Source organism: Lepus europaeus, chromosome 9, assembly GCF_033115175.1.
Source record: "Lepus europaeus isolate LE1 chromosome 9, mLepTim1.pri, whole genome shotgun sequence".
NCBI lineage: Eukaryota > Metazoa > Chordata > Mammalia > Lagomorpha > Leporidae > Lepus > Lepus europaeus.
The window spans coordinates 107,949,229-108,021,317 of record NC_084835.1 but is presented as its reverse complement, the minus strand read 5'-3'; the positions used below and the strand labels follow the sequence as shown (position 1 = coordinate 108,021,317).

General features: G+C 37.3%; 1 protein-coding gene and 1 pseudogene across 1 annotated transcript; one reads left to right on the top strand and one right to left on the bottom strand.

Annotated features, from left to right (window-relative positions):
- Window positions 1–28,118: 28,118 nt before the first annotated feature.
- LOC133766377 (glutamate decarboxylase 1-like) lies at window positions 28,119–62,520 on the bottom strand. The gene is given in 16 exon segments (XM_062200036.1): window positions 28,119–28,292; window positions 30,309–30,398; window positions 32,307–32,414; window positions 36,883–37,032; window positions 41,430–41,508; window positions 41,611–41,675; window positions 42,450–42,566; window positions 46,500–46,554; window positions 49,469–49,533; window positions 49,535–49,549; window positions 52,036–52,151; window positions 52,479–52,585; window positions 55,973–56,063; window positions 58,135–58,377; window positions 60,963–61,079; window positions 62,487–62,520. Coding segments are annotated over 16 exon segments (1,626 nt in total).
- On the top strand, window positions 56,314–56,442 carry LOC133767405 (U2 spliceosomal RNA; annotated as a pseudogene).
- Window positions 62,521–72,089: the final 9,569 nt, after the last annotated feature.

Here is a 72,089-nt window from a genome sequence, read left to right as displayed (position 1 = left end):
ATGGCCGCTGCAGCCGGCGCACCGCGCTGATCCGAAGCCAGGAGCCAGGTGCTTCTCCTGGTCTCCCATGGGGTGCAGGGCCCAAGCACTTGGGCCATCTTCCACTGCACTCCCGGGCCACAGCAGAGAGCTGGCCTGGAAGAGGGGCAACCGGGACAGAATCCAGTGCCCCAACCGGGACTAGAACCTGGTGTGCCGGCGCCACAAGGCAGAGGATTAGCCTATTGAGCCACGGCGCCTGCCCACATATCAGAATTCTAATAGAGGTTGATAGCTGGCAGACAGTCAGGGAATTATGGCTTTGAGATTCAGTATGAAGAATGGTAGAGGTGCTAATGAAACATGAATTTCAAAACTCTTAGCTTAATTTGAAAGTTTGGGTGTGCTTAAATAGATGCTGTAGTACAAATCTACACTATTCGTCCCAAAATCTGTTATTCTACTTTTAAAACATGGAATGCTTAATTTAGAGAAAATTAATTTTTATTTTATTTTTGTCCCAAACTAGAAAAAAGAGAAGGATCATGAATGCCACAGTAACAATAGAAAAGTCTACTATTTCACATGTTTTAATGTACTTTGGTATGTCTTTATTAACTACTGGAACTAGCCAAGCCATTTATTCTACTTAGGCTTATCTTTCTTTTGCTGGAGCACCTGTCTACCTGTAAGCTGTGGTGAAACTTGTATTCTCCCTGTTTCTCCCATACCCCTCACACACACACAATACTATCTCTAAAACATGGTTCCTGTTCTTTCTTTTTTCCTCCTATCAGATTGACCAGTCAGTCTGCCCCGTTGATATGCCTCTTTCTTTGCCACAGGCAAAGCCACCAGTGATATTCCTGACAGCCACTGGAGAAAGGCTTCTCAGGTCAGAATCACTGAGATGCCCCCTGGCTGAGCCACGGGTGATGTGTATGGGATGCTCACCTTAGCACCTCTTGAGCTTGATCCCGTTGATTGGGGTGGACCCGGCCTTCTTGCCTGGTGGCAGGGGCCCCTTCCAATGAGGGGGGCATAAGGAAAGACGAAGTGATATGAACATGGACTTGGGCTACTATATTTGGGCTTTCCATGTTAATACGTATAAATGTTCCTCTTTGCCTGAACTTCTCATGCTACCACTCAAATTTTTATGCCCCTTTGCCCACTTTAATAATTTTGCTACTGGGAGCCACATTATTTACTTCTCATAATGTATTCCATAATTAGGCAATGTCCTCCAACCATGAACTGTGTAGGTTTTTCCCACCACTCTTCCATGGTCCTCTTTAATGTTCTGTGAATCAAACATCATGGCATACAGAAAGAGCAAAGCTTGGCTACCCAGTCCAAACTTTCAATTTTCTACTCAGCAAAATAAGATACTGAGGTAAATGGCCCCAGTGGATGGCTCGAAAGGCAACTGCAAGGAAAAGAAGTCTCCCAGGCGTATCCTTCCTATCCCACCCTACAGCCCCAGAATTCCTCATGGATAGCACTCTAAGGATGAATAGGAACAACATTCCCCTAGGGACTGTTATCCGTGTGTGTGTGTGTGTGTGTGTGTGACATAGGAATAGACTTTGCATAAGCACTAAAGGATACTTATATAAAGGTTTCTTTCGGTTCTGCTTTTTTTTTTTTTTTAAATTGTTTATTTGTATAATCTTGACCCAACTTTGAGATCCTGCCTACAGGCGGGTGAGTTCCCCTTGAGAGCAATCAATCAAGGCCACATCCCCAGCCATGGGCCCTTATCTTCCCAAGGCCAAATATCAGACAGCCAGGCCCAGCCCAATGCCCCCAGACCCCACTGAGTTTGCGCAGTCAATCCTACTGTTGGTTTTCCCTTCTGACAAACCACAACAGAGGTGCTTGCCCACAGTTCTGCTCAGAACCTCTGCCTGCTGACCAACCCATGACACCTTCTGAGTGCACCTGTGTTGTCTCCTTGGACCTGGGAATACAGGGGGTGAAGCAGTTTCTGGTTTCCAGTTTGTCCTTGTAGATCTGCTTCTGGCTTCATCATACTTTATCCAACGTGACAAGGTTAAAGCAATTCATGTTGAGTTTTCCAGTACCACTTCATTTGATAGTAGTGAAAGGAATATCAACATACACAGGAAGAAACATGGTTGAGGCATAGGTTTATTTAACTGAACAAATGAATGAAGTCAAAGTTTTACAAAAACTTTGGCAGTAGTTGGCAGCCTGTGGACTAATAACGCCATCTGGTGGACAAATTAAATACATGCAAGGAATGTTCCTAAATCCGTGCCTTTGTTAAAAAGATGGTTGTAAAATTTCTTGTGTGAAGTCACAGCACAGCAACATGAAGTCAAGCCTGTAAGAAATCAGTTCCCAGGAGCTATGATAGCCAACATCATCCCTCATATCTAACAAAATCCACTACTGACTAATACCAGACCCCTCGTCTGTCATTGATTCAGGATGAAGTTAAGAAATGCGCTTAATTTCTAGTCTTAGTTAATTTACATACATAATATCAGTTAATCCTCAGAGGGGAACATTGCAAGGAGTGTATTAATATTCTCACTTTTTAAAACGAGAAATCAAAGTCTGTGACTGGAAACAAATGAGGCCTTCTGCAGTAGCTAATCCTCACAGCTTTGAATATTATTTCATTTATTGGAATTTTGGTTACGTGCCACACACAACTCAGGGTCTGCTGTTTCCTTTGAAACTTTCATATAAATAAAAGAAGATTTCCACTCCATTTGATTTTTTATGTACTGCAAATTTCTAGAAACAAAGACCTCACAGAATCAGATTTGACTTCGGTTTAGATACACCAGAATATTTATCAGCCAGCATGAAGGTGCTCTACAGAAAACATAAACTCTTGTTGAGAAAAAAAAGAAGAAAAGATAACAGGAAGAGTAGGGAACGCATCTTAGTTCTGGCTTGATCAGGGCACCCAAGACTCAGCAGACCACTGGAAGCTGCATGGAATTTGCTCCGCTGGGAGGCCATGAACTATCCCTTGAATCTGACAAGCAAGATCCAGCAATGGATAGTGTGTGACCTCCTTCCTACAATTACTTTTTAATCTTCTGAAATTCAGGTGTACTGAGGCAAAATGGATGTACTGCACAAACTCATGCTTCTCTCTGCCTTCCAGATAAATAAAATCAACAAAAATTTCAAATTCCCAGCTCATTAATCATGTTTTCTATTTGTTTCATAGTCCCTTTGCTTAGATTTTCTTTTGAATTAAGGGATTAAGGGTATTTTCAAATTTCCACAAATCTCCACCAATTCTACTGGTTAAATGTCTTCTTAAATTTGGGGTGATTATTTGGGGTTTACTGCATAAATCTTTTTTGTGTCTGTCCTGTAACTTCGTTTTTCATCTTTGGTGTTCTGTTGGCTTTATCTTTTGCATTTCCACATGATTATAATATTTGTATTCAATTCTGCTATATCCATAAGATAAGGTAACATTCTGGAATTTTGAATGGTGTTGCAATGAATCTTTAGATAAAACTGGGGAGACTGACATCTTAATATTGGGTTTTTCTATTCATCACAGTAAAATATTAGGGGCAGGTGTTATGGCCTACCAGGTTAAGCCTCTGCCTGTGATGCAGGTATCCTATATGGACGCCAGTTCAAGGTTCATCTGCTCCACTTCCTGTGCAGCTCCCTGCTAATGGCCTGGGAAAGCAGCAGGAGATGGCCCAAGTGCTTGGCCCCTGCACCCAAGTGGTAGACCAGGAAGAAGCTCTGGGCTCCCAGCTTTGGCCTGGCTCAGCCCTGGCCATGTGGCTCTTTGGGGAGTGAACCAGCAGATGAAAGATTTCTCTGTCTCTCCTCCTCTCTCTGTCACTTCATCTTTAAAATAAATTTAAATAAATAAATATTTTTAAAAAACAGTAAAAAAAAAAAAAACACGCTACTTACTTATACCTTTCACTGCTTTTTATCAGAGTTGGATAGTTTTCCTCATCTAGATTACACACACTTTTTGTTAACTTATACCTAAGAATTATACTTTTTTGGTGTTAATATAGATGGAATTATGCCTTTCCATGTCTTTTTGTGAACAGATCATCTCTTTTTAGCACTAAACAATGTTCCGTTGTCTGGGAGTGCAACCTATGAAGGATATTTGCTTGTTTCTAAATATTGGCAATTATCAAAAAGCTGCTATGAACATCTGTGGACGGGGTTTTGTGTGGACATAAGTTCTCAGCTCATTTGGGTAGTTGCCAAAGACCATGATAGTTATATTATCTGGTAGGAATATGCTTAGTTTTATAAGGAAGTGCCACGCTGTCTTCCAGTTACTTTATCAGTTTTTCCCACTAACAATGAATATGAGTTCCCATTGGTCCTTGCCAACACTGGGTATTGTGAGAGTTTTGGATTTTAGCCATCTAATAGGTACATAGTAATTTCATTGTTTCAAGTTCTGTTTCACTTGTGAGATATTACTCAAAAATCTTTTCATAGGCATGTTTGCCCTCTGTACACCTTCTTGGATGAGATGCTTATCAAGTCTTTTGCCTATTTTTTTTTTTAAATGATGCTGCTCATTTTATTACTGTTTGTAAGACTTTTTTTTTTTTTTTGATAAGCTGTCCTTTTTCCAATAGATCTTTTGTGAATATTTGCCCCCAGGCTGTTGTCTGCTTTTCCATTCTTTTAGGCTACAGGTTTTTTTGTAGAAATTCATTATTGAGTTGAGGAAATTCTTGTCCCTTCACTGTATGCTGAGCATTTTTGTCATGAATGGATGTTGGCTCTTTTCAGATGTCATTTTGGCATTTATTTGAGTAATCCTATGATTTTTCTTTAGCCTAATAGGGTATGTTACTTGATTTTTTATGTCAAATAAGTCAAAATCTCCAGAGCTTGAAAAATTAATGCATTTTCTGCCTTTTTAATGATCAAATATAATCAACAAAGAAATGAGAAATTTAAGAAAATAAACATTTTTGGGGTCCAGCACTGTGGTGTAGCTGGTAAAGCTGCCACCTGCAGTACCCACATCCCATATGGGCACCGGTTTGAGTCCTGACTGCTCCACTTCTGATCCAGCTCTCTGCCATGATCTGGGAAAGCAGTAGAAGATGCTTGGGCCCCTGCACCTGAATGGGAGACCCAGAGGAGGCTCCTGGCTCCTGGCTTCAGATCAGCGTAACTCTGGCCATGGAGGCCAATTGGGGAGTGAACCAGCACATGGAAGACCTCCTTCTCTCTCTCTCTCTCTCTCTCTCTCTGCTTCTCCTTCTCTCCATGTAACTCTGACTTTCAAATAAATAGATCTTTTTTAAAAAAAAATTTCTGAAATGTCTAAACAACACTGTGGGTGTTGCTAATTAGGTCAAGGAGTAATTGAATCCAAAGTTAAAATTATTTTTCACATTAATACATAAATTTAAATATTGCTGAATTTTATCTTGACACTCTCATTTTGCTAATTACTTACATTTAGTTTAAAAGGTGATTTAATTAACAGAATGTTGCATTTGTAAGACACGAAAACTCAAGGATCCTCTATTTTTCCTATGAATGTAACCAGAGCTTCCTGGTTCTTCCCACTTGGACATTTCCTGCTGCGTGCTCCTGTTTAGGGCCACAGGTGTTCCTCATTTTGAATCATCTTCCGTGTGTTTCCCATATTCCATTAAGTTGTTTCTGTTTTCTTTATCCCTCAATGAATTCATGCCGAGTACTTTGCTCCTTTCTTCCAAACCAAAAATTCAGTTTTGAACTCTATGTTAGGAACAGTGACCCACACTTACCAACCCCATGACTATGCCTCAGCCACATTAACTGGGCCTCCAGGAGCCTTGAACACATCCCTGCCCCCTCGTTCTGGATACACTCCAGTCTCTTAGCTTCAGTGGCCCTTTCTTCTGCTTTTTCCTAAACTTCTTTGGGTACTTTTCATCCTCTGCCGGCTCAGACTTCAGCTGATTTTTTGATGATGGAGATCATCAATCCCCCAAAAAATTCATGTCCTATTTTGCTACTCATTTTTTTTATTTTGAAAATTTTCAAGCCTACAGTGAAGATGGAAGAGTTAATACCATGAACACATGACACCTTTCCTTAGAATCCCATTGTGCAGGTGCATGTGTGTGTGTGTGTGTATCTATCTGAATACATAATCTCACATTTTCTTTATCAATTCATCCACTGACAGACTCTAGGTGGTTTCCATATTGCTATCATATCTTCCATTCGTTTCCTTTTTTCTTTCTATTTGTATGTATACAAATACATACATATTTTCCCTTGTAAACCTGTGAAAGTAAATGGAAGCCACCCTGGCATTTTACACCTCAATGTTCAACATGCACACTTCCTAAAATGAGGAGTTTTCCTTACATATTATAACACAATTACCATACCTAAGAAAACTTGATATTAAATCAGTTATACCATCTAATATAAAAGCCGGATTTATTTAACTCACCCTAATAAGAAGGACCTACATAGACATTTCTCACAAGGAATTGAAAAGAGCAACAGCTATGTGAAAAAAATGGGCAAATGCACTAATCATCAGGGAAATTCAATTTAAAACCTGAATGAGATATCGCTTCGCACTTGTTGGAATAAATACTAACATAAAGGTACGGAGCAAGGCCTGTGGGAAGCCTCTCCATTCTCCTCCCTTCTCTCTCTCCCTTCTCCCTCCCAAGAAGACAGATTTTCTATGTCTGTGACTTCTCTGGCCCAGACCAGCCTGACCCAGCAGCACTTTTCAGGCTCAGCTCTTGATTCAGGAATGAGCATCTTTGCTCCAGTCAGCATCATGGTCTTTGGTTTTTCCCAGGCCTGTGGCCTGTCAGGAGGGAAGAGGACTGGGCCTGACCTAAACTGAACTGACGGACCCTCAGAGGTGAATCTGGGACATCCTGCTGTCACTCTCAGCTCTGCACCCCCCCAAAACAAAGTTTTAGATAGAGTCACTATATTCAGAAATGGAGATGTTTGCACTCTGAATTTGATAACTGAATATTCGACAATTCCCTACAAAATTCAGGTGTCCCTGACTTGCCTTTTGCTGACACCTGCTGGTGCTTTCATGAAAATATACTGAAATTTGGCTACTTTTAAAAATTGTCCTTGAGAAAGACAATCTGTTATCCATTCTTAACTGCCTAAGAGTAGCTGGTACTGTACTGGCAGTCCAGTTATCAGAAACCATAAACTCAGACAACAACTTGTGCATCAGTAGCTCTCTGGCACTAAACAGAGGGCAGGACAGGGCTCTGAGGAAACACACAGTGCATGAATCACATCTATTACCCCTTCTGCTTGGGAGCTTGCAGGCTGCAGCCCAACTGGGTCCCACTGAACTAAGAAAGCACACTTGAGGGTGTGACTGCCGAAGCAGCTGGAAGTTGTGCCATGGTGTATCAGAGAAGAGGCAGCTGAGCAGGAGTGTGTGTGCTGGATGAGACCCCGTGTAGCTGGGTCAAGAGCAGCAGCCATGAGGCTAACTAGGAGTGAGATGTCCAGTCCTGAAAGGGAAGAGGCTTTGCTGTATAACCCGGGCATTTAATTGATACTCAACAAAGGAAGTGGAGTCCTTTTGACTAAGGACCAAGCTCCAACATAAAGGGACACATGCCCTAAGATTATGTTAAAAGCTGAAATAATCACCTTAATAAAGAAGAGAGCCAGGTCTGACAAGTGCAAATGTAAATCCATTAACGTAAGTGCCTGCCAGGACAAACCTCAGCACCTGCAAATGAAGATGACATAATCCATTCTCCAAAGCCCGGAGGAATTCAGATTCATTTATGAAGATTGTAGTTTAAATGAAAAAAAAAAATATTTGAACGAGGGCTGATTATACCCTCTCAGTTAAAGCAAGAAAGCCTGGGAGAGATTCAGAGCTCATGATTAGCCCACACAACTCTCCAAACCCTGGTAGGGGAATCTTCAGGCTACAGCAACAATTTGAGTGAAGTAGCCAATCAGAAGTACATGAAACATTTTAGTTTTGCCAGGCATGGGTGCTCCAAGTATAGCAAACCTTGAGGAATAAGGACAGCATGCTAAACTGCCCAATGTGAAACAAGGTTTATGGAGATGCTGTGTTGCATGAGATGCAGGTGTGGGATGAGTTGCGGATTGGAAAGTGTAACCAGACTGTCCTGAAGCAACAGCTCCTTCACTAAACGCAGTACTGGGCTGGAAACAATGAGTGAATGGTCAGCTTGTCCTTGCCCTTCACTGGGACATTGTCAAAGTTTGCCCATTGCCCTGTTTCAGTTGATCATGTTAAATGACAACTTTTGGAATTTGTGGGGGGCATGAAGACACTAATTAGTATTCTTATTACAAAAATGGTTGAAAGTAGTGTACTGTTTCCTTCTAAAGCCCCTTTTAACTGTCCTGTTGGGACAGTCTGTAAAGCAGACACTCTGGAAGTTCAGATTGACTGTGGAGAATTAAACAAGGTGCTTTCTTTGATTGCACCTGTGTGCAATTTTTTTCTTTGCTTTCAGTTGCATCTAATATGGAAAAGACTATCCAAGAGTTAATATGCCTCTACAGAGCTAGAGAATGCCTTCTTTTCAATACAAAACTGGAGTCCAGCCAGTCTCTGTTTGCATTCTTTTGGATGAAGCCCAGTGTACACTTACTGAATTCCCACAGAGATCTTTGAATTTGTGGGCTGTTGCCATAATTAAGTGAGGATAGACTTGCAAATGATGCCCATTAAGGGTGAGTGAGTGCATTCCATTGATGATATCATGGCAATCGCCTCCTCCTCAAGGGAACAAACAGCAGGAGTGAAGAAATGTATTCACTTATTTGACAAATAAAGGCTGAATAATAAATCCAGCTACAACTGAGGACACATTGAAATCCTTGGTAATTACATTGATTGGGACATTTAGTGGTCAAGGACATAGCCTGTGGCTTTAAACTACAAATCTGATAAATAAGTTTGCAAAGATACTTAGAGGTTGAGGATAGGCTGAAATTCCCATATTTTATTGTCTGTTTAGCTTTTACAGAACCATACCTAACAGAGTTTTTAATTCATTTGTATTAATAAATACTTCAATCATATAGAAGAGAATTTTGACAAATATCAATTTACCCATCATTCAACTAAACAAACCTTTATAATTTTCATATTTGCTTAACTCTACTTTAAGAAAGATACCATTCCTTTCTCTGTGGAAATGTCATGTGCACTGCTTACCATCTCATATCTCTGTTCTCCCAACTCCCAGGAAGAAATTGCTAATCCTGAAATTGGTGAATCTCTCCTGATTGCCCACATTTTTACTTTTTCATCACATACATATGGGTCTTCACTTTTAGTCATAATCATCCAGTGGCTTGAGGATCTACTCCCATGTGTCCCCAGTGTTTGGTGTGCTGTTTCACAGTAAGTTTGGATGTCCTGAACGCCAAGTTCTTCTTGCTTCTACGTGAACTTCAAAATGACTTAGCCATTCTTGGCTCTTGTTTCCTTCAGAGAAAGTTTGAGATCAGGTTGTGGCATCAAACAAACAAAATGCATATTTATAATTTGATCAAGAGTGCTTTGAATTTGAATGAATACAGCATTCTATTTTAAATATTGAGTTTTATTTTAAATCAGCACACTCTGCTAAGTATGATATGATTGTATTTTATTAAGGACGTATGTCTCAGTGGTCATAGAAGTTTGGTTTAAAATATAATTTTTATTTCTGTTTTATTATAACAGATACACATATCTGATTCTGTGACAAACCAGTTTGTACAAAGTTGAGATTATCTGTTCCTTGGGGTTGTGGAAAACCTTCAGGACCTGATATTTGTCCCTCCTGGCAGAGCAGCGAAGCTGCTGAATCAATGTTTTGAGTGTTTTCCACTTTCTTCTAATTTTCTGCTTCTTCGAGAGACCATTATGGTAAGACGATTATAGCATTGCTTTTTTCATTGGCTTTTATGATGATTTTTCAAAAATCTCCATAGACTCTGTATTTAATTGCCACAGTTAACTTATTCTTTGTCATTTTTGTTGATAATTTTGTTAGTGGGCTATTTTAGTTATTCAGAATTGGCAAGAGGATTTCAAGCTTATGTCAGCAACAAAGAGGTTGAATATTTTGATATGTCAATTATTTCATGTAAGTATTTCTTTTTTAACTTTTATTTAATGAATATAAATTTCCAGTGTACAGCTTATGGATTACAATGGCTTCTCCCTCCCATAGCTTCCCTCCCACCCGCAACCCTCCCCTCTCCCGCTCCCTTTCCCCTTCCATTTGCATCAAGATTCATTTTCAATTCTCTTTATATACAGAAGATCAATTTAGTATAAAGATTTCAACAGTTTGCACCCACATAGAAACACAAAGTGAAACATACTGTTTGAGTACTAGTTATAGCATTAAATCACAATGTAAAGCACATTAAGGACAGAGATCCCACATGAGGAGCAACTGCACAGTGGCTCCTGTTGTTGACCCAACAAATTGACACTCTAGTTTATGGCGCCAGTAACCATCCTAGGCTGTCGTTATGAGTTGCCAAGGCTATGGAAGCCTTCCAAGTTTGCCGACTCTGATCATATTTAGACAAGGTCATAAAAGACAGAGTGAGGATAGTAACCAATGATCCTAAGAGTGGCATGAACCAGGTCTGAACAATTATACAGCATTAAGTGGGGAAGAGGACCATCAGTACACACAGGTTGGGAGTAGAGCCATTGGTGGTAGAGTAGAGGTTATGATTACAAAGGAATGAGGCCCAAGTGCACTAGACAGGGCCTAGAACAAAGGACAGAGTCATTATTAGAGGAGCTAAGAAAGGTGCTGTCTAAGCTACAAGTAATTTTTCTGATTGAGAGGCAAATAGAACCTGATAGAAGGGGCTTGATAATAATCTGGTGGGCTTTAGGCCTTGTAAATTAAGAGGCCCAGACCTATCTATCTCTTCACATGGGGTACATCCTAAGGGAGGTCATAGCTTATATTTTTCTTACTTAAACTCATTCTTTATACCTTGAATGTAGGACATTTTCCTAACATGTTTTCTATTTTAGTTGAAATCAAGGATTGGGTTAAACCACTTCGAGTAAATCATTTCAGTCAACTGATGAAAATGACCCAGGGGAAAGATACTAAAGGTGCATCATTCCTCACTAAAGATGGTTCCCAGGAATCCACAATTAAGTCAAAAGAAATGGAATCATGTGCTACCTATTGATGCTCTGGCAACAACAAACCATACCTATGATGACCGTGCCATGGGATTTTAGCCTCTGATGAGGCAGAATCCATCTTCGTTTCTGTAATTTCACTCTGTGATGTTCACACAAGGACAATGTCACACTTCTTAGAATGCATCCTTTACCATACAGAAAGAAGAGAGTACTGGGTTGAAATTCAGGGAAATAGAACAAGTCTAAGATATAGGTTTAAAAAATACCTGGATGAAGCTTCTCACACATTGAGCTGTTGGAACCAAGCATACAGGAAGCCTACTAAGTTTCTCAGAAATGCGTACTAACAAAGGAAGATTGTGCTCACCACAGATCATGTGTGCCTGGGATTTAAAATTACCCTTGGACCCATCAACATCTCTGGAGGAGAAGTAGCCTAAGGAAACTGCTCCACGACACGGAGAGGACTAGACAGCTTGTCATGTAGAAATGGTAAGATGGATAATGGAAAGTTAAAAAGCATAACAGTTACCAAAAAGCAAATACACATATATTACTTTATGTTCATACATGTAATGTTATGTATTATATATAATAGCTATATGTATTAATTATGATATAAACTATGTATCATATATAATAAATTCATTTGCTCAAGAAACTAGACAATTTCTTTTTGGACATTTTTGGGGATAGAACAAAGTGAAGTCAGGCTTTTCTATTTAACACTATTGTCATATTAGCCAGTGATGAAACTTTAAGTGTATTACTAGGGCCACTTAAAAATACCAGTATTCTTATCATACTCTTGGAAATTTTCATTTAATTTAATTTGTCTTAGGTGGCCCTATGCATTTTTAAAATAGAGGATTCCTTAAAAAAAAAAAAAACCTGTCTCAGACTAACATGTAGGAGTTATGATCCAGAGTTTAAAACCACGAGAAACACCCAAAGCACCAAGTTTAGCCTGAGTGCTCTCTAATACAGTACTATAGAAAATTGCCCAGTGATTGAAGCGAATGTCATGAAACCCTTGATGAGATGATGCATTGGAAATAATTAAAGTCAATATTTTTTAAAACTTTGGTTTTGGTTCCTAATGATACATTGAACTAAAACCAAAGAATTTAGGATATTATATGTCTTGTTTAGAACCATACCCAATTAATTAACGAATCTGATCACGATGTTACTTTGATACAGGTATAATTTATGCTTATGTGTTGTTTGTGTTAAAACTATTCTACATTCCTCCTACACCATTTCTCTTCCTGACTGTGAACAAGAGATGAGTTATGGCACATGTTGTATAAAGAAATAGAATATAACAATTCTAAGGGCCAGCACTGGGTTAATGCCCTGGCCTAAAGTGCCAGCATCCCATATGGGCCCGGTTCTAGTCCCGGCTGCTCCACTTCCAATCCAGCTCTCTGCTATGGCCTGGGGAAGCAATAGAAGATGACCCAAGTTCTTGGGCCCCTGCACTCACGTGAGAGACCCGGAAGAAGCTCCTGGCTCCTGGCTTCAGATTGGCGCAGCTCCAGCTGTTGAGGCCAATTGGGGAGTGAACCATCGAATGGAAGACCTCTCTCTCTCTGTCTCTCCTCTCTCCGTGTAACTCTGACTTTCAAATAAATAAATAAATCTTAAAAAAAAGAATATAACAATTCTAAATTGTCCCAACCTATAGTTTCATCAAATCCTTGAAGAATTATCTTTGATACAATTGACATATTAGGCATCACTGTGCTCCTATTATTTGCCAAAAATAGAATAAGGCATTATCCCTGGCCTAGCATATAGTTTTGTCTAATGAGAGAGTTAGATTGCCAAGCAAAACTTTGAATGTAATTTATTCAGTACCATCAGTCAGCAGACATATTAATCACATTTTTCCACTCCTACCATTGGTCCTGGTTACTAACTGGAATTCCGGAGGTACATCGTGCCCCTGTAGAGCTAATAGTCAAGATGAATGTAAGAAGTATCTATGCTTAAAGAATATTTATTTTGGAAAAAAGTTATTTCTGTCATCAATACAGTGTAAAGACAGAGTTAGGAGTAATAGTTCAGGTCATTGTCTCCACAGCTTAGTTGAGGAAGAACTTTCTCTTATGCTTCAGGAAAACAAGCTTCAAGAGAACTATCACATGGATAATAATTGTGTATTAGGTGCAATGGTAGCTTCCTCAGGGGAGAACATTGTAGGAATTTTAAAACACAAGAGTGCATGAGGTATATTGGATCAAGAAAAAATGGTTCACCAGACTTAAAAAGCATAACAGTGGATTCTGGTGTTTAAGAAGACAAGGATCAGGGATGGGTGTCTATCTCGGTGATTAAATCACTCAATAGGATGCCCACATCCCATATGGGAGGCCTTGGCTTCAAGTGCTAGCTCTGTTTCCATTACAGCTTCCTGCCAGTGTTCACCGTGGGTGGCAGGAGGTGGTGTCTGAAGTAGTTAAGTCCTTGTCACCAATGAGGGAGACTCAAATTTAGTTTTAAGCTCCTGGCTTCAGTCTGTGGGCATTTAGGCAGTGAATAAGCAGATGGAAGCATTCTCTCTCTCTCTCTCTCTCTCTCTCTGCTCCTTCCTATTCTCACTCTCTGCCTTGTAAATAAATTTTTAAAAAATTTTACAAAAGAACTCAAAACCTTTCTAAACAAAATATGAACTGTCATGTTTTGTTAGTTACATCATATGAGAAACATGTAATTTTCTTTTTTTCCAATTTTTTAATTTTTATTTGAAAGCTGAGAAGCGCACACCCACATATGCACATAAATACATATATGAGAGAAATAGCCCCCACCCACTGGCTCACTCCTCAAGTTCCACACAATAGCCATGCTGGAACAGACTGAAGCCAGGAGCTGGAAACTCAGTTTAGGTTTCCAGTTTGAGCTGTAGGAACCCCACTATATAAGCCATCATTGCTGCCTTGCAGGGTATGTGCTGCCAGAAGCTAGATTCAGGAGTAGACCCAGGCGCTCTGATATGGAACATAGACATCTTAACTGTTGTGTTAACCACTAGGCCTGCCCTGTAATTTAATTTCTAGAAAGTCATAGTTTCTCTGTTTTCATATCTTTGTTTTTATGGCAACAAATGTAGAAGACCCACTGAGTGATCAGTAATTTGAAATTAAGTAGGGAAACTAAAATAAACTTCTTTATTTTCCCTTGTCTGGGAAAAATGTCAGAAGCCCACGAAATGGGATTGTATTAAACACTGATTTCTCCAAAATTTTTCTGAATCATGGTTATTTTCATACTTCATATTTTCTGATAAAGTAGATGTGACATTTTCCTTCAGGCTTTAGTTGTGAAATATAACTATGTAATTATATTTGTACAGTCTCTATCTCTCTCCCTGATTTATGTCTAAAGGGCAACTTTAAGACACTTTGTTTCCACATGTCTTATCATTAATGATTGTATGATTACAGACTATCTATATGTCAATAAATCATTGTAACATTAATGTAAAGCAAAGTAAATGATTATAGACAGCTTTGCACTAAACACAGTGAAAATAATGTCTAAAATTCACTGGCAACTTCTTGGAGAATTCATCATGATTTATTGGGTATTAATAGCTTTGGCATCTTGAGGTTCCAGCCCTGAGAACATTGCAAACATAAAGTCTATTCATGTTCTAAATTGAAACATAGCACATATGATGAAATTAATAAAACACATATTTATTTTCCCTTGTTTTATTCTGGATCTCTGCCTGAAGATTGGGTATGAACTCTAACCATGCCAGTGACATAGTTATGGATGTTTATAACGTGCCTTCCACCGGATACTTCTATATCTTGGTGAATTCGCTTAGACATGAGTGCCTGGCCTGTGACCAGGGGTCCCTATAACAGAAAACTTATTTACACACACAGATTCCTTTGTTGCTCCTGTCTGACCTGTGTCCAGTTCATTTCTTTCATGATATTCCTCTCAGAGAGTCTTGATCAGGAAAGAAGCCGACTTCTTCTGTATCGGTCAGGTGAGACTCAGAGGATGAACTATGACCTGATACTATCCCCATCCCTAATTAAGATCACATTCAGAGAGGAAAATGGGGATAAACCTTGAAGTGAAAAATTTCTACTTGGAAGTGACAAATTACTTCAAAATAGCAAGGTCACACTGCTTGATGCCTGAAAAATGGAACACAAGAGCAAATTAAAATATAAGAACGTAAGAAGAGTTATATCATAGAACTTAAGTTTATGATGATGAAATTTCATATCAGACAAAATATCACCCCTCTACACAATCCATGATTACTAGTGCTTAACATGGAATATATCTATGATGATGGTCATGGTATACACAGAAAAAAACAGCTCTGTGATGGTTGGGATATGGTCCTGATTGGAAGCAGGAATTCAGAACATCTGAAGTTTCAGAAATTATAATTTGTGATGAAGGGGTCTTCATAGCTATGCTTATCTCACTAGTTCCATCAACTTCTTGCCATAATGCCTATCTCTCCAAGGGGTAAAGAAAACATCAAATTTGCATCTCTGCTTAATTACATCAATTATTTGTCAAATTAAATCATTCACATTCTGTTTCCACATTCATTTATGCTCACTTATTGCAATTATGCATGCAGATCAGTGGCAGTTTTGGCAGTGAATAAAGATCTGTTTGAGTACTCAGGCCCCCCTGTTAATAAAGAGAAGGAAACTCTACCCAGGCTACCCAGTGATGATTTTCACAGTGGGTGGAGGCAGGCCAAGCTCACACTGGTCCATGCACTGACTACACTGCAGACTTTCTTGAGAGTCCCTGACTGCTGAGTACTATCCCAGGGTTTCTCAACCCTGCTTCTGCAATGGGAGATCTCCCTTTGAAAAAACACCTGTCATAGCTGAGCCCTGGAAAATTCATTTTGCACTGAGCCCAGCAACCATATTTAAAAATCTTCACAGGTGATGTTGGCTTGAGCCAAAGTTGGGCAGGATCATGCCAGACATCGGGATGTGTCAACAAACTCTGGCTAGATGGTTGTAATGGAAAAAGAGAGAGCACAAATTAAAACCTCTGCAGAAACCTGTATGTTTGTTATCTCTTATTATCTTCTCAAGTTTCTTCCCTGTTCCTAATATTCCACATTTAAAAAAAAACATACAGACTTCTCTAGCTCTTAAAATAAAAGCTATTAGGTAACTGAAATTAAACCATAATGAGACACCACTTTATACATGTTAGAATGGCTAAGATGGAAAGCACCAACACATGCCAGGTGCTCATGAGTGTGTAGAGCGATGGAGATGCTCATGCATTGCTGATGGCTTGTGAAATGGGCTGGTGGGGCCGGCATTGTGGCCGAGTAGGAAAGCCACCATCTGTGATGCCCAGCATTCCACATAGGCATCAGTTTCCATCCTGGCTGTTCCACTTCCAATCTGGCTCCCTGCTAGTGGCCTGGGAAGGTAAAGGAAGATGGCTCAAGTGCTTGGACTCTTGCCATCCACCTGGAAAGCCTGGAAGAAGCTCCTGGCCCCTGGCTTCTGCCTGGCTCAGTCCTGCAGCCATCTAGGGAATGAACCAGTGGATGAAGATCTCTCTCTCTGTCTGTGTGTCTCTCCCTCTTTCTCTGTGACTTTGACTTTCAAATAAATAAATAAATCTTTAAAAAAACAAAAAAAAGGATCGACAATTTTAAAGTAAACATTCACTTATATCATCCAGGAAATCTCTTCCTGGTATTTAGAGAAATTAAATCATTATTAACTGAAAAATATGTACAAGAAAGCTTATATACATCTGCAAAAACTTTTGGTTTGTCTTATCATTTTTACAAACTCAAACTCTTGGTCCTTTTCCTTAGGGTCTTTTTAGCTCACTTCAACATTGAGCTGGCTCTTTTTTTCTTCTTAAATTAAGAGTTCCGTTGATATAATTGAACTGTTAACTATCTTCATCGTTTAATGGACTGCAGTTTGCAAAGCGTTGAGCATCCATCATCAGCATCTGACTCTGCAGCATTTTCTTTCTCCTCCAAAGACATCTGAATCCACAAGCAGTTACCACATTCACCCCACCTCTCAGTTCCTAGACAATACTCATTCATTTTCTATCTTTAGGAACTTGTATATTCTGAACATTTCATGTAGATGGGATCATAATATGTGAACTTTTATGCCTATTTGTTTTCACTTAGCATAATGCTTTCAAGATTTATCCATTTTGCAGCATGTATTAGTACCCTATTGCTTTTTATTGCCAAATAATCTTTTGTATTAATATACCATTTAATATATGGTTATCTATTCATCAATTGGTGGAAATAAGGTCTATTTTTACCATTTGTCTATTTTGAATAATGATGATATAAACATTCATCTACAAGTTCTTAAGAGGACATATATTTTCATTTCTATTGAATATATACTTCAGATGGCATTGCAGGGCTATATGGAAACTTTTTGTTTATAGTTTTGAGAAAAATGCTAAACTGTTTTTCAAAGTTGCTGTACCATCTTATTTTCCCACCATGAGGATTCTATTTCGACATCCTCACAAACACTTGAAAATGTTTTCTGTCTTTTTAATTTTCACCATCCATGCAGATGTGAAGCAATGTTTCTTTGTATTTTCAAAAAAATTTATTTGACTGGCAGAGCAAAAGATAGAGAGACACAGACAGAGACGGCACAATCTTCCATCCAGTGGATTACTCCATAAATGCCCACAAAGGCTAGTGGTAGGCCACTTAGCAGCCAGGAGCCTGGAACTCAATCCAGGTTTTCCACTTGAGTGGCAGGGACCCAAGTACATGAGCTATCACCCGCTGCCTCCCAAGATGTGAATTCTCAGGCAGCTGGGATTGGAAGAGCAGCTGTTATTGAGCCTGGGCACTGTGATAAGGCCGATGGGCATGTCTGGGAGCAATTGAACCCCATGCCAAATGCTTGCCTGTCACTGTGGCTTGATTTGCACTCCCTTCATGGTTAATGATGCTGAGCAGCTGTTCATGTGCTCATTGGTCATCTGTATATCTTCTTTGGATAAACGTTGAATTTTATGAGTTCTACATATTCCAGTCACAAAAATTTTATTAGATACATAATTTTCAAATATTTTATCCTATTCCATGTGTTACCTTTAGACTTTTCTAATAGTCAAAAATTACAAAAGCTACTAATGGCCATGTGACCTAATTTATGTATTTTAAAATCTTTGTTCTTTGTACTTTTTTGCCTAACCTATGGTCAAAAAGGCTTACTCTTATGTTTTCCTCTAATATTCTTATAATTTTAACTCCTATATAGGTCTTTCATCTTGTGATTTTTTGTGTATGATGTGACTTTATACTTTTGCCAGCAACATTTCTTGAAAAGATTCTTCTTTTCCCTTTAAATTGTCTTGGCACTCTTGTCGGAAATCAACTGACCATAAATGCAAGCATTTATTTTAGGACTCAGTTTTATTCTGATCTACATGTTTATTTTGATTACTGTGGCTCTGTAATAAGATTTGAAATTAGGAAGTGGGGATTTTCCAACTTTGTTTTTTTACAATAAATGCACCTATTTGGGAGACAGACATGCAGAGAGAGAGACAGAGAGCAAGAGAGAGAGAGAGCAAGAGAGCAAGAGCGAGCACTAGAGCATTTCCGCATGCAGGTGCACTCTCCAATTGCCCACAACATCCACAGCTGGGTCAAGCCAAAGCCAGGAGATGAGAACTCATGTTCTCCCATGTGGACAGCAGGAACCCAGTCACTTGAGCCATTGCTGGTGCTTCTGAGGGTCTGCATTAGCAGGAAGCTGGAGTCAGGAGCAGAGGGAGGCGTCAAACGCGTGCACTCCCGGGATCTCCACCTGTACTCTGACCACTAGGTCAAATGCCCGACCCAAACTTTGTTCTTTTTCAAGATTGTTTTGGCTATTCCGTGTTCCTGGATTTTTTTTGTATGAATTTTAGAATCAGTTTGTCAGGCTTTGCAAGAAAAGCAGCAGAGATCTTGGTCGGGACTGTGTTGTATCTGTGGATCAACTTGGGGAGTATGTCATTTTAACAATACTAAATCTTCTGATCCCGAACAGCTTGCTATTTCTACTGATCTAGGTCTCTAAATCCTTATAATGGTACTGGATAGTTTTCAGCATACTTGCCTTTCATTTTCTTTGTTAAATTTATTCTTAATAATTTTGGTGTTTTTGATGTTGTAAATCGAATTTTTGTTTAATTCCATTTTCAGAGTGTTAATTGCTAGTGGATGGAAATGAAATTGATTTTTCTATTTTGATCTTCTACTGACTTTCAATACTTCTCAATATTCAGTTTATTTATACATAATCTTTCTTTTCATAGCTCTGAACTGTAAACTGTTGCTTGAACCAAGATGACATAACAAGTTAATGTAGAATGTAATATATAAACATATTCAGTTGAACATGACGTTGCCAATATTTAGACAGTTTTCTGTGTGATTTAGACAATATAAGTGTATAGAGCATGTCCTGTTCCAAGGAAACAGAATGACTTCAATTTCTGTGACTTTTACTGTAAGTTCTAAATGTCACAAGCAGTACCATTCAGACAGTCTCAAAGCTACTGTTACAGATACGTGATCTCATTTGGTTGTGTGCATTTTGGCACCAACTTGTGAATGTGTGAATCATTCAACAACCTGTCCAAGCTTCTCTTGGTCCCTGCCGTATGGCAGGACCTCGCTTGAGTCCCCTTGTCCTATAAGGAGCATTTACCTTTTATGACCTTGGAGTTACAACATGAATAGAAAGCATCAAATTAAAAGCAGAATTATACAAAACTACTTCTCTTACATAAAGCAAGAATAATCACAGAAATTTACTTCACTTTATAATTAAATAAAAAAAGAAAAATAAGGGCCACACTTAATAAGGATATAAAATATTCTTATGGAATTGACATTTTCATATTTTTTCATCTTATTTCCTGGTGGCATTTCATTTTTCAATCTGTAGTCACTGAAAAAAAAAAAACCAGGACTGTTGAATTATCATAGTAAATCATCTGTCCAAAGGAAATTTTAATTTAGAACATGGTATGTATTTGCTGTAGTTATACAATGATTAATCCAGAGGATTTGAGAGGGGCTTAGTAATGCTTATTCTCAAAATATTCACAAATCACAGAAATAGAGTGCATGTGCTAAAGTGTTGAATGGAGTTATTATACTTTTTTTTTTTTTTAAGATTTCTGTAGTTATTTGAAAGACAGAGCTGCAAAGGGGTAGAGAGAGAGAGAGAGAGAGAGAGGTCTTCCATCTGCTGGTTCATTCCCCAGATGGCCACAACGTCCGGAGCTGTGCCAATCCAAAGCCAGGAGCCAGGAGCTTCCACCTCTGGGTCTCCCATGCACGCATAGAGGGCCAAGGACTTGGGCCATCTTTCACTGCTTTCCCAGGCCATAGCAGAGAGCTGGACTGGAAGTGGAGTAGCTGGGTTTCGAACTGGTGCCCATATGGGATGCCAGTGCTTCAGGCAGTGGCTTTACCCACTAGGCCACAGCACTGACCCCAGAGGTTATGGTACTTTTATTCATGCCAATTATTCCCTGAGCTGGGTGATCTGGGCAAACGGAATTAAAATAAATTATGAATTATGTCAAATCCCTAGCTTTTGATTAAGACAAGGATAACTTGGATATGGCTTCACTTCTGTTTCTATTTACCTTTAAATGATTTGATGGATGGGAATAGGGTAGCTGAGACTTGGCAATACTGAATGTACTATCTGTAAGAGATTAAACATGTCATAAAATATTCCTAAGGGACCACAGAGATAAAATCCTCCCAAACAGAACTGCAAGGTTGCCAGGAAAAATGTGAAAGGTAATGAATCAGTTCCAAGTGCTGCTTCTACATGAGGGATCTGCAACCAACATTATTTGGTCTGTCTGGGAATAGATGATCAACCTCAACAAATTCCACATTTATGATTTTGATCCAAATGTGATTCTTTCCACCTCAAAAGTCTCCCAATCTCTCAAAATTTCTCAATTTATTTCTTTATATTGGTAAACAGAGGAAGTAGTATCCATTAAAACAACCTTAATTCTATGCTGTTGGAATGGTGGACCCTGAGCTCACACAACATGATAATTCAGGCAGGCAACCTGAATCTGGACCAACTATAATTCATGGCTGAAATCCTTGTGAAACCTCATTACTTTCAGGTCAATGTTAAATTTTTCTAATAAACTCTGGCCATTTTATGAGAGACGTGACACTTTGAACTGAGGAAATACAGTTAAAGAACAGGGTACAACTGAGCATTGACTCTATTATTATTTCTTTTTGTGTGAAATTATTTGAAATCTTTTTCATTTACATACAAGCCTCATAATCTTTACATTTTTGTTTTTTTGCCCTTTAAATAGCTCCAGGTCTCATTCAGTTCTTGACAGTGCCACCAACTTCCTACACATACTCTCAGGTGTAACTTTCTTGTTCTATCTCATGCTCCTAACACAGGTCTTTGTATGTGGAAAGGCAGAATGACAAACTAGAAGGAACATAAGTTTTGAAACACAGAACCATGATTTTAAGAGTCCACCACAAAATAACACTCCTAAAACTTTGGTCTCTGAATTTGTGATGTGAATAAAACTAACATGTTTGAGAGTTTGCTACATCCCAGGTACTATTTTAACAATATATAAAAACTGTCATGAATGTTCATAAAACCTTAGAAAGTATTATTAATACTCATAATAGAGATAAGGGAAGTGAACAGCAAGAGATTCCTAGTATGGGACAGGGCTAGGGTTCAATCTCAGGAAGACCAGTCCCAAATCTATGTTCTTAACATCTTTGTTATATTTTTTTTCTTTTGTGTGATTTGTCACTACCCTTTTTTAGAAAACAAATTAGATTAAGTAAAATAAAATTGTGCTAAGATGACTTTAAACTGGAAAACAGCCATCAAAGTTCCAATGTTATTAGCCATTTGCACAACAGCAACAGACATTTAAGTAGAATTTTCACAGCACAGATTACCAGCGACTTAAGCTTGGAAGTTAGTAGGATTCAATTATATGAATCATTTTTATCAAAATGAAGATATGAAAAATATTTATAACCTTTAAAGGACCTGTAGTCTCATAAAATACTGCTGAAGTTACTGAACAAAGTTAATTTAATTATTTCTCAATTAAGATGAAAATGTTTAAAAGATAAATAAGGTATTTCTTTAAGGAAATTAAAAGTGATTCTTAAGAAATTTCAGAAAAATTAATAGAACTTGGAAGTGATAAGAGTACAGTCCTTGTCTGTACTGTTTAGGAACAGTGTTTTTTTCTTATTATTATTATTTGTTGAATTCTTTACTTAGCGTAGGGTTAATCTTCTGATTATAAAATCAACTGAAAGTAGATCATTGTAAAAATTAAAGAGTGTGGAGGGGGGAAGGTGGGAAGTATCACTACAGTCCTAAATTTGTATATATGAAATACAGGAAATTTGTTCACCTTAAAAAAGTAAACAAAAAAATGAAAATAGGACAAAAACAATAAATAAAATACTACAGTATAAAAGATTGATAAATATGCAATTAACTATGCAATTGAATATTTATCAGTATTCTTTATAAATGGATATTCATTAGTCAGAAAGCATAAAAGTATGTTTTAATGGGATATCTCCTACTCATGCAGATAGTTTCAATAACCTATCAGCATAACCATGATCACTTTATTTAGGAAGCTTCTTGCAAGGGTTAACCTAGAGCATATTCGTCAAACTTCCTTCTCTGTCTCTTTTCCAGATAATCACTGAAATAACACATGGGTATTATTATTCAATCATACTCATCAGGACTTAAGTAGGTTTTGCTAAGAATGTCAAGGGTGCGAGTGGTCACGAAGCCTGGAGAAATGGGGACCTACCGGACAGCGCTCCAGGTTCACTCTTGCTGGTTCAGGATGCTCCATACTCCAGCTTATCCTATGAAGTCTCTAAGTGATCTGTGATGCTACACTACTTGAAACTTTCGGTCAGGAAATAGTCTACATTCAACTCAAATACTCACATAGCCTAAGTGGTAATTTTCAGAGAGCCATGCCCTGTAAGTCTTAGATTCCAGTTTGTTTACCACCTGCAAGCTAAATAGACTAGTTGTATGGGCCAATGTGGCTTCCCCCGTTAGATGTCACTGGTGCTGAGATGTAGCCAGTCTCTGGAGCCAGAAACATCAAACTACGCTTTTCATTTTCACCCTAATGCATTTGGGCAATTTTGCTTCCTAAATAACTTGTGACTCCCTAGTGCCCCGCACTCCCAAGCCCTTATCAGCCGTTCTCTTCTTTATTACTGCACCGGCCTCTAAAACCCATTTTCTGTGCTGGAGCCTTGCTCCTTCATGAGCACAGCCTTGAAACTGCCGTCAAAATTGTCTTTTTCTTTCCCTTCACAATAAAATTCAATTCTGTGACTCCTCTATTTAACTCATTTTAATGTTCCAAGTTGTCAAAATGCTGGATTTAAGGCCCCATAATTCTCGAGCCGCTTGCAGCAGGAATCTTTACCGTATGTACTTCTCCATAATATCAAACGGCTACTTAAAGCATTTTGGAATTTCCACACCACTCCGATTATCACTCCCACACATTCTCTGCGAGAGTTATGACAACTTAAATCTTTCAGAACCTCTGAGCCCCATTCAAATGTTGGCGGCTTCATGCCTTCCTCCGTATCTTATGGATGACTCTATAGGACTACTTTTAACAAATGAGTTTTTAAAAAAACATCTTTCCTTTCTTTAGTCTACCATGCCCTACCTAGTTCTGAACACTTCACTGCTCTGGCTGTTATCTCTGTCAGTTAAATGAATGCTGTTCTTGGGGTTAGAAATAATAATACGTTTGGGGACAGTTCAAAAGGAAACCAATGAACTTAGTAATATCTCTTTGAGATTTTTTTTATTAAACTAGGCAGCAAGAAATGAGCCTTTTTAGAGACTATGTTTATTTTTTATTATTTTTATGTATATAAAGGGAACAAATTGCATGTATTTCATATATACAGTTTTAAGAGCATAATGGTCCTTCCCACCCTACCCTTCCTTCCTGCCTTATGCCCACCCTCCTTCCTTTTATTTGTCTTTTAATTTTTACAATGACATGCTTTTAATTTTCTTTATAATCACAAGCTTAACCATCTACTAAATAAAGTACTCAACAAGCAGCAAGTGGAAAATACACTGTTTCTCAAGAGTACAGATAAGTGCTATAAAGAATAATCAAATCTCGGGGCTGGTGCCGTGGCTTGTTTGGCTAATCCTCTGCCTGCAGTGCCAGCACCCCAGGTTCTAGTCCCAGTTGGGGCACTGGATTCTGTCCTGGTTGCTCCTCTTCCAGTCCAGCTCTCTGCTGTGGCCCGGGAGGGCAGTGGAGGATGGTCCAAGTCCTTGGGTCCCTGCGCCTGCATGGGAGACCAGGAGGAAGCACCTGGCTCCTGGCTTCGGATCAGCGCAGTGCCAGGTGCGGCGGCCATATGGGGAGTGAACCAATGGAAGGAAGACCTTTCTCTCTGTCTCTCTCACTGTCCTCATTGTCTATAACATTCTCTCTGTCTCTCTCTCTCACTGTCTAACTCTGCCTGGCAGAAAAAAAAATAGAATCTCAAAATGAGCTTTAAAAAATAGAATTTCTATAAGATGTAGAAGACAAATGTACATTATTGCATGTAATAGATCCTTGGTCAAGAGACCATATTGTGCAAACAATGATTAAATGTTCTAAGGCTAAAATAATTTTGACTGACTGTGAAATCTGAAAAAAAAAAAAATAGAGAGGATCAAGTTGGGAGAGGATAACATTTGTTAATGAAGATTATCCTGTCCTTAATTCAAATGCTGGAAGTGTTCAGCAGCATGCAAAATAAGTGCCCAAATAATTAAAAATATACAAAATAATATAAAGAGCAATTCTTATTAAATTATTGTGAACAGAACACTAATGAATACATTGGATGGACTGTAGATTTCTAGAAACTACACTTCCTTATTCGTGGCATTGATATTGGAAGAACATGGTTTTAAGCAGGGTATGTAATGAGCATAATACGGATATTCTATTGAAATAGTGCTATTGCTTTAACACATTCTTATTTAGAAGTTTTATTAATGGAAAAGATAATTGAGGTGTATTTTTATTTATTTATTTATTTTTTAGACAGGCAGAGTTAGACAGTGAGAGAGACAGAAAGAAAGGTCTTCCTTCTGTTGGTTCACCCCCCAAATGGCTGCTACTGCCGGTGAGCTTGCAGATCCGAAGCCAGGAACCAGGTGTTTCCTCCTGGTCTCCCATGTAGGTGCAGGGTCCAAGGACTTGGGCCATCCTCTGCTGCCCTTCCGGGCCACAGCAGTTAGCTGGACTGGAAGAGGAGCAACAGGGACAGAATCTGGCACCCCAATCTGGACTGGAACCCTAGTGAGGCATGGTGCCGGCCTATTGAGGTGTAATTTTTTTTTTTTAACTTTTATTTAATGACTATAAATTTCCAAGGTACAGCTTATGGGTTACAATGGCTCCCCCCCTCCCGTAACTTCCCTCCCGCCCGCAACCCTCCCCTCTCCCGCTCCCTCTCCCCTTCCTTTCATGTAAGGATTCATTTTCAATTCTCTTTGTATACAGAAGATCAGCTTAGTATATATTAGGTAAAGTTTTCAACATTTTGCCCATATAGCAATACAAAGTGAAAAAACTACCATTTGATTACTAATTATAGCGTCAAATAGCAATGTACAGCACATTAAAGACAGAGAACCCACATGATTTTTTCTCAGATTAATTAACTTTCTATGCCATTTCCCCTTCAACACCAGGTTGTTATTATTTTTTTTTTCATTTCCAATTCTCTTTATATACAGAAGATCACTTCAGTATATCATTAGTAAAGAGCTCATCAGTTTGTGCCCACACAGAAACGCAAAGTATAAGGATAAAGTATTACATTGTATATCTAGAGTCAGGACCTAAGCTGATCAGGTCAATGTTTCTTATAGTGTCCATTTCATTTCAGCAGGTTTCCCCTTTGGTGCTCAGTTAGTTGTCGCCGATCAGGGAAAACAAATGATATTTGTCTCTTTGGGACTGGCTTAATTCACTCAGCATGATGTTTTCCAGATCCCTCCATCTTGTTTCAAATGACTGGGTTTCATTGTTCCTTACTGCTGTATAGTATTCTATGGAGTACATGTCCCATAATTTCTTTATCCAGTCTACTGTTGATGGGCATATTGAGGTGTAATTTTGGTAAGGAAATGCTTACTCCATGTATGATAACTGTTATATAATGAGAGGTGATCATATGTAATGCCTAAGGAAGAAACTGATTGTGTTAATAAGTCTGGCCAAGCAGACCATGTCTAAAACAAGCTCTCTGTCTAGAACAGTAGTCCTTATTAAGGGAGACCTGCACTTAGATAATTCAACTGGTATTCCCTTATTTCACAGAGGGGCAGGCTACCAAAATCTGAAGAACAGTCAACTACACATTTTCTTTGAGAAAAACTTTAGACAGGAAATGTCTTATTTATCAGGAAATAATTGAAAATATTTTCTATTTCAGTCTACATGCTTTTTAAACAAAATACACACATTCTCAAACGTTTAACTTGAACATTCAATATGGCTGGGAGAACAAAGGGCACATGGTCCTCTGTGACGATGAACTGTGGCAATATCGTCATGTACCTTGAATGACTTAGAAAGACGAAGCCACGGTATGCAATTTTATTTTAACTTAAGTACATGTTTTTTAGTCCATCACCCTATTGAATGCAGTAATATTTAAATATGAGAAGTCAATGCATGCAAAGTGATTAAAATTTTATAGAATAGTTAACCTGATTGTCCTGACAATCTCCCTTGTGAGAGGCATCCTATTATTCCTATTCACAAGCAGAGAAATGAGATCTACTCAAGTCAAACAATTTGACAAACAGCTCATCTAGTAGGTAGTGCATGTGAACTTCAGCAGACTATCTGGCAGTCTTGTTATCCATATTTGAAAGGAAACCTGGCTCACTGCAGACTTGGGGTTTAATGCCTGTCAGTAGCATCATGTTAGAAACATTATTTAAGCTCTTTCAGCCTTGATCTTCTTATTCATAAAGTGGAGAATAAATCATTTAAATAATATAATTAATAGAGAATTAAATGTGATCTTGCATGTTAAGAGGCTCAGCAAGCTGAGCCCACACTAAATATTCAATGTTAGCTCTCATTCCCTGAAAACATGGACAGAGAAATGCTGACTACATCATCAATAAGAAAATACACAATTTCCTTCTCTGAAGCACAGCTAACATATTTGTGTAGAATTATAAAAGGAAGTCACTGCTGTTGATCATTAGGGGCATGAGAATGGTGGTACAGAGAAAAAAAGTTGAAGCAGAAAATAGGTGCAAGTTAGAGTCACTTGTAAATAAAACACAAAGATCAAAAGGCAGATATGTCAGTCTCTGCCATTTCTTGCCTCCACCTCTGCTCCATAATATGCAAAGAAAAGAACATTGCACACATCCTGATTGTCTCAAACAGTGAAACAGTGCCTGCGTGATTGTAACGTGGTCAGAGACGGAGCACTGCCATAAACGATGGCGCAAATGATGTGATCCAGGGGTCTATTCACTTAGGTCAACCACATGACTGAGCTGCTGCAACCTCCACAATTCAAGTTCTGTCCTTATTAGGGAAGGATTCCTCGGCCTTTCTTATTGAAGGATGTACCATCCTGAGTCCATGTCATTTAACAGATGCTCAAATATTTTCAGTGAATGAAAATATCAAATATACTAACATATATATATATATATATATATATATAAACTGGATCTCCTTTTATCTTAAATGACGTCAAAAAGATAATTAAAAGTTCTAAATGAGAAAAGATCACTTTGAGAACTCCTTTCCTCTTATCTTTAGAAATAGATTACTAAAAGTTGTTCAACTTCACACTGAAGAATCATAAGTCCTTCCCAATCCTTTCCATGTCATCAATAAGATAGTCAACATCTGTTTGTCTTGTGGTGGGATTAGAAAAGATCATCCGGAAAAAGTTCACTTTATCTCCACATGGCTGGTAGCTTATCATGGCAGTGCCTTCTTATGTCATCCGTGCTTTAATCTTTGGAGCTATCTGTGTGTAAATGCAAATATTATTAAAAGGAAATTTTACAAGTCAATACTCATTTCTTTCAAGATGGATACGTGAATGCAGAACTATTGTTAGCTTCAGGTAAATTACAGGCAATTTAAAACTGTCAGGAATAATTTTCAAGTAGTTTAGCATAGGAAAAGAATAGTGTATTCTATATTCACAGTGCAGGTCTCATTACACCGTGATTCACAAATACCAAGCTCATAAAATAATACAAGTGTGCTGGAAGGCATTAAGGAAAGGCAGGTAATGTTTAGAATTTTTGCCTAAGTTTGTTCAATGGCAGTGCAGCAGCAAACACACACACACACACAGCCATTCAGAACTTCATGGGGAAATGGGATTAACCGATATGGTCATTCTGGTACAAAACGTTCTACAATCCAGGTGTAGTTTCTTCATAAGCATTTTCCATGAGCTTTTTGAGGATCCCTCCTGTATGCTTGTATGTGTATCTATCAACAGAGAATTTTTATTTGGTGTCCATATATATATATATATTTTTTTTTTTGACAGGCAGAGTAGACAGTGAGAGAGAGAGACAGAGAGAAAGGTCTTCCTTCCGTTGGTTCACCCCCCAAATGGCCGCTACGGCCAGCGTGCTGCACCAGTCCAAAGCCAGGAACCAGGTGCTTCCTCTTGGTCTCCCATACAGGTGCAGGGCCCAAGCACTTGGGCCATCCTCCACTGCCCTCCTGGGCCACAGCAGAGAGCTGGACTGGAAGAGCAGCAACTGGGACAGAACTGGTGCCCCAACCGGGACTAGAACCTGGGGTGCTGGCGCCGCAGGGGGAGGATTAGCCTAGTGAGCTGTGATGCTGGCTATATATATTAATTTGACTAATTAAATAATAATGCTGTAGCAGAGATTATTTATTGTCTGTAGTATTATTAAAAAAATTGCGTTGTGGTCTCCCCAGGCCTCTGTGCAGGGGCATGTGCAGGACTGCAATCAGGCCACTGTGGTTCCATGTCTGTGTGTCCCTCAAGGATTCAGCTTGCTCAGTCATTACGAAAGTCCCTCTCACCACCTCTCAGCTGCTGGTTATTCCCCTAGTAGATCACACTTGCATGTTTAGAAAAAAAAATTAAGCGCTTCACTTAATACCTGTATCAAACCATAAAATATTTACTTAGAGTACTGCTATAAGCTAACAACTACAAATCTCTGTTTTCTCTTACAATTAATAATTTCAATGAAATTTACTGATAATGTAAAAAAAAATGTGATGCTCTTTAACACTATTATCAGATAATTTATGTTCAACTTTTCCCGGAGCATCTCAAATTACCTAAAATGAATGGTTGTAATCTTAACATAATTCAAACAGTGGTGCTAATGTTATAAAATGAATACATACAGTACACACTTACAGTAGGCAAATGCTTATTATAAACACATGGATGCGTAATATATAGTGGTGGCAATGACCCCTTTAACTATTTAAGGAAATGGTGGAATATTCTCATTGTTATGACATTAATTTGAATTTTTCAGTATTGTTAGCGCACCTGTAACTATTTATCTTTCAGATTCTTGCTCAGATGACTTTATGATCCACATTTCAAATGTGAAAACAGTCTCTAAATAGCTCTCCCACTGCTCTTTGGAATTGTAGCTACATACATTCTTGCCTTTTTTTCCTATCAAGCCTTATAACTAGTTTAGGACTAAGGCTTTGTCTTACTCATTTAATACCCCTAATTCTTGTTGGAACACTCAGCAAATATTCGCTAATAAACAGATTAACCAAAGGGTAGGAAAGTCGGCTTAGTGCATAATTGGCTCTCAAGTATTTTGGATATATAAATGAAGACTGGATTAGTTTGCAGTGTGACTGATGAATAGGGATTTCTGTCACCTCATGATATTATTAAGCCAAAGGGTTGAGACCACAGCATACCTCTCACTAACCCACCAAACTGCACAGAAACATCATTTAAAAGTCAATATTAAAATTAAAATAAAGCAACCAAACAAATAAAAATACTTACTTTGTGGAGTTCTTGCTCTCTTTCCAAACCTTTTGTAATATATTTAAGCCTTGGTGGTAAATACCAGAAGCAGACATTGGTAAACTCAGGCTAAAACAAAGATAAAATACTACAAATATAATAAAGCCCACTTAACTTGTAGTAACTTGTTTCTGAAATATTTTAATTCATTTAATTTTTAATGTTTTTGAAGATTTAGTTTTTGTTTTTGTTTTTGAAAGGCAGTTACACAAAGGGAGATCCTCTATCTGCTCCTTCACTCCCCAGATGACCACAGTGGTTGAGGCTGGGCCAGATCAAAGCCAGAAGCCTGGCCCTCCATCCAGGGTGCAGGGTCCTAGGCACTTGGGTTATCTTCTGTCCTTCCAGGTGCATTAGCAGGGAGCTAGACCAGAAGTGGAGGAGCAGGGACTAGAACCAGCATCCAAAGGGAATACTGGCATCAGAGGCAGTGGCTCTATGATTTTTAACATATTTAAAAATAGCTTTTAATGTAGAGCCTAAAGCATGCCAGGAACTGAGTAAAGAGATAAAAGAAATAGTGGCTGGTGTCATGGCCCAGTGGGTTAAGCAATGCCAGAATCCCATAGCAGACTGCTGGTTTGTGTCTCAGCCACCCTACTTCTGCCCCAGCTCCCTGATGATTCACCTGATAAGGCAGCAGAAAATGGCCCCAGGTACCTGGGCCCTTCCTATCCACGTGGGAGACCCAGATGGAATTCCAGGCACCTCTCTTCAACCTGACCCAGACCTGCCTATTTGGGGAATGAACCAGGTGATGGAAGATTCATATTCTCTCTCTCTCCCCCCCCTCCCCCAAATAAATAATAAATCATTTTATGAAGAAATAGGCGCTTTCCTCATAGAGTGCCCAGCCTGTGGCTTTCTTCAACAATCTCTCCTAGCACAGTCCTTGATGGTTTTCACATCTATGTACACCATCTTCCCCATCCTGAGGTCTATCAATTACTTAAACCAAAACCATTTATCATTCGCATGACCAATGCTCCGCACGTATTTTAAAGAAATAAGGAGAGATAGAGCCAACTGTGCGTTTGAGAGAGATGGTGTGTTGAGAGACGGAAATGGATTAGAAGGAGTACAACTGAAAAGAGGAAACATTAGTACACAGAATGTTCCAGAAACCCGGGAGGTAACACTGCTTCACTAGAGCAATAGCCATGGGTTGTATTTGTTTCCCAATACTATTCTTTGTAGAATGACGTAATGCTTGTCAGTGGAGGGATGACTGGGCCTTGAACAGGATGATGGATATAATTGTCCATTAATATCTACTTACTGCTTCAATAAAGATTTACCAAAGATTACTAAATAATGTAAGCCATAGTTTCTTATATGTCATCCACTGACCAGAATTCCAACTACATCCTGTAACATGCAAAAAAAAAAAAAAAAAACAAAACAAAAAAAAAAATCAAAAACCAAAAAACTAGTAACAGCTAAATTACTTGTGAAGTGATAGAGAAATCAGAAAAACATTTAAAATAGAAAAATTTTAATTATTTTAAAATTTTAAAAACTGAATGTAATTATCAATTTAAGAATTCTAGGTCCCTGGCTTCTAAGACATGGAATTTAGATAAAAAACGGGGCCTGTGCTGTGGTGCAGTGGGTTAAAGCCCTGGCCTGAAGCTCTAGTATCCCATATGGGAGTTGGTTCGAGTCTTGGCTGCTCCTCTTCCGATCCAACTCTCTGCTATGGCCTGGAAAAGCAGTAGAAGATGGCCCAAGTGTGGGAGACCCAGAAGAAGCTCCTGGCTCCTGACTTTGGATTGGTTCAGCTCCGTCCATTGTGGCCATTTGAGGAGTGAACTAGCAGATGGAACTCTGTAACTCTGTCTTTCAAATAAATAATAAAGATAAAAAATGGTTTTACAAACTGACTGATTTGAACATAAGCAAAATTAAATGCTTATGACAGTTGATAGGTATGAGGTGGGTAAGTAGATACTAGAAGGAACACTCAAGAACCCTTACCTCTGCATCAAAAACAAGCTGAAAATTGTCTTTCTCCTTTAAAACCTTATAGAAATATTTTGCAAGTTCCATGTATCTGTTGATCTGTTCCTCAAAGCCACAGATTCCCTATAATTTTAAAATAAATCAAAGGATCAATTCAAGTAAGTTTCTTTAAATTGCATTGATTAGTTCCTGAAATGTATTATATTTTCTTTAATATAATTATTTAAATAAGTAACATATGGTTAATTATTATCCTACAATAGTAAGTATTATCTATGGTCACAAATATCACAAACATCTTTTTCTGTTTTCTCCACCTGCTTTTACTGTCTACGGTGTATAGAACTGGAGTAAAGCTACTTGAGCACTCTAACCCTGGACTGCTAAGATCTACAAATATTTGCTCAATATTTTTACATGAGTTTTCCATCATCTAAAACACAGAATTTTAAACACAGTTTACAATGGTTTGAAGAATTAGATAAATATTACGAAGTATGCCTGGCATACTTGCCTGTATAGTTTGTAGGTATCACAAAAAGTTCAGGAAAAAAGGAATTAAAATAAGTCTACCTTTGTAATAAAATTTTTTGAAATCCATACATAGTTATTTCATAATATATATTTTCCATGAACTTTTGAAACTATCTTCTTCTATTGATAATGCACTTGCTTCTTAGCCAGGCTTAAAAATCCCACAATGTATATAAATCACAAAACAGGTTGTATAAGATAAAATTGCACATTGTTACCTATATGTTTTTAAAATATAATTGAGAAGAAAATATTGTTAACTCCACTACGGTTTAGTGCTTTACACACATTATTTTATTTGTTAATTCCACCATGCAGTAGGCACTATGGCTTACTGTTCTACACACGTTATTGAATTTGTTACATAAGAATCCTATAGGAAAAAATGACCATTCTGTGTCTGCATTCAGCTGCCTTCCCTTGGTGACATCAGCATGGCATAGTTTTGAGGTTCTTATCCTTTTGTATAGTGATTAGTCCCTTTGTCCCTGTAGGATGACACGTGCCATGGTGATGCCCCAAGGGGGGAATGGGGTGGTGTTGAAAACCAGTGACATAATATTCTGTGAGTAAATCATTGATTTTTTAATCCAGAAATCTCATGTTTACTGAAATAAATATAGAAATTAAAAATTCATCCATAACATCATTTCATAAAAGGTCAAACAAAGTGGTTCAGGTGGGTTTAATCCAGGCTGAACTTGCATAACAGTATCTTTTGAACTATAAGTCATAGCCGATTAGTGGGCAATAGAACCAATTAAATGGATGACAATCTGATATTTTTCTCTGGTGAGATTGGGTAGAATAGAAAGTATCAAAAAATTTCAAACATTATAGTGCCATGAGGGTTTTTTCTGAAAATTTTGTTTTGATTGCGTTTTGTGGTATGTATATGTACATAAAATGCATATTTACTGTGAGTATTGGTAAAAAGTTTGAATGCCACTACTTTATTTCATAAGGAAATACATTAAATATATAGTCTTTTTAGCTAATCATATACATGCATGAATATTTATTATACAAATATTTATATAATACTATACAATGTCTATGATACACATAATTTTTAAAAAACCTCAAACATCTGTGAGTTCCAGGTTGAATCTCATGATAAAATTGTAGGGGTATGTATACTTTCACTGAAGTCAAGTCACGCTATAGGATTTGACCAGGAGCTATGCTATGAGAGGACTGGTAAGCTCCTGTGAAAGTTGAGGAGGCTCATGAAAATACTTACCCCAATAAAACCTGTACAGAGCAGACAAAGGGGCATCTGGATTTTCAGTGACTGAAAGGTCGGTACAGACCTGCAAATATTTGAGCTTGAAACTTTTTTTTTTTTTGAGGATTAAAAGTATTTATTAGAATCAAAGACCTCTAGCCAGAGTGGCATGGAGGGGGGTTCCAAGAAAGGAAAGAACCCAAAAGGCCCCAGGGCATTCGAATTTTTTTTTTCTTTTCTTTTCTTTCTTTCTTTTCCTTTTCTTTTCTTTTTTTTTTTCTTTTTTTTTCTTTTTGGACAGGCAGAGTGGACAGTGAGACAGAGAGACAGAGAGAAAGGTCTTCCTTTTTGCCGTTGGTTCACCCTCCAATGGCCGCCGCGGTTGATGCGCTGTGGCCGGCGCACCACGCTGATCCGATGGCAGGAGCCAAGTGCTTCTCCTGGTCTCCCATGGGGTGCAGGGCCCAAGGACTTGGGCCATCCTCCACTGTACTCCCTGGCCACAGCAGAGAGCTGGCCTGGAAGAGGGGCAACCGGGACAGAATCCGGTGCCCGGACCGGGACTAGAACCCGCTGTGCCGGCGCCGCAAGGCGGAGGATTAGCCTAGTGAGCCGTGGCGCCGGCCTCTAATTTTTAAGTACAACTTTGAAGGGAGAAAAAAAAAAAAAAAACCTTGACAATCAGATTAGCATTGTTACCAGGCTAGGACAAAAACCATCAAAAGACCTGATTTACAATCCTTTATCCTCTCTGGTTTGCTGATGATAAATCAAAGAATCATCCAGAAGGGTGGGATAGGGAACCTGTGTTCACAATAAACTGTGAGCTCAGACACAGTCACCACTTCCTTGCTATCCTCATGGCAAGTTTGTAAATTTGGAGATTCCCGAGGAAGCAGGACAGTTTGATCTGCTAAAGATAAGCTTTTGTGGGGAGCAGGCATCTCCCTATTCCAAATTTCTACCAGGGGACCACGCTGTCTGCCTATTACCCATCTGACTCCTCACATTCCCATCTCCTGAAGATCGAAACTCACTTAGGTTAGGGGGAACTGGGCGATGATCGCTCTGGCTGCTTCATGCCAAAAGGGGTGACTTGAGATTTTTAAAACCGTTTATTCTAGTTTCCAATGAAGAGAATTTACAGAATGCATATCTTTGAATAATGAAAATTATCAGTGAAATTCTCAGACGTGATCCTGGGTAACTGAGTGTACAGCTTCCCACATGACAATGTTGGCCATATATCAGGTTAACCACGGCAGATTCATGTTTTCACTGGTTTTGCAGTAGTAGATTTTTGACAAAAAATTGACTTAAATAAAATAGCAGTGCCAGTAATATATTAAAAATTCTGTTAGATCATGTCAAAGTTTTCACGTGCACAGACCCTAATGTCCATTTCTCTATAGAGTACCGGCAGAACATGACAGAAGCTGCTTTCTCAGTGCATGCCAATTATTTAAGGTAAACACGGCACGTAAGTGCCAGGATGAAAGTGCAGAACACATCGTGCTATTGGCATTTGATCTTTGGAAAGACTTTCTCTGCTGGCCTCGATTGGTTAGGTGAGAAATAAGGGTATAAAGGTTGCATCTGAGAATGTGTGTTAACATCAAGTAATTTTACTCATTAACAATTCCCATTAGTGAAGATGGAGGGAGGTGTTTCTAAATGGTGCAGATAGGTTTATGCTTCTACTATATATATATATATATATATATATATATATATACACAAGATTTAATTAATTTATTTGAAAGACAGAGTTACAGAGAGAGGTAGAGCCAGAGAGAGAGAGAGAAAGAGGTCTTCCATTCTGCTAGTTCACTTCCCAAATGACCATAATGGCCAGAGCTGAGCTGATTCGAAGCCAGGAGCTTCCTCTGAGTCTCCCACGTGGGTGCAGGGGCCCAAGAGCTTGGGCCATGTTCTACTGCTTTCCCAAGCCACAGCAGAGAACTGGATTGGAAGAGGAGCAGCCAGGACTCGAACCGGTGCCCATATGGGAAGCCAGTGCTGCAGGTTGGGGCTTTAAAATGCTGTGCCACAGCACTGTCCCCTTTAATATATTTTTATATAGTATTTTATATAGTAGAGTGCCTGATAATGGTAAGAGATGTACAATTTCCTCCCACCTCTGACAGAATTTTGATCTGAGGAAACAGATTGATAATTTGCAATTAGAAATATGACAGTTTTCATCATTATAGTGTTCCATGGTTTGAAGTTTCATAATAACAAAGGAATGTCTTACTGTATGCCACAAATGTGCACAATTACTATGTGAAAAGCTTGTTACAAAAATGGGAGAAAAAAATGAAAAACAGTAGTTTCGTCAAGCAAGATTTAGTGAAATAGTGGGACTATAATTCGAGGCTAGTAAAGCTCTAAAATTAATAGAATGGTCTATCTAAACTTGGATCCAAATAAATAAAGCTTAAATATTTGATGCCTCTTTTCACATCAATATATATGTGGATATGTCAGGTTGGCCCTAGACCCTCCACTTTGATCATTCTTTATATTCTTACAAATTGCCCACTTTACATACTGTGTATCTGTCAGGCTCCTGACAACTTTTAGAGGCTCTGATCTTAGGAATCCCTTAAGGTTCATATATGTTCTATTAGTCCTTGATCTAAAATGTCACAATCTGAAATAAATAATGCAAGTAATTATATGTATCAGTCACATTTATTCTTTTTCAACCCAAAACTTAAAAACATTTAGTTAGTTATTTCCAAATGTATAAGTTAACATAACTTTCACCTTTTCCCTTTCTATTTCAATACATGGTAGTATGAGGAAAAGATGACAAATTTCTACCTTTGCTTTCCACATTAACCACAGCTTGAAGATGTCGACACGTCGGCCGCACTGAATGCTTTTATCCCCAGTGTCAAAGTCAACATTGTAGAGTTTGTCTGGTTGGAAAAGATATCCAGCTTGCATCTGGTTGCATGCCTCCAGAAGACCCTAAAAGGAATGTCAGGTCTAATGTGTGAGTTGTCTACACTATAACAAGAAACCATACTATTTACTTCCATTAACTTATTTCTACTTTATGTGCACAATTTAACATAATTTTAAATGTTTTTGTATTAAAATGTTACTTTTCTGAAAATGTTAAATTCCATTGTTCTTTAGGTTTGTTTTGAATAGCAGATTGTATAGCGGTATTAATACTTACCATTTTTTCTTTAATACTTCTTTATTTAAAAAAAGATTCATTTATTTATTTGAAAGGCAGAGTTACAGTGAGGTAGAAGCAGAGAGAGAGAGAGAGAGACAGAGAGAGGTCTTCCATCTGCGAGTTTACTCCCCAGATGACCGCAATGGCTGGAGCTGCACCGATCTGAGCCAGGAGCCAGGATCTGGGTCTCCCATGCGGGGCAGGGGCCCAAGGACTTAGGCCATCTTCTACTACTTTCCCAGGCCATAGCAGACAGCTGGATCAGAAGTGGAACAGCTGGGATTCAAACTTGCTTCCTTATGGGATGCTGGCACTGCAGGCAGTGGTTTTATCCACAACGCTGTAGCACCAGCCCCTTTAACTCTTCTGAAGAGTCTTGATGTTTTGCTGCTCTTTTGAAATAATATGAGTATGATGTAAAGAAATTAATGCAAATTGAACATATAGGCATGTTAGCTAAACTGTTCAATGCATCAACAGTGCAGGTACCAGTCAAATACGCAGGTCTGCTGGACGTCGTTGGTAGAAAACATGGCATTTCGTTCCAGTTTCCTGTCACATTTAAAATGTTGAAAATATTCCTCCTCTCTGCTGAAAGAATGGAGGACGTTTTGCTTCAGACAACCTAGAATGAACAACTAGAAGGAAGACAAGTTTCCCATCACCAGTTAGAGAGAGGCTTTTCTGGAAGGTAGGAGTGGCTTCAGTATATCAAAGGCCGAATCCGTGTGCATTGGCAATGTATCAGTTAAACCATATCAAGCATACTTTTGGGTAAAAGAAGTAAGGAAGTTTATTCATTACATGCTTTTTATATTTTCCAGTTATGAATGTTACATCACTTGATCCTCACAAGAAAGCCATGGCATAGATATTATTATGATACTATATTCATAGATGGAACAAAGTGAAGCTTTAAGTGTTAGATGGTTTCCTAGGTCATATACCTAAGTAGGTGTCAATCTGGGAGCTTAAAAAGGGCATTTTAACATGAGGTTTGTAGAAATATAAAGGAAAAAACTGATACTGATTTTTAGGTCAGCCTTATGAATCTATGGAGAGAACCACAATTTGGTGGTAAGCAGTGAAGTGTCCGGAAGAGAATGGAATTGATACAGGAAAAACATAAGTAGTGGAGTGGACATTTAGCCTAGAAGTTAAAGTGCCTGTGTCCTGCAGCAGATTACCTGGGTTCAATTCTTGCTCCAGCTCCTGACTCCAGTTTCCTGCTAATGTAGACTCTGGGAGACCATGGGGATGGCTCATGTTTAGGTTCCTGCCACCCACATGGGAGACCTGGATATCATGCCTGGGTACTGGCTCCAGTCCTGGTCCAGTTCCAGCCACTGTGGGCATTTGGGGAGTGAAACGGTTGATGGGAGTTTCTTTCTCTCTCCCTGTCTCTGCCTCCTCCCAAATAAATAAATAAATATTAAAAGAGGGAACAATTTATGCAGGCATATCTTGGGTATCCTATTAAAACATGTGACTCTTTTCCCTTTAGGACATCTCAAGCTTCCAACTTGATCTTTTGTCTGAGAAGAACTTGACATTATCTCTAATTTTTTAAATTTTATAATCAAATCATGGCTTCTGATGCCACGATTAAGCTGCAGTTAGTCAATAAGGCACATATAAGGGAATTACAAAGAGTTCATGGAGAATATGCATTCTCTTCAAATTTCATTCTTACACAAATATTTCAAAATATCATTGTATTTCTAGCACCTGGGTCTGTTACACAGGGTGCTGTGAGGGGTTTGTGGAGATGAAAAGGGTAGGAAAGATCTGGGGCTTACAATCTGGGTTGCAGGAGGCTGGGTATGCAAAGGAGCACTGACCACTAAACAACGTGTTGCAGCTAAGAAGGTAGCCCTCTCCTGGCAGCACTGAGAAATCACCTAATGGGTTCATGTTTTGCATCTGAAAAGGTCCTTCTGGAAGAAATAGATTAATGTGTTTAACGTTTCATTTCAGAAACACATATTTTCTTCCCCTTGAGCATTTAAATGACAGCTATTTAAAAGCACTGTTAAGTGTATTTTATGTAAAATTATAGCGAAGTGTATATTTATTGATACCTTTTTGGCCTGAGAAAATATATTCATTAAATATTAATATATATCATTTGTCCTAATCATTACAATGGTCTCTATAGGACCTTGGGCATTGGGGTAGTTTACTAGATAAGAATCAAATTTTCCTCCTGACTTAATGCTACCTCAAAATTAGCTTTTTTCTCCAAATGACCTTAAAAATAGCAAAAATGGGAATGGTCTTGGGATTATATTCCATCTCCACTGATTATTCATCTTTAGGAAAAAACCAATAAAATAGAGCAAAACAAAACAACAAAACTTAACTTCTTAAAAAAAAAAAAAACTCACGATAAGCTGTTCATGAAGAACACAATTCCTACTTCAACATGCTTACTACGGACTAAGAAATCAGAGAACACTGCAGAGGTTTTTGTTTGAGATCCAGACCAAAATATATCTGGGATCTGAAAGCTGAAGACAGACCTGTTAGCAATGAGCACAGTGAAGACAATTGTGAAAGTCTTGAAAAAATGATACGGCTAAGCTGATATTCCTGGGCATTGGACACACGTCAGAAGGGGGAGATTAGCCTGTGAACCTGCAGGCTTCACGCACGAAGCAGCTGGCATGTTATGAAAAGCATATTGCTGCTGTGTGGCCAACTGATCCTGTAGGTAACTCAGAGCTACTAGGTCCAATCTGAGGAGCAGAATGGTTTAGATTGGAGGAATAAAGATTATCTGGAATTAGAGACAAAGAGATGGGCATTAGGTACTCAAGGGGTAAGTGCGAAGCAACAGTAAAGGTTTAAAGGTTGAGGATAGACATGTCTTTTTCATAAAGAAACTGGATTGCTTGTAAAAAAGAGGAAACGTGTTTCCCAAAGATATAAATATAAATTATATGTAGGTAAAAAGTGTTTGCATTTCTGACAGTTGAGTAGATATAAGAAAATTCAAGTTGAACTGTGTGTTTTTCACAGTAAATATTTTACTAAAGTACACTTGAGCACTTAGTTGTACATAACTTTCTTTTTGGAGAAATTCTATTTTTAATTATGTCTTTCCTTTTATATTTTTGTTTAACATGGAACACACATTTTTATGGATTACATTACATCTATTTCAACACATTTACACATCATAAACTGATCAAACCAGGCCCCTAGCCTTTCCTTTTCCTTATCTTTTCTTTGTGTTCAGAGACTACCAGGTCCTCTCTTGAAGTCAGTTATACGGAATATGATGAAGATGTGAACTACAGCCAGCCCCCTCTGCTGTGCAATAGCAAACCTCATTACTATGTCTGCCTGTGTTTTCGTGTCCATTGTCCAACCTCCCTCCAGTGCACCTCACCCTACGCTTTCCAGCCTCTAGCAATCACTATTCTAAGTTCAAGGCAATCTTGCTTATTTTTACTTTCACACATGGCAGAGATCAAGTGGCATTTCCCTTCCTCCCATTTTGCTGCATGTGTCAGGATTTTATGATATTTGATGGCTGAACAATATCCCATTGTATATATACACCACACGCTCTTTATCCATTCATCCACCAATGGACACCTAGTTTGATTAAAAACTTGGTTGGTATGATACTGTCAAGCTGGACTTCATAATTTTATTTCTCCTTGAAGGAGATCATGGGCTTAATTCCTTATATCACAGTCAATGTTGGTGAAGATAAAATACAGACACATGTAACAAAGTAACTTCTTACAACTCACAAATTTATGCTGTTAGGCAAAAACTGTATCACACTTACTCATGCTGATCTGCACTTACAATGAACCCTATTTTTAACCCTGTATTCTGAGACTACAAACTGGGCAGTGGGCTAAACTTGAATCCTAAGAGATATTTTGTTCGGTTATGATGTTTTTAATAAATGAAAATGAATTTTAAGGTTTCTATAGATCCTATCACTGTCTATTGTCTTACATGAACTCTTATTCAACACTGGGCTAATATCTATCCCACTGCAGCCAAGGAGAAGGGTTCAGTCTGCCTCAGCAGGGTAAATCATGCTACACTATGTTTAATAAGGTGAGATTGCAGCTATTTTAGTTTTAAATGTTCATAATGAAGCTAGTCATTACTAATCCATCATGTCACTATGTTAAAAACAGAAAAAAAATATTACTTTCTCTTGGATAAGGACAGCAGAGCACTGAAGAGGGACTCCCATGAGCTTGTGTGGATTCCAGGTCACAGAGTTGGCCCTAGGTGACAAAACAGGTTCAGTTCGTAGCCACAGTCTCATGGAAAGTAACAGAAGCCTCAATATGCTCTTTAGCTTCCACCAGCAATACTCCAGGTCTTACCTTTCAATGCCACTACGTTTATAGGAATATTTTCTGGAGAGCAGCAGGCCACCTCCCCATGCAGCCTACAACAAATTCAAAGGACATGAATCTTCTCTTTTTAAACCACACCAACTGCTTTTTCTATGTTAAATTTATTTCAAAAGTTGATGAAGACTTAATTGCTATGCCAGATAATTGTACACTTGGTTACAATTATCCTACTTAGAAGAATATTGCATTTGAAATGTCCTCTTATGAATTTTCATTGCCTATTCATAATACATTAAAGTTTTAGATTTCTAATTAATTGGAACAGACACCTTCTGTATAATTTCCAAAAGCAGATTTTAAAACCTGGCTTCAAATTTGGCAATGCTACAGAAAAATTAAAATCCCTATTATATTCTATAACTTTAGATTCATCCAACTCTTATTAAGGCCAAGGAATTTTTTGGTTTTTTGCCAAAAGTCATTGTACTAAAATAATAGCAAAAAAGTCTGGCTTCCTCAATAAATATTAATAAAAAATGTATTTTAGTAGAACAGACTAAGTCTTTCAATTTCAAGTCATGTTTGACTATTTTCATGCCAATGTTCTAAATTTTGGGTTGAATTTTGAAAGAGATTTAAATTTTTTGAATTCATTTGATATATCAGTAGTCCTTTCTGTGATATATTTAGTATATTTTAAAATAATTTATTTAAATAAGATTATGATTTATATTTATTCCTTATAGAAATATGGCTACAGAGAAATTACTTGGCACACGATGACTATTAAGAATCCTCAAGGATTTCTGTATGATCCACTTTTTTTAACAGAGAAATTATGAGCAAGGCTGGAGGAGGTGACTTACGTCCACGTGCATCCAGAGTTTGTGCTTCTCACAAACATTAGCGATGTCATGGAGAGGGTCAAAGGCGCCAAACACTGTGCTTCCTGCTGTGGCAATGATACAGAATGGAGTTTGGCCCTGGTGTTGGCAAAAGTTGAGTCATTTTGCAATCTTATAAAGTCCCCAAGAACGATAATATTGTTACTTTACCATTGCATTTCTGTACTTAGGTAGATAAATTACCTGGAAAGACATTAAATACTAACAGCTTCAAGATTCCGAGATACAAAAAGCACAGGAGGAGGTAGTTTAATCAGAAGGTGAATCTGATATTCTTGCATCTGAATTAGAATTATTATTGCTCCCTGAAGTTAAGACAATAACACCCCCAAATTTGAGGTGATCATATTATTTTATATAGGAAAAACCCTGATAGCTTTTCCTTTCGTATAATGTATTTATATTAGAGAAATGATACAATGTTACTTAATTATTCCACTTTATTTTTATTTTTTTTATTAAACTTTTATTTAATGAATACAAATTTCCAAAGTACAGCTTATGGGTTACAATGGCTTCCCCCTCCCAAAACTTCCCTCCCACCCACAACCCTCCCCTTTCCCGCTCCCTTTCCCCTTCCAATCACATCATGATTCATTTTCAATTCTCTTTATATACAAAAGATCAGTTTAGTATATATTAGGTAACGATTTCAACAGTTTGCCCCCATATAGCAACACAAAGTGAAAAAAAAAATACTGTTGGAATACTAGTTATAGCATTAAATAAGAGTGTACAGCACATTAAAGGCAGAGATCCTACATAATATTTTTTAAAAATTAATTAATTTTCTATGCCGTTTCCAATTTAACACCAGGTTGTTTTTTTTTCATTTTCAATTATCTTTATATACAGAAGATCAATTCAGTATATAATTAGTAAAGATCTCATCAGTTTGTACCCACGCAGAAACACAAAGTGTAAAAATACTGTTTCAGTACTAGTTATAGCATCACTGCACATTAGACAACACATTAAGGACAGATCGCACATGGGATGTAAGTACACAGTGACTCCTGTTGCTGACTTAACAATTTGACACTCCTGTTCATGGCGTCAGTAATCTCCCTAGGCTCTAGTCATGAGTTGCCAGGGCTATGGAAGCCTTTAGGGTTCGCTGACTTTGATCTTATTCCGATAGGGTCACAGTCAAGGTGGAAGTTCTCTCCTCCCTTCAGAGAAAGGTACCTCCTTCTTTGATGGCCCCGTTCTTTCCACTGGGATCTCACTAACAGAGATCTTTCATTTAGGTCTTCTTCTTTTTTTTCTTTTCCATGGTATCTTGGCTTTACATGCCTACAATACTCTCATGGGCTCTTCAGCCAGGTCTGAATGCCTTAAGGGCTGATTCTGAGGCCAGAGTGTTGTTTAGGACATCTGCCATTCTATGAGTCTGCTGTGTATCCCACTTCCCATGCTGGATCTTTCTCTCCCTTTTTGATTCTATCAGTTAGTATTAGCAGACACTTGTCTTGTTTGTGTGATCCCTTTGTTTCTTAGACCTATCCAGGCCATCGAATATGAACTGAAATTGATCACTTGGACTAGTGAGATGGCATTGGTGCATGCCACCTTGATGGGATTGTATTGGAATCCCCTGGCACATTTCTAACTCCATCATTTGGGGCAAGACTGATTGTGCATGTCCCAAATTGTGCATCTCCTCCCTCTCTTTTTCCACTCTTAAATTTAACAGGGATCACTTTTCAGTTAAAATTTAAACACCTAAGAATAATTGTGTGTTAATTACAGAGTTCAACCAATAGTACTAGAACAACAACAACAACATCAAATACTAAAAAGGATAAAGTATTACATTGTACATCTAGAGTCAGGACAAAAGCTGATCAGGTCATTGTTTCTTATAGTGTCCATTTCACTTCAACAGGTTTTCCCTTTGGTGCTCAGTTGTCGCCGATCAGGGAAAACAAATGACATTTGTCTCTTTGGGACTGGCTTAATTCACACAGCATGATGCTTTCCAGATCCTTCCATCATGTTGCAAATGACTGGGTTTCATTGTTCCTTACTGCTGTATAGTATTCTATGGAGTACATGTCCCATAATTTCTTTATCCAGTCTACTGTTGATGGGCATTTGGGTTGGTTCCAGGTCTTAGCTATTGTGAATTGAGCTGCAATAAACATTAATGTGCAGATGGCTTTTTTATTAGCCAAATTAATTTCCTTTGGGTAAATTCCAAGGAGTGGGATGGCTGGGTTGTATGGTAGGGTTATGTTCAGGTTTCTGAGGAATCTCCAGACTGACTTCCATAGTGGCTTTACCAGTTTGCATTCCCACCAACAGTGGGTTAGTGTCCCTTTTTCCCCACATCCTCTCCAGCATCTATTGTTGGTAGATTTCTCGATGTGAGCCATTCTCACAGGGGTGAGTTGAAACCTCATTGTGGTTTTGATTTGCATTTCTCTGATTGCTAGTGATCTTGAACATTTTTTCATGTGTCTGTTGGCCATTTGGATTTCCTCTTTTGAAAAATGTCTATTGAGTTCCTTGGCCCATCTCTTCAGTGGGTTGTTTGTTCTGTTGTTGTGGATTTTCTTGATTTCTTTGTAGATTCTGGTTATCAACCCTTTATCTGTAGTATAGTTTGCAAATATTTTTTCCCATTCTGTCGGTTGCCTCTTCACTTTCCTGTTTCTTTTGAAGTACAGAAACTTCTCAATTTGATACAATCCCAAATGTTAATTTTGGTTTTGACTGCCTGTGCTCCTGGGGTCTTTTCCAAGAAGTCTTTGCCTGTACCTATATCTTGCAGGGTTTCTCCAATGCTCTCTAATAACTTGATGGTTTCGGGTCGTAGATTTAAGTCTTTAATCCACGTTGAGTGAATTTTTGTGTAAGGTGAAAGGTATGGGTCTTGCTTCAAGCTTCTGCACATGGAAATCCAATTTTCCCAGCACCATTTATTGAATAGGCTGTCCTTATTCCAGGGATTAGTTTTGGATCTTTGATCAAATATAAGTTGGCTGTAGATGTTTGGATTGATTTCTGGTGTTTCTATTCTGTTCCATTGGTCTATCCATCTGTTTCTGTACCAGTACCATGCTGTTTTGATAACAACTGCCCTGTAGTATGCCCTGAAATCTGGTATTGTGATGCCTCCGGCTTTGTTTTTGTTGTACAAGATTGCTTTGGCTATTCGAGGTCTTCTGTGTCTCCATATGAATTTCAGCATCAGTTTTTCCAGATCTGAGAAGAAGGTCTTTGGTATCTTGATGGGTATTGCATTGAATGTATAAATTGCTTTTGGGAGAATAGACATTTTGATGATATTGATTCTTCCAATCCATGAGCATGGAAGATTTCTCCATTTTTTGGTATCCTCTTCTATTTCTTTCTTTAAGGTTTTGTAGTTTTCATCGTAGAGATCTTTAATGTCCTTGGTTAAGTTTATTCCAAGGTATTTGATTGTTTTTGTAGCTATTGTGAATGGGATTGATCTTAGAAGTTCTTCCTCAGCCGTGGCATTGCCTGTGTATACAAAGGCTGTTGATTTTTGTGGATTGATTTTATATCCTGCTACTTTGCCAAACTCTTCGATGAGTTCCAGTAGTCTCTTAGTAGAGTTCTTTGGGTCCCCCTCCTCGGGTTCCCGCGCTGGCGAGATTCTGTGGCTCTGGCTCGTCTCCCGCCGCTCGACTCGTCTCGGTTGGTTTTCCACGCGGTGGGCTCCCTGTAAGTCCTCTGTTTCACATCCACTAGATCCGGAAGCGTTTCCTCTGCAGTTTTTTTCTTGAGTCTTTTCCTGAGGCTACAGTAATTCCACTTTTATGATATTTTATTTTCCCAAGCTAAGGCGCACGTCCTCACTATCCGCCATCTTGGCTCCGCCCCCCTAATTATTCCACTTTAATTTTATAAGTAATTCTCTACATTTAAGGATGTCTTTATTTCTCTCAGCAAGTTATCGATTATTTTCTACTAATGAAAATAGTTTAAAAATAAGATAAACATATATTTCCATGTTAAATATGAAACTGTAAAACATACCTTTGTTTTTGCTTGTAATAAATTTTTCTCTAACTCATCTGGAATCATCTTTCCCCTTAGAAATACAAATATACATTGTTTTCTTATAAGTGAATAAACATGCCAAGCCTACCATTTAGAAGAAGAGATGATTCGCAAGAAAAGACAAATGAGGCTTAGTCAACATAAAGAAGTATTAGGTAAAAAATTCAGTTCCTTAAAACTGTTTTGTTTGAGTTAGATAAGGCTTATTTTACTATCAGATCATCTTAGAATCTACATTACTTAGTAATCAGAAAAGTTCGGTCTTTCTAAGAAAGAAACAGATGGATAAACTTTGCTTCCTTTCCTTCCTCTCTCACTCTCTCTCTCCCTTCCTTCTTTCTTTCCTTTCCTTTCCTTTTTTTTTTAAATATTTACTTATTTATTTGAAAGTCAGAGTTACACAGAGAGAGAAGGAGAGGCAGAGAGAGAGAGAGAAAGAGAAAGAGAGAGAGAGAAATCTTCCATGCGATGATTTACTCCAGTTGGCCACAATGGCTGGAGCTGTGCCAATCCGAAGTCAGGAGCCAGGAGCTTCTTCCCTGTCTCCCATGCGGGGCAGAGGCCCAAGGACTTGGGCCATCTTCTACTGCTATCCCAGGCCATAGCAAAGAGCTGGATCGGAAGAGGAGCAGCTGGGACTCAAACTGGTGCCCATATGAGATGCTGGCACAGCAGGTGGAGGCTTTACCTGATATGCCACAGTGCCAGCCCCTCCTTTGTTGTTATTAAATTTTAATTATAAATAACTCCTGATATTAAAAGAAAAAAAAAACAAGCAGCCAAATTTAGGGTGGAGAAGAGGTAACACGAATTAAGGTGGCTTTACATTTCCTCACAGCAAATCTCCAAAAAAAAAAAAAAAAAGCCAGGGTGAATGTTTCATGCGGCAGTTTGGCTGCCCCTTGGGACAACACTGCCCCATATCCTGCTCTACGTTTTATTCCAGCTTCCAGCTAATGCGTACCCCGAGGGGCAGCAGGTAACGGCTGAAATATGGGATCCCTGCCAGTCATGTGGGAGAGCTGGATTGACCCAGCCTGGCCCTGGTAGCTACAAAGAGTGAACTAGTGGATGGCAGATCTCTCCATGCCTGCCTGTCTGCCTGCCTTCCTTTGAGATAGGTTTTTTCAAAAATACCTTTTAAAAAGCCAATATATTTACTTTTACTCCATCTAGCTTTGGAAGTAGTAGCATTCCTAGAAGCTGTCTCATTAAATCCAGGGGCTAATTTAAGAATGCCTACAATCATTAACATTATATTTTCTGAAAAATACAATCTAATAGATGAAAAAGTATATATGTGGATAGAAAATATGATAGAAAACAACCTAATTGTGCATATGTTTTTATACTGGAATTCCAAAATTTGTTTTGAAAATAATATTATTGAGCTATTTGAGTAGCTAGCAAAGTAAATCATGTTCTGATTTGTTGACATCAATTATTGTCAATTATCAAAAGAAAAATCCAGTTCCTAACAGTAGACATGCTATAAAATATCCTAGGATGAACAATTTGTGGGAAGTGTGCAGGGACAATGAATAGAAATAAAAATGAGATAGAGTACTGAATAGTAAATTTATGGAATATATTTATAAGATGTTTTATATTCCATGTTCTAAGTATATAATGATTTCTTATAAGTTCATAAGCCTCATAAGCAGTAATAAGCCACCAATAAAATGGGTAAAGAACATGAAAAGATAACTTTGATAATGTACAATTTCCTAGTCAATATGCTAAAAATGTCCACTATTTCAAACAAAGGATAGTCATTTTTTCTCTTATAGTCTAACTATTAAAATATTGATAATGTTCAGGTTTCATATTGCAGATAAAAACGTCATCACAAAAATGTTTGAAAGGAAAACAGAAAATGTTTATCAAGTACTAAATGTACACATTCTCTGGGCCAATGACTCACTTCTAGGAATTCACGTGAAAGATATGCATACAAAGACAGTCACCTATATTTACATAATTAGATTCATTCAAGCATTGTTTTTAAATACTAAAATTTTCAAAAAGACCCATCAATCACTTTTTAAATATAAGGCCTGTGGAATTATGTTGCACTTATGCATTGAATATCTCTGTTGTAATTAAAAAAGAATAAAGTCCTAGGAATTTCTGACATAAAGTTGCTAAGATACATTGTAAAATTTTTAAAATATTAAGAAAGAAAATTATAAAATAAAACATGTATTGATGTATGAATCATTTGATATGAATATACCTTTTAGAATGTGTATTTGATTTTAAAATTTTTAGAGTATGTATAAAATTTGTCATTCATTTCTGAAAAGGAGTCTCAAGACAACTGGAGATATATTTTCACTTTGTAGCCTATTCATCTAAATATCTTATTGATAATTCAGAATATTTTGCAAACATGAAATGGGGACAGATGAGTGGCAATCTAATTTGTATGAGACTCTATTTAGTACATAAATTTTAATGAGATTGAGAACTTTCGTGTTTCATTCATAATTACTTCTAGTTAAAATATGAATGCAAGAAATGTTGGAAGGTATTCTTGCTAAAAATTGAGATAATAGAAAAATTGGTGGCTGGCACTGTGGTGCAGTGAGTAAAGTCGCCACCTGCAGTGCTGGCATCCTATATGGGCGCTGATTTGAGTCCAGGCTGCTCCACTTCCAATCCAGCTCTCGTATATGGCCTGGGAAAGCAATAGAAGATGGCCCAAGTCCTTGGGCCCCTGCACCTGCGTGGGAGACCTAGAAGAAGCTCTGGGGTTCTGGTTTCAGATTCACTCAGCTCTGGCCACTGCAGCAATTTGGGGAGTGAACCTGAGCATAAAAGATCTCTCTCTCTCTCTCTGCTTTTGACATAAATAAATACATCTTCTAAGAATAGAAAACTTGAATTTTGATCTATAAAGTATAGTTGTAATAAAAATTTTGAGAATATATTTATAAACATACCTTTCATCACATTTTACTTCAATTACGTTATGGACTCCAATCCCAAGAACTGCTGCAGCTTTTTTTTACTGAGTAATGACCCTTGGGCAAAAGTAGAAAAGGCATTCACTCTCCAGCATCAAATCATCATTTAGGCATTAGTATTTGGGGGCATTTATTACAGCTTTGAATGGGCTTCTTGTGCAGCTCTTAAGGCATGTTCTAAGGCCCAGGTCACATTTCTCGGGATGAAGAATGCTGTACACCTCTTTTTGGGAGGCACCGTGACAGAACACAACTCATCTTCTGCAGTGCTGACCTGAACACAATAGTTCTCGGTATACATGCTAAGTCATTTTGTTTGTTAAATTGCATGATAGTAGGGGCCAGCCCTGTGGCCTCCTAAGGTAAGCCTCCGCCTGCAGTGCTGGCACCCCATTTGGGCTCCAGCTGGAGTCCCAGCTGTTCCTCTTCTGATTCAGCTCTGTGATATGGCCTGAGAAAACAGGGGAAGATGGCCCAAGTGTGTGGGCCCCTGTACCCACGTGGGAGACCCTGAGGAAGCTCCTGGCTCCTGGCTTCAGATCAGCACAACTCTGACAGTCACAGCAATCTGGGGAGTGAACAGGAGGATGGAAGACCTTTCTCTCTGTAACCCTACCTCTCAAATAAGTAAATAAAATCTTTTTAAAAAATTTAGTGAACGTATCCTTTAGGTAAATCCTTTCATTCTCTGGACAGCACCAGGCTTGAGTAACAGATTCATTGTGGAAGTGTGAGAGTTGAAGAATGCCTTGATTCTTCGTGTACTTGTGACTCTCAGTTCTGACTGTACCACGTTTGCTTTTTTGCCTTCTACTAAACCATTGTTTCCTTGGATTATTCTACATTACGTAAATTATACCACTAGGAAGAAGGAGATATCCACTCAAAGGACAAATTTTGCTTAGGTCATTTTTAATTGCTAAGAAAAGAACACTTACTTGAGAGAAAAAATACAGAAATTAAAAACACTATCTCTCTACATCAATGGAGAAAACACAGGTTAGGGAATTTCAGTTCATTTACTCACTGTGTTTTAACAAATTGTATGTGAAATGGTAGAGTCACATTTAGGAGCGAACACATTAACTTATATTAAGTCTGATAGCAAATTGCATTCAATGTGCACTGCTGGTTCTAAACTTGATAACATAGATACACTAGGGCTACAAAAAATTTGTGAAAAAATTGAATTAAAAAGTCTTTGCTGCAAAAAATTGAAATTCATGCAATTTTATTCATAATTCACATTTTCAATGGCCTTTTTTTTAAAAACAGATGCAAGTAGTCTTTAAAAATTTGTTTAATGTTTTTAAATCACACATAAAATTGTAAATATTTACAGGGTACCATGGGATATTTCAAGCTATGTTTACACTATGCAGTGCCCAATCAAGGGAATCATATCTGTCTCCTCAATCATTTAACAGTTCTTTATTGTGAAAAACTTCGAACTGTTGCTTTTGTTTTAGAGAAATAACACATTATAATTCAGTAGAAAAAAATAATTACCAACGAACTTTTTGAAAACTCCTCAAATGTATGGGTTTCAAAGAATTATTGCACCAATATAAGCCTGTTTATTCCATTTTTATTTTATTTAAATAAAAGGAACAACTTTCAGGTATTTCATATGTACAGCTTTTTTTTTCTTTTTTCACTTTTTTTTATTTAATAAATGTGAATTTACAAAGTGCAACTTTTGTATTGTTGTGGCTCCCCCCCCCCCAACCTCCCTCCCTCCTGTGGCCCTCCCCTCTCCCTCTCCCTCTCCCATCCTGCCCTTTATCGAGTTTCATTTTCAATTGCCTTCATATACTGAAGATCAACTTAGTAAATACTAAGCAAGGATTTCAACAGGCTGCACTCACACAACCGCACAACGTATAGGGTACTGTTCGACTGGTAGTGTTTTTATGTTTCATAGTAAAACAATATGTACAGCTTTAAGAACATAATGGTACTTCCCATCCTACCCTCATTTCCTCCCTCTCTCATTTTCCACAAACTTTATGAAGTAAACTTGTTTAATACCTGTTTGAGTTTGGCAATTACCAGTTTTGATACTATGCATGAAAGTGAACATTAAAACCAAAAGAGACATCAGCAGGTGACGTGTAAATATCACAAATATCTGGCTAAGGATATAATCTATAAAAATTGTTATATTTTCATATGATTATTTGATCTTAATCAGAAAGAAAAAAAACATTCATTAAATTCTTGTTCTCTTTAGTCAGTGTTAGGGATGACTTTTACATCATTGAAATTTTTATATCTTGACTTTTTTCTGGTAAAGATAACAGAATGTTTTATATTCATAATATCCTTTTTTTCTGTTAGTTTCCCATATATTGAGATTAAATTTAATTCTGAATTACTTGTATTGCTTATCTATAGAGCCTATACTTACTGGAAATTTGGTTTTTTGTCTCTTTTAAATTACTTTGTAGATCCAGACTTATCTCAATATATTTAATGTAAGCACGTAGCTAATAGTCTTAGAAGATTATCAGAAGTTTGAAAAAGCTAGACTTGATACTTACTTGTTCAGACACAAATAATACAATGCATGGGCGTGCAGCCATGCCTTTTGTTTTTATCTCTGGATACAGTTTATAGCGGGCTACTAAGATACCATAGAGATTTGAAACACTCCCACCTATGGAAGAGAAATAGTGACTATCACTAAAATTGTAATAATCATAAATGAACATTGAAATCATGACAATCTAAGAACTTTCTGAAACTAAAATGGTCCCACAGCACTGATGCCATTAAAAATATCCTCCCTTTGTAAGCGTTGAAAGAAAAATCAGACAATGTAATTTACATTTTGGAAATGCACTTTTAGATTCCTGAAAAGTTGATGAACAACACAATGGCTTATGACCATCTTTCAAAAATCATGGTCGTTGAAATATACTTTGAGTGGCTCCTAATAGGTATTTCAGTTAGCTTATTCAAATGATTTCTTGCTGTTTCTTACCAGGTGAAAATATTCCATCTGCTGCTTCTCCCCAGCCAATAATTTCATACATTTTTTTAAGAATTGTTTCCATTGAGGTAAATACTGGGGCAATTTCATAGGTAAACCTATAAAAGATAAATAGACATTCCACTCTTCAATGGAAGAGGCTAAATTATACATATTCTATGATAGATTGTACAGGAAATGGTTAGGCTTTTTATGGTCTAAATTCCCTTTCAGTTTGATCTACAAGGAAAGTATCATGACTTTCATGTTTTGTGCTGTAGCAGGAAGTTCTTTCTCATTAAGAGGAAAAAATCCTGATCCCTAAGCACACACACAGAATACTTTTGTTAACCTGAAAATGTCCAATTATTAGGACTACATATATATCCATACATATATGTATACAGATGAGTGGTCTTCAAGAAGCTCACAGAAAGTACATATTATGAAAAAAATTTTGCATTGATTTGAAGAACATTTTGTATAAAAATAAATTTATTTTCCACTTTTCCATGAACTTTTCAAAGTACCTTGATATACATATTTCCTATTGGACAAACTGCAAAGACAGAGATCTAGGGATGAGTGCTTGGCTTAGCAGTTAAGAGGCCCATAACTCAGAGTATGTAGGTTCATAACTGTCTCCAGCTTCTGTTTGTACTTTTCTGCCAATGATGACCCTGAGAGGCAGCAGTGATGGCTTGAGTAGTTGAGTCCTTGTCACCTATGTGAGACTTGGACTGACTTTCTCACTTTGGCCTGGGCCTAACACCAACCTTAGTGTATATCTGTCAAGTAAACCAGAGTTCGAAAGTTCACTCTTCCTGTCTTTCTATCTGCCTCTGATATATATATAAAAACAAATAAATAAAGAACCAACTTTTAAAAAAAGATGTATTTATTTTATTTGAAAGTCAGATTTAAAGAGAGAGAGAGAGAGAGAGAGAGAGAGAGAGAGAGAGAGAGAGAGAGAGAGAAATAGAGTTAGGTCTTCTGTCTGCTGGTTCACTCCACAAGTGGCCACAACCAGGAGTCAGGAGCTTCATCTGGGTGTCCCACATGGATGGCCGAGCCCTAGCACTTGAGCCATCCTCCCCTAGTTCTTCCAGGCCACTAGCAGGGATTGAAAGTGGAGCATCCGAGGCATGAACTGGAGACCATATGGGATGCCAGAGTCACAGGTGGCAGCTTTACCTGCTATGCCACAATGCTGGCCCCAAGCCATCATTTTTAAAGACAGAGATACAAAGCTACAACCAACATTTCACAGAACATGAAAGAGGCAGAAAAATTCTTTACTAAAATTGATGGATAAATGTCCTCTAGAATTTTCGTATTTTGAGCAAACATCACAAAAGGAGTAAGAATTTTTAAGTTTCAATAATAATGGCTGTAAAGCAAGAATACATTATATGACAAAAATAATGTGGTACCCATGAAAGAAAATTCAAAAAGGACCAAATGGGATCTCTCCTCTGAGTCATACTGAAGTCAGTGTCTCTGAAAGAAGAAGGTGGGATTCAAAAGGCTATAAAATTTCCATGCTATGTACAGTAAACAATGAAGTATTCACAGCAGGTTGTGAAATGGAAGAAGGGGTTCAATTATTCTCAAGATAAAAAGCAGCACGACATGTGGAGGACTATGTTGGGAGCCCCAAGAACACTCAACTATTAGTTCAAGGAAGGTGAATATCCCATATGTCAACTTTTTGACCCTAGGAGACCTGGTTGAGAATAATTTCTTTCTTTTCCCTACCTATGAGCATCTTGGCAGCAGTCACTTACAGGTGGATACTACAGTCCAAGAATCAAGCATTCATATATGAATCTATACTACAATCATCTGAACTAACTTTTGCCTATGGTCAGAAACTCACACTCAAAAATTCTATTGACTACTAGAATTACGATTTTAATTCCAAGAGTTGTAGTGCAGTAGGTTAGGCCACCATCACTTGTGACACCAACATCCCAGTTGTGACACCAACATCACCAGCAGTGTTGGCTGCTCTTCTGATCCTGCTCCCTGCTAATGTACCTGTGAAAGCAGTGGAAGACGGCTAAAGAGCTTAGGCCCCTACAACTCATGTGGGAGAGCCAGGTGTTTGTCACAGCTCGCTGACTTCACTCTGGCCCAGACTCAGCCATTGTAGCCATCTGGGGAATGAACCTGCAGATGGAAATCTCTCTCTCTCTCTCTCTCTCCCCCCCGCCCCCAGCTTCCTATCTCTGTATCTTTCTCTCTATTTCTGTCACTCTGCCTTTCAAACAAATAAAATAATTTTAAAAACAAGAAATGAAGGATGAAGGAAGTTCAGAAGTAAAAAATATCCTTTCCCTTCTCTGTCCTTTCCACTGTTTGTTTAAAACCAAGAGTTTTTTTCTTCACATAAGAATGGCTAAATTTTATAACAATGGCATTCCAAATAGTGAATTTGATTTGCAAACTGACTTTATGCAATAGTTTATATAACACAGAGAACACAATACATTGTCTCAAAAGATTCTGTTTTTAAAAGTATTGCTCTATAAAGTTTTAAATAGAGGTCTACAATAAGTAATAAAAATTAAAATTGCAATAAGTTGTAGAGGGCATTTTCATTGGCTTTTCAATTCTATAAAATGTGAATTACTACCATGAACTCTGCATCATTAAAAACTCAATGATAACTAAACAGTTAAAATAAACCTCAGATTTTCCATATAGCAGGGCAATCTCTCCTCATAAATGTTTTGTTCTTGGTTATACATTTCAATATCTACCAGCTGTCTCTTTTGATTGCTCATTAAATTATATTAACATTTGATACAGACTATTTTCAATTTAGCATCCAATCTTTCCCTTATCTCTTTTTATCCTTGTCCCCTTTAACCTTGGAAAATACTGCCTGATAAATCAATTTTACTTCAAAACATTACAGCAGTATATCCAATTTTCTTTTGGCCCAAAATGTTGTTGTTGCAAAGGTCAATAATTTTAAAAAAAATGATACTGGAGTTGAATTTAACCTTTCTTTTTAAAGTTTACTTTATGCACCTTTAATAATATCGAGTTTCTAATTTAAATTCAAGAAACTTTCACATACCTGTATGTGTTTTGTTCTACTGTGCATTGTGGATCATCTGTGGTAGTGTTGAAAGGACTGACGCTGAGACCTGACTCTCCACACTAGTGACTTAGACAAATCAACTGAGCTGTACCTCCTACCAAAGAATTCAGCTCCTAAAAGTTTCCTGAGAATGACTGTCCAGAGGACCAAGTAAACCTCAACTTCATTTATGAAGCCTGCAGCATCATCTTTGCATTTCTCCCAGGATATCGACCATATGTGTTTCCTATCCGCTCCCCTCACCTCCACTCTCCTCCCCTCTACTCCCCACCTCTCCTCTCTTCTTTGTTCTTCTCTTTACTACATGTCTTGATGCACCAAACATCATAGCCAGCAACATACAAGTTACACAATCTACATCTTGACTCTCAGTCCTTATATGTAGGATACTTACATATTGGTACTTGCAGTGGCTGTCAACCATTCCCCTGCAAGTCCAATCATATCAAGTCCACTTGAGAGCTGGTTAAAGTAGCGAGGATGTCCTAGAAACAAAGACAATGTTGCAAAAGTACCAAAATAGAAACATAGAGCTAAAACATGGCTAAATTTGATAGCAGTTCTTCAGTCAGCAGGTGGGCATAGATTAAGTACACTTAAAAGTTATGTCATTCAGTAAAATTATTGAGAAACCGTCACATGAAAAGGCAGGATCATTTCCATGGGGATACCATGGAAATCAAGCTAAGCATAGTCACTACCATATGAATCTTACAGTTAGAAGGAAAAGACATAATTGCTTCTCAGCCTTTTGGCTAAGATCAAGTGTAGAAGGAAAAGACATTAAACGAATAATTGCCCAAATGTGTTTAATTACAATTGTAAAACGTATTTCCTGTGCATACAGAGGCAGAGGTAATCTACCTATCCATATTAAATACATTTGTAAGATAACATACATTATAGATAGGTTGTTTACTATATGTGTGTTTGTACTTATGAAGACATATGCATATAATTAAAATATAAGTAAATAGTTAAGGTCATATTAAGCATGTTTTATGTTGTATCTTTGATATCAACTTGATGGATTTCTTAGAATTTCAAGCACTAATATTGCATAGTAACTGTTTCAAAGGATATTTACAGTTTGTATAATATAAAGCTAAGGATATATTTGTTTTTGTTATTTATGTTAATGCAGTAATGAGTATCCTCAAATGTAAATCATCTTTGTTCATTAACATGGCAATTGGTCTCAAGATACAATATTTGTGATGTTTAAAATACTGATCACAATAATGTCCATGTAATTGATATTTATCAAATCCAAGGCATCACACAGATACGTTTATAAATATAAAAAATACAAAAATATTTCCAAGATAACATAATAAGCAATGAATAAAATTAAACATGGACAACGTACTTTGGAATCATTTTTTTGGACTCTTTCAAAAGATAGTGCTTTTTCCAATACAGAGTTGGTACATACTCAAGTTTTTATAAACAGGGGTTCATAGAGTTTATTACAATACTTCCTTTTGGAAATATCATTGCCTTAAAAGATTAAGAATTGAGTTACAGGGGCGTGCATAGTGTTGCAGTAGGTTAAGCCTCCAAGCACAATGTCAATATCCCGTATGGGTGCTGTTCCACTTCTGATCCGATTACCTGCTGATGTGCCTGGGAAAGCAGTGGAAGATGGCCCAAGCATTTGGGGTCTGAACCCTTGTAGGAGACCTGGATGGAGTTCCAGGCTTCTGGCTGCAGCCTGGCTAGCACTGGCCATTGCAGCCATTTGGAGAGTGACCCAACAGATGGAAGATTTCTTTTTTTTTTTTTCTATCTCTCCCTTTCTCTCTGTAACTCTTTCTTTCAAACTAATTAATTAATCAATCTTCTAAAAAATCAACTTAATCATAAAACACAATTTGTGATATATAAGATGCTTATCTGTTTTTTAAAGATTTATTTATCTATTTTAAAGACAGAGTTATAAAGAGGCAAAGGCAGATGCATAGAGAGACGTCTTCCATCCACTGGTCCACTTCCCAAATGGTAGCAACAGCTGGAGCTGGGTGGATCTGAAGCCAGAAGCCTGAGGCATCTTCTGGGCCTCCCACGTGGGCACAGGGGCCCAAGGACTCAGGTCATCTTCTGCTGTTCTCAGGCACATTAGCGGGGAGCTAGATTGGTTATGGAGCAACTGGGGCTTGAACAAGCGACCACATGGGATACCAGCTCTGCAGGAGGCGGCCCCGTGTATCTTTTTGATATATTTTGACATATTCATCATTTCATCCATGTATTTTAATTGGCAAGGAAGGAAAATAAGTTAACATCAATATTGAGTATGATAAAATGAAGTTGGTAAATGAAAAAATGATAGGTAAATATTTATGTGTATTTGCCTTTTTAAAAAAATTTCCTAAACCAAAATCATTTTTACTCTTCCTTGCTAATTAATAAGCCATTTGTATATGAGATCAATATAAAAATAAACATGTTTTTAAATAAGAAGGAATGCATTGCGGCCAATTTAACACAAATGTAAACTGAAGACTATTCAGTCAGTCTGCAGTTTAGGAGCATCAATTTGAAAACAAAAATCACCTGTTTTAACACCATATTTCAAGGTATCTGTACAATCAACAAGTATCTGCTCCAGAGATTCAGGATGGTCAGACAGGTTCAAGTTAAACCCATCCAGACCTTCGAGGAGCTGATGAGGATGATGAAAGTCCAATATTTTACTCTTAGCATCAAATGTTTTTTTGATGTAATTCAGAAGAATATCTACTACTTGTAGCAGAAAATATTGTGTTAAATCCTTGTCATCCTTGAATGGTAGCAAATCTGAGTAAAAGAGATAAACAGTAACATCGGTAACTACAACGGCCAAGCAAATCTCCAAGGGATAGAGTTGTCACTGAAAACTAAACATATAAAAAGGTTATGCCAAATAGTAAAGAAATAAATATTTTTCCTAAAGTACCGTTAGAAAAAATCTTCATTTTAAGATCTTTGCAATGAAAATTTTAAGGCATCAGTAATAAATATAACAGAAAACACTCCCCTACCCTCAGCCACAATGGAAACATATCCTATGTTCATGGAATGGAAGAATGAACATTATTAAAATGTCCATACTACTAAGAGCATTCTATAAAGTCAATGAATTCTCACCAAAACACCAATTACATTCTTTACAGAACTAGAAAAAGGAATCTTAAATTTTATATGGAACCCCCAAAAGTGCAGATGGACCAAAGCAATCTTGAGCAAAAAAATAAAGCTAGAGGCATCAAAATATCTGAATTCAAGCCATACCAAAAAACTGTATTAAGTAAAACAGCAGAGTACTGACATGAAAACCAACACATAGTTCAGTGGAACAGAATACAGAACCCAAAATTAATACATAAATAAAATATATATAGCCAATTGATTTTTGACAAAGTTGTGAAGAACCCACATAAGAGAAAGGATAGTATTTTCTTTTTTCTTTTTTCTTTTTTTTTTTTTTTTGACAGGCAGAGTGGATAGTGAGAGAGAGAGACAGAAAGAAAGGTCTTCCTTTTTGCCGTTGGTTCACCCTCCAATGGCCGCTGCAGCCGGTGCATCGTGCTGATCCAAAGCCAGGAGCCAGGTGCTTCTCCTGGTCTCCCATGTGGGCGCAGGGCCCAAGGACTTGGGCCATCCTCCACTGCCTTCCCGGGCCATAGCAGAGAGCTGGCCTGGAAGGAGGGGCAACCGGGACAGAATCCGGCGCCCCAACGGGGACTAGAACCTGGTGTGCCGGCGCTGCTAGGCAGAGGATTAGCCTGTTAAGCCACGGCGCCAGCCAAAGGATAGTATTTTCAATGAATGGTTCTGGAAAAACTGAATACACATATGTAGAAAAATGAAAATAAATCTCTACTTTATACCACATAAAAATCAAGATGGATTAAAGACCTAAATGTAAGATCTGAAACCATGAAAACACCAGAGGAAAATAAAAGTTGGTGTAGGCAATGATTGTTTTGATATGACCCCCAAAACAAGCAAAATCAAAATTAGACAAACGGGAATCTATCAAACTCAGAAACTTCTGTGCAACAAAGGAAACAGTTACAGTGAAAAGTCAACCAATAAAATATTTGCAAGCTCCTTGTTCATCAAAGGATTAATATCCAGAATGCATCAAAACTCAAAATCTAAGAAACAAAACAAAAATAATGTAGTTAAGAAATGGACAAAGGACTTGAATCAACATTTTTAAAAGAAAAATACAAAGAATCAACAATTTTCAATATCACTATCAGGTAAAGACAATCAAAACTACAAAATGAATATTACCAAAAAGATAAAAAACAACCAATGCTGAAGAGAATGTGGAGAAAGAGAATCCCATACACTCTTAGTGGGAATGTGAATTAGTGTAGCCACTATGGAAAACAGTATGGAGATTCCTTAAAAGAATTGGAAATAGAAATGCCTTGTGACCCAGCAGTCCTACTATTGGGATATATTCAAAAGATAAAAAAAAAAAATCTCCTATCAAAGAGATCCCTGCTCCATAGATATTGTAGCATTATTCATAATAGCCAAGATATGTAGTCAACCAGAGTCCATCATCTGGTAAGCAGATGTACATATACACAACGGAATATTATTCTACCATAAAAGAGTTAAATTCTGTCATTTGCAACACAACTGATGGGACTAAAGGACATCATGTTAAGTGAAATAAGCCAGATGCAGAAAGACAAACACTACATGTTCTCCTTCATATGGTGAAGTCAAGAAAACTCAGTCTGAACACAAAGTAGTAATTACTAGATGCTAGGGAGGGCAAAGAGGGCAGAGGGAGTTTGGATGGCAGGTATCAAATCAGAGTTAGAATGAAAGAATGTTTTGTTAGTTTTACATAGCATAGACCATTGACTAGAGTTCACAAAATCCTATTAAATATTTTATGAGCAAACAAGAAATGAGCCCAAGGCTCCAAACATAAAGTACAGTCAAAGGAGAAATATTGAGTATCCTGATTTAGTCATTATACATTATATGCACGCAATGAGATGTCCCAACATAGCCCATAAATATGTATCACTAGTGTTAATAAAAATTTTAAAATTTTATCTAAGGTATATAAACTTTATGCATTTCATATATACAAATTTAAGGACATAATGATTCTTTTTAAAAGAGAATAATTTTTCCCCAAAATCAATCATTTTAGATTAATGCTATTGGAACAAGCAGCCTTTGAAAATCACCCATTCATGGACTTTACTTGATTGTCATGCCACAAAATGATTCAGTCATTCTATCTCTAATCAAAAGTTAAAATATCAGATGTTAAAGACAGCTAATTGATTCAGTAAATATGTAGATCACATGGAGTCCATGTTTTAAAAGCATAAAGGAACAGTATTTATTAATGACATCCATACCTGAAGCATAAGTATTAGATAAATTAGCCATTAAATTCTCAGTGTGAACATCTTTTTTCATATCTTTCTTGGTTGATTGAAAAGTCTGGATAGATTTTTTATTTGTATGTTCCATATCTAAGTTTAAAAAGAAAATATTTTGTGATTATTAAAGTTTATTGATAATATGTATTTGCTAGTTTTATCTGCAATCAAATAGATGTCTCTGCAAAATTCAAAATGTTTTCAGCGTTTATTTCCATTCTTATGTAATCTCCAGACGTATAAACTGAGAAGCATTCATCCTATTCAAAAAAATAATGATTTTAATATCAGTTTGTAGGATTATGAACATAATTATCAAAATATTAGGTTAACTATAAGTGCCAAATACATAAAGTATCCTTCTATTAATTTTTAAAGACTTACAACCATGTCTACATGTCTACAATAATCCTAAATGCCTGGCACAAATTTCAATCCTCACGATATTCCTATAACAGGGTATTTTTCAATATGCAAATAAAGAGACAAAAAGTTAAATAACAATAATAGCTAGAGTTTTTGGGCACTTACTGTAGTCCAGACATTGTTTTCAGCATCTCACATGTATTATACTACTCAATCGTCTTAATACAGAGTAAGGATGCGGGCTTCACTATTACTAACAAAATAATATTATATAATGGAACTTGCATATATAGACAGATCTGTTTGAATCCAAAACCATTAAGTTATCCTAATAATTAAAAATTAATGTTTAAAAACAATAGTTTCTGCAATATCCTAATAAAATATTGAAAGGAATATTCAACAAACTAGGCAATGTTTACTTAATATTCTGAGAAATGTGGGGAGAAATGCTAATGTATGATAGTGATAGATGCCTTAGCTGTTTCAATAAAGAATAAAGATCCTGACAGATTACTAATTTGTACATAAGCAAAAACACACATTACGGTAATGTGAGGGGATTAATGGAATGTACCTAAAAATAAATTTCCAAGTTAAACATTGAATCAGTAGACACAAATTAATTAATTCCTGCTATAATTTTTTCTAGAAGAAATTGCAATTTTAGGTTTCACTTCTATAAGCAATTAAATAAAGTTTAATATGACTAAAGTTTTAGGACTATAATATATTTTTAAATAATTAGTGGAAACAAAATCACAAGACTGAAAAATTTTTTTTAAAACTCTGTACATAATCCAGTTACAGAAAGTTTAAAAATTATATAGAAACCAACACATTTGATATATTGGCATAAGAATTACACTCCACTAATAGTTCTACTACATATTGAATCTACAACCTAAAACTATGCTATATATTTAAATATATGTAAAGAGCTTCTTTCCTTGAGTTCACCAGATAATGATTATTAATATGGTGCTGTCAGAATATTAAAATATTAAAATATTTTAATCATCTCTCTGGAGACTGTGGTAGGTAGCAAAGAAAAATTTCACATCAAGTTTTTATGAACATCTACTTTCTCAGTTAATATTAATTCCCATTTCTTCTCACAAAATTTTAACTTACTTGTCTGGCTGTATCCACAGTTTTTGAAATCCATGTATTGTGAAAAAGAAGTCTGTAGTAATAGACTATTTGGAGGCAGAGAAAAAATTCTAATGCAAGGGAAATGAACATTAAGGATTTGTCATTGTAATTTGTAATACAACTCTTTTAATTATTCTCTTTGATGGCACAAACTCTTGGAGCAATTCCATTATTTGTGAAATGGGTGGGGATACAGTTTTTTCTTTTGTTTAGAGAATTAACTGAGAGGTAGTTGTAATACATTCATGTTGAAACATCAACCTGTCTAGTGTTCTTTAAAAAGGGTTATATAACATTCAAATAAACAAATGCACTCCATTCCCCACTTAACAATTACAGATTTTATCTACAGAATGAAGTGTTTGGTACTTCACATGTAACATAAAAATGAATTTAAATCCTTGGCCTATTAACAGCACAATTCACATCCTTGTAACACACTAGTGACTTTTTGCTTTTGTATTAAAATCTAAAATGTAAAATAATCCAAGAACACATAGTCAAGTGTCTCTCGAAAGTCCCACATCCAGGTATAGATTTTCCTGAGAAATTATTAAATATCACCTTATTCCTTGGAGTTTCCATCTGTTGAGTAATGTGCAGGTCTACATTGTTTCCTTATTAAGCAATTTTTAGCATATTAATGACACAGCATGAAAAGATTGATGAGGCACAACAAAAGAATCTGGAAATGCATTAATCCCTATTCTTGGCATTTAGGTGTAATTTAGGAACAGATTAAAAAAGCTCTTACCTCACTTTAATAATAATAGAAGGATGTTGTGAATTGTCAAAGTTCATTGACAACTTCCAAACCTAATCTAAGTAAATTGTTGCAAATTTCTTTTTTTTATTAAGAAGTTAACTAAAGCCTCAAACACACACACACACACACACACATTTCATGACTTAAACACTTCCTCCGTTCCTGTCTTCATTGCTGTCAGTTTAATTGATCGATGATTGCAGAAGTGGCAGGTAAGTAGGAAAGCAGGGAGAAAAAGCTCCTAAGAGACCAAAGATAATTTTGCTTCCCTTCAACGGTCTTCGGAGCTTCTTTATTTTAACAGTCACTATGTCTTTTAGAAAGAATGTCCATCGTGTTTATTCAGTTCTTGCAGAACACCTGTTTTTCTCTGTTAATAAACCCACCAAGGTTCCTCCACTAAGTGTACCATTGTGAGTTAATCCTGCTCCCTCCATTCTGCAAGGTCCCTACTTCATTCACATCCTTTACATGTTTCTCCTCCCTATGTGACAACCACCATCACTCTAAATTCAAAGGGAGTTTTAATAATCTCAATTCCAAGGAAAAGGATTTAAGGCCCAAGATTGGTAGTTCTATCTGACAGCAAAACCATAGCTATTTAAGCCAATTAGACTTATTTCCCTCCAACACAGAAATCTGGCCTGGGGGTGGCTATGGGCTGTTCACACTGTTCTGTTCCATGAAGTCACCCAAAGACTAGGAGTTTCTTCTGTCTGTAGCTCTCTTGTATCCTAAGTCAGTGATATCTGAAATAAAAAGGTGTCAAAGACATACAAAATTTCTTTGAAAGATTTATTTATTTATTTGCAAGAGTTTTAGAGAGAGAGAGATCTTCCATCAGTTGGTTCACTACCCAAATGTCTGCAGCAGCCATGGCTGAGCCAGGCCAAAGCCAGAAGCCAGGCAATTCATTCAGGTCTCCCACATGGGTGGAAAGGACCCAAGTACAGGTCATTTACATGCAAAAGATTCTTTTAAACATGAATGCATCTCAGAATGATACATTTCATTGCAAATGCATTCTGTACTTAGATTTCATGAAATTTTTGGCTAAAAGAGTAGATACACAAGGTGTTCCAAATGCAAAAGTTTTTCATTAACTAAGTTGCATATAAGTTTTAAATTGAAACTCAAACTAAATACAATTTAAAATCCAATCCTTAAGACAAATCAGACATATTCCAAGTTCAAATATTCACCCATGGTTGGTGGTCTCTGTCCTGGACAGCACAAATCAAAAGTATCCACCAGGCTAGCTCACTTGTGCTGTATTTGAATTCCAGTCCAAAAATGCAGGAAAGGGGTCATAAGAGATATGGCCTGCTGCTTCAAGTGGGAGACTAACATAGAAAATATAGTCTACTCAGACAATGCTATGGCTGAAAAAGAACTTCTAAGATCAATCCCATTCACAATAGCTAAAAAAAAGCACCTTGTAATAAATTTAACCAAGATGGTGAAAGATCTCTATGATGAAAATTATAAAACACTGAAGAAAGAAATAGAACAGATACACACAAAAAATGGAAAAATATTCCATGTTCATGAATTGGAAGAATTAATATAAACAAAATATCCATACTATTGAAAGAAATTTACAGATTCAATGTGATTCCAATCAAAACACCAATGACATTCTTCTCAGATCTAGAAAAAAAGATGCTAAAATTCACATGGAAATACAAAACACCTCAAATAGCTAAATCTTAATCAACAAAATCAAAGCCAGAGGCATTACAATACCAGGTTTCAAGACACACTGCAGGGAAGTTATAATCAAAATAGCCTGGTACTGGCACAAATATAGACTGTAGATCAATGGAACAGAATAGAAACCCCAGAAATCAATTCATGCATCTGCAGTCACCTAATCTTTGACAAGGAGGCTAACATCAATCTCTCGAGAAAGGAAAGTCTCTTCAACAAATGGTGTTGGGAAAATTTGATCTCTGAATGCAGAAGTGTGAAACAAGACCCCTACCTTACACCTTACACAAGAATCCACTCAAAATGGGTCCAGGATCTAAATCTATGACCTGATACAATCAAATTACTGGAGGACAACATTGGGGGAAACTGTGAAAGACATTGGCATAGGTGAAGACTCTTGGAAAAGACCCCAGAAACATAGGCAGTCAAAGCCAAAATTGACATTATGATTATATCAAGCTGAGAAGCTTCTGCACTGCAAAAGAAACAATCAGCAAAGTGAAGAGCCACTTGACAGAATGGAGAAAACATTTGCAAACCATGAAACTGTTAAAGGATTCATTTCCAGAATCTATAAAGAGCTCAAGACACTGAACAACAACAAAACAAACAATCCAGTTAATAAGTAGGCAAAGGACATGAACCAGCATTTTTCAAAAGATGAAATTCAAATGGCCAAAAGACCCATGAAAAAATGCTCAAGATCACTAGCCATCAGGGAAATGACAATGAAAACCATAATGAGGGGGTCAGTATACTGTGGTGTACTAAGTTAAGCTTCCACCTGTGGCGTTGACATCTCAATGTCCACTGGTTAGGGTTCTGGCTACTCTACTTCCAATCCAGCTCTCTGCTAATGCCCTGGGAAAGCAGTGGATGGTGGCCCAAATGCTTGGGAACTTGAACCCACGTGGGAGACCTAGAAGAAGCTCTATTCTCTTGGCTTTGGATCAGTCCAGCTCTGGCCATTGTATCCATCTGAGGAGAGAACAAGTGGCTGGAAGATTCTCTCTCTCTCCCTCTCTCTCTCTCTCTCTCTCTCTCTCTCTCTCTCTCTCCATCTGTTACTCTCTGTAACTCTGCTTCTCAAATAAATAAATAAATCTTGAAAAAATAAACCACAAGGAAATCAGCAAACAAAAATGCTGGCATGAATGTGGAGAAAAAGATACCCTAATCGACTGTTGATGGGAATGGAAACTAGTACAGCTATTGTAGAAGATAGAATGGAGATACTAATAAAGCTGAAAATAGATATACCATATGACCCAGCCATCCCACTCCTGGGAATTCACCCAAACAAAATGAAATCAGCATATGAAAGAGTTATCCATACTACCATGCTTATTATAACTCAAATCACAATAGCAAAGATATGGAATCAACCCAGATGTCCATCAACTGTTGACTGCATAAAGAAATTGTGGTATATATACATACACACAGCTGAGTATGTGTGAATGAAATCCTGTCTTTTGCAACAAAATTGATGCAACTGAAACCATTATAATTAGTGAAATAAGCCAGTCTCCCAAAAACAAATACCATATATTTTCCCTGATCTGTGGTAACTAAGAATACCACAAATGTAATGCATAGGAGTGAAATTGACATTTTGAGATTCAATGATTGCTTACAGCTCTTGCCTTTACTGTTAAGGAACAGGGTTTCCTTTTTTTTTCTTCTTCCCAATTTGAACGCTTGCACTGTTCAGTATTCCAGGCTAGAACAAGTATCCAAGGTAAGGCCCCTGTAAGGCTTTGTAGATCTCCTCTGGTTATCTGGATGGAGGATGCCCTGGTGTTAGTCCCTAGTGTTTTCAGTACTGGTTTGCCCTGCTTAATAATCTGCATGTTTGATCTCTGGCTTTTTTCCTATTGGTATGGTTCCCTCTGTTATGAGCTGCTATTGGTCTGTGGGTCATGGGTGTGTGCATGGAGCCCCTGCCTACTGGAGCCCAACTCACTTCTCAATGGTGGTGGGTGGGCACAAGCTTTTGATAGGTGGGGCTTCCACTTGCCACAAGCTGCCTGCCTGCATCCAAAAACAGAAAACAAACAAACAAACAAACAAAAAAACCCTGCTAGCCAGCTGTAGGTCCCTCCAGGATGTAGGGAGGTGGAACTTATAAATTGTTCATTTATTTTTTTCCCCATATGGAATTTCAAAAGCAGTTCATTAAGCACTCCCTCCCACTGCTACCTGCAAATCCGTGGGCTCCCTCACCCGGTCTGCTATCTGCAACTCCAGGTTCCCCTCTCACCTGGTCTGCTGCGGCTGGCACTTTTCTCTCCTGGTCTGAACCTCCTCCATTTGTTGTTGTTGTCGTTGTTGTTTCAGCATGGACCTGGACTTTCTCTGTTGTTCTCACTTTGTTTCCTGCTGTGAATTCCCCAAAGCTTTATGTCATGCATGTAGTTTCTCCCCTTTTTTAAATTATTAATTTTGCCCTGCATGATTCAGACCATTCTGTTACTATTCTGCTATCTTTGCAATATTTCAATACAATACTTATTAAAATAAATTTAGGAATATATACTTTTAACATTAACTTTGAGAATGGTTTTAAATTTATAAAATGAATATTGTGAGATATAAATACATAGTTTTTTAAGATTTATTTTATTTATTTGAAAGATGGAGTTAAAGAAAGAGAAGGAGATAGAGAGAAAGAGAGTGAGAGAGAGAGCGAGAGATCTTCCATCTGCTGGTTCACTCTCCAAATGGCAACAGTCAGAGCTGGGCCAGACCAAAGCCAGTAGCCAAGAACTTCTTTGGAGTATCCCATGTGGGTGCAGGGGCCCAAACACTTGGGCCATCTTCTACTGCTTTCCCAGGTGCATTATCAGGCAGCTGGATCCAAAGTGAAACAGTCAGGACTCAAACAGATAGACATCCACATGGGATGCAGACATCACTGACAGCAACTTACCTGCTATGCCACAATGCCACTCCCATAAATACATAGTTTTAAATTTTATAAGTTTTAAGTTATAATATTTCAAAAAACATCCAGAATTGTTATATATAAACCACAAATAATAAAATTCTTTGGGATCTTCAGTCATGTAAAGGGATCCTGAGACTAAAATATTCTCAAACTATTGAATGATAAAATAAAATTATTATAAGGTAGAAAATAAGATCCCAATAGTATTCTCTCATGTAAAAGGAGACAATAAAATAAATGCTTTTTTGTGAAGTCTTGTTTTTCATTTTTTAAAATGATACACAGGTATCACAAGGATGCCTATTCTTTGTATGTGAATCTCAGAGGATCATCACTGAATACAAAGAGGAAAAAATAATATCTGGATATCACAGGATAACCAATAACACAAATTGGTTTATGAATATTTAATTTGCACATTAATTCACCTACACATAAGCAAGACTTGAAGAACAAAACAGTAAACTCATAAATATCCCATGAATTAATTATCTACTTGGCCTTTTGGTAGAAGCTAGTAGGTATATTATGCAAACAAATTTTACTCTGGATATAAATGACATTTGAACAGATGAAAAAATATCCTTTTATTGCAATCACTGCCCAATGCTATGCTAATAAAAACAAAGAGAAAAGATAGACATTTACATAATATAATACCATTTCAAAATGAGATATTAGCTTGATTTTTGTTTCAATATTACTATATTTTAAAATAGTCAGAAATTATAATTATTAACCAGATAAGAGCAGAGGATGGCAAATTTGTTTGTCATCTGTCTAGTTTTTATGAGACTAGTATGTCCTTCTATTAATCTGTTAACTCATTTTGCTAGTCTCCTATGTGATCTGGATATACAAAACAGCAGATCCTTCATACATTTCCCAATACACTTATTTCTTTGTGAGCATTTATTGATTGAACTGAAGGTTGAGTTCCTCTAGTTTTCTGTTTAATCAGTTGTGCATATCTCTCCATAAACTCCCGTGTCATTTGATGTCCTAGTTATTCGTACAGGACTCCCTGAAATCATTCTTCATACCATAAAGGCAAACAATACTGTCTCTTCAGTATTGGAACAGGACACTTTAACAATCATCTCAGTTTTCACCTTAGAGTGCTTACCATATATCTATAGAAGTAATTATTTACATACACTATCAGTTCCTGAAGTAAATTAGTGTTATATCTTTCCCAGCTTTGTCTGTATTGATATGGTAGAAACTAAGATCTTGGCAGATGGCTAGTTTGTGTTGACCACAGTGATTCTAACAACCTAAACGAGTTCTGTCAGGTGGGCTGCAGTATCTTAGTGAGGGAACTCAAAGTAAACTTTGAACAAGGAAAGTCAAGAGTTCCACATTTAAATTATTCTGTAAATTATTATATAAATAAATTATTATATAAGGATTTAACAATATTGTATTCTCTGTTTGAAAAGAAAATGTCTAAAAGTCTGTTTTGAAGTCCTAATTACTACACATTAGATTTCATGAATAAATGAACTGAGATGTGACCTAGAATAAAATTTCTATATTCAAAATGAAAACCTTCAAAAATTATTCTCATTTTCTCTAATTTTTTAATTATAAAAAATGGACATTCATCCCTCTACTCTGAAAGGACTCAATTATACAATGACATGAACTATCCCCATCCAAAAACAGTGTTTTAATAGTCAGTGATTTTTATTATTATTAGAAAATTATAAATGCAAAAAACAATATTAGTTAAATTTATACAGATGGTTACTTTTTGTAATATTCTACCAAGAAAATTATTTTCTAAGGCTTTAAATTCGCTTATTCTGTGCCATTCTCACATGCATTACTGACAGTAAATTCTCCTAATCATGGTAAGTCCTAGTTTGAGTGTCCTCAGAATGGACCTTGAGACAAAGACATGGATGCAGGTGGTTCATTTGGAAAGCAATCTCAGACAATATGAATCAAGAAGCAGAGAAAATGAGATGAAAGAAAAACTAACAAGGACTTAAGAATATGAGCAACTAGGACACATTCCTGCAGGGGACATGGAGAATGGGAGAATCATAGTAAAAGCATTTACAGAGCTGTTTAGAATGGCCTTAGGGTGGGGCCGAAGCTGCTGCCAGAGAGCAGTAAGTTCAGTTACCTTCACATTTGAATGCAGCCACCTAGAAGGAATGACTGAACTGTGTCCGGAGACTCAACATGTACATCAAGACAGGATGAGATTAATGTTTTATGGGCATTTTTCAAAGTATCCATATTTCTGCGAAGCAGAAGAGAGAATAACAGACTTAGAAGACAGAGAACAGGAAAGGAAACAGGCAAACCAAAGAAAAGAAGAAGAAATTAGAAATCTAAAAAATATTGTCAGGAATTTACAGGATACTATTAAAAAACCCAACATTCGGGTTCTAGGAGTTCCTGAAGGCATGGAGAGGGAGAAAGGATTAGAAGGCATTTTCAGTGAGATACTAGCAGAAAATTTCCCAGGTTTGGAGAAGGACAGAGGCATCTTAGTACAGGAAGCTTATAGAACCCCTAATAAACATGACCAAAAGAGATCCTCACCACGACATGTTGTAATCAAACTCACCACAGTGAAACATAAAGAAAAGATCCTAAAAGGTGCAAGAGAGAAACGTCGGATCACTCTTAGAGGATCTCCAATTAGACTCACAGCAGACTTGTCATCAGAAACCCTACAAGCTAGAAGGGAATGGCGAGACATAGCCCAGGTACTAAGAGAGAAAAACTGCCAGCCCAGAATATTATATCCTGCAAAGCTCTCATTTGTGAATGAAGGTGAAATTAAGACTTTTCATAGCAAACAGAAACTGAAAGAATTTGTTGCCACTCATCCTGCCCTGCAAAAGATGCTTAAAGATGTGTTACACACAGAAACACAGAAACATGGTCACCAATATGAAAGAAGGTAAAGGAAGGAAACCTCACAGCAAAAGATCACAGGAAGCTCAATTTCTCTTTGACATAGAATTAAACTCTGATGCTCTGTTAAAGCAATGTGTTAAAGTAATCTATTATGTTCTCTTGATGTCTGTTAAATTCTAATTGTTCAAAAACAGCTGAATTTTTATTAAGAGCTATGGGCTATTTAAATATGTGCTTTTTTCAAAAATTTGAATATCTGCTGCTCATAAAACTAAAGCGTTGTTGGTTCTGTGTTTAGCTGTCCTCCTATAGGTTCCTATGGACTTTTTCCAGCCACTTTTATTGTATTCAGTACTTTGGGATGGCTCTGTAAACAGATGAAGCCAATAATGTATTAACAGTACCAACTGAGAGAAAGTATGGTTAACTGAGGTTACTAAAAAGAAAAAGCAATTCAAATCAATTGGCAATCTACAAAAAGAGTTAAAGATTTTAAAAGCTATTATTAAAATTGATGTATTGGTCTATTATGCTATATTATATGTGTGTACATATTGTATGTCCACATGGGGAAATTTTATTAAGAGTTTTATTTTAAATGGCTTATAGATAAGATTGTCCATAAATTTAAGCTGCTAAAATCAATCAAAGATACATTTTAATTTGTGTGACCTGAATCTGTGTATCATATGTTTTAGACTTGTTGGTAGAAAGAAACTAAAAACATTTTAGATGGTTGTGCTTAAGTTTACTGGCTAAACAAACTACACCATGTTAGATATTTAAGAGGTGTTTTCAAATACATGATTCTTAAAATTTATAGAAGGCATTGGACCTTCTGGTAAATGTTTTCTTAAGTTGTTATCTAATGGTTGAAACGGTTTGCTAAGTATTCATGTGATATTGCTATTGTCAGCAAGTGATCTAGGACTTGCTCCCTCATTTCTCTATTCTAAGCCCAACTTGTTCTTTCATTTCTCTATTCTCTTCAAGGTAGGAAACTAATTCTATTATGAAGGAATCTGTAGGATGCACAATTTAATCTTTAGACCTTATAAAAGAGATGGCTAACATTTTTCTGCAATAGCATAGCCAAAATAAGAACTCAAATAATAATCTCATAGCTAGATTCACTTCGCCATCAGCGAAGTATACAGTAAGTAGAAAAAACCTCCCTTTCAGACCAAAGGGAAAGAAAGTTTTAAAGTGAGAATATAATTTTCCTCATGGGCATTGTCTACCTTAGAAAAACTACTACAGAACATGCCTGTGA